Source organism: Triticum aestivum, chromosome 5B (assembly GCF_018294505.1).
Source record: "Triticum aestivum cultivar Chinese Spring chromosome 5B, IWGSC CS RefSeq v2.1, whole genome shotgun sequence".
In the NCBI taxonomy this organism is placed as follows: domain Eukaryota; kingdom Viridiplantae; phylum Streptophyta; class Magnoliopsida; order Poales; family Poaceae; genus Triticum; species Triticum aestivum.
Window position 1 is genome coordinate 49,193,632 of NC_057807.1, and position 72,089 is coordinate 49,265,720.

Below are 72,089 nucleotides of genomic sequence, written 5' to 3' on the forward strand. Positions count from 1 at the left end.
AAGTCATTCTAGCATAGAAAATGTTCTTGTAATATGCTGACATCCACATCTTCCTATCACTCCAGAGCTGCATCATCATCTGGTCGTTCTCCAGGTTGTACTTGTGCACGAGTTTAGCCCAGGCATCTTCAAACTCCGTTGGCATCAGCGGCCAGTTTAATATAGCTGTGAACTCCTCTTTGAATGTTTTATACTTTTTGTACAGCAACGCGAGGTATTACGGTGTTTGGAAATGATTGTGGTATAGCTTTCGCCATCGATGGGCATTGGTCTGCATGAATTAAAAAAAATGAAACTTGATTCTTTTTTTGTACTGATGGTGAACTTATGTTGTACAAGTACTTGAACTTCACATGCAGCAATATGACTATCTAAAAATGGCACATGTATTTTTTCTTACAGCAGTGGTCTTGAACTTCTATGGTACCAGTGCTTGAACTTAACAGGTAGCAGTAGGACTACCTAGTAGTGTCACACTCAAATTTTTCTTACAGCAGTGTTCTTGAACTTCTGTGGTACCAGTGCTTGAACTTCACATAAATAACTATATTTTTCTGAACATGTTACATGTTTTTTTCTTTACATCTTTTTGTCCTTGAACTTCTATGATTCCTGTACTTGAACTTCACATTCATGACTAGTTTTTTTCTAAACATGTGACAGATAATTTTGCTTTCTTCTAGTGTTAGTTGGACTTATGTGCTAACAGTGGTTGAACTGCTTGCTGTATATTATTTTCGGATAAAACCAAATATACCCAATACAGACCCATAGACTGAAAAGATGATGAAACTTGAGGAGTTTTTTATTTGAACTCACCTGTTAGAATGCAAGTTGGGTGCTTGTTGTTCATGCACCATAGAAATGTATCGAACAGCCACTTGAATGACTTTGCATCTTCGTCTCTTATCAGGGCAACAGCAAATATCGTTGACTGCAAGTGATGGTTTGTTCCAACAAACACTCCCAGGGGCATATGAAATCTGTTGGTCTTGTAAGTCATGTCGAATGTTACGCAATCGCCGAAGTCTTGATAGGCTCCTCGGCAGCTTGCATTGGACCAGAAAATGTTTTTAATTGACTTGTCCTTGTCCACTTGGATGTTATAGAAAAACTCATCATTTATCGCCTTCATGTCTTTGAAGAATGAAACAAGTTTCAATACATCATCCAAATCATCTTTCCTTGCATTCATGGCTTTCCTGCAAATCACATGCAAACATGCATTTGTTTATTTTTTGCTATCAAAGGGTTGTGAGCTAGGATGCTATTTTACATTGCAGTATGTGGGTGTTTGAGTACTTACTGGTTTAGCAGGTCTCGTCCAGTCATGCTTAGGAAGTAGCTTCCATCTTCATTTTCAGATAGCATGGACATGATTGTTGTGTGCTTGACATCATGGTACTGCAGGAGCTTTACGTACTCCAAAATAGTGGGGTCATAATTCTTGTGTGAGTGCAAAAACACCAGCATGTCATCAGTTTGCATGAGCTGGTGATTTTGATTGTACTCAATGTCCACTGCCACGTATGTGCCATCCTCCTGCACCTTCACCCTCATTCTTGCATTGCAGCCCATCCTCTGCGATGTTTTGTTTCGCTTCCTGCTGGCCTCTGAAACAGAAGATGTGTGTATCCCTTGGGAGGCGCAAACAAAATACTTGTGGTTGTCATTTCCACCCGTCTTCCTGATTCCAAAACCAGTGTGTCTGGCGTATCTGTTATAAAATTCCCTTGCTTTCTCTACATCTTTGAATCGCATCTTTAGTCTTGGTATTAGATAATCCGTAGATCTGGCATCTGCAGAAAAACAAAAAAATCCAAACAGCACCTTAAAATGCAGTTTATGAATTTGTTATCCTGGAGGGAGCAGAAAATTTGCAGATAATACAAGATGTGTATATAAATATTTTTTGTTTCACTTACGTGCGTGTATGATCGCAACTCCACCGGTGTCGGTTGCTGCCCCTCTGGGATGGGGCATGGCGGAGTAATCATAGCAGGATGCAGCAGTGGATCACGAGGAGGGAGGGCTGAAGATGGCCTCTCTCTTGTTTGCGTCCTTTTTGCTTGAGGTGGTTGTGGAGGTATTGCAATCCTGGTCTTGGTTTGCTCTTTTGTTTTGTGAAGCAATCCATCTACCTTATGCCCCATACAATTCTGACTTGTAGCAGCAGCAGCAGGACCAAACGGTGGTAGTGTGTAGATCACTCTCGTGTGTGTGTGTTGCTGTTTGATTTGTCTTGCGATCCGGTTTAGTTGCTTCGCTTTGGCATTGATGAGGCACACCAGGATAACCTCCAGAGTTACACGCAGGACTTGATCTAACCCCCTCCTCCATCGGCGTGCTTGGGAGTCTGCTGGTGGATACAAAGAATCCGCGGGGGATTTCCAGCGTCACCCAATTAGGTGGAGGCGCAAACTTGTGCGGATAGGGTTGTGACCCAGCTTCTCGGGAGTATCCGTGTGTTTTGGGTGTCGTCCATTTTTGGTCTGGAGTAGGTTGGTAATGGTGTTGGTGCGTTTGAGGTGTGACCCATTGAGAGGGTGGTGCAATGCGTACAGGCTTTGGATTGTGTACTTGCTGCTGGGAACTTCTAAGCTTCTTCATGCGTCTCTCGTCTTGCTGACTGATACGTCTCCAACGTATCTATAATTTTTGATTACTCCATGCTACTTTGTCTACTATTTTGGACTATATTGGGCTTTATTTTCCACTTTTATATTATTTTTGGGACTAGCCTATTAACCGGAGGCCCAGACCAGAATTGTTGTTTTTTGCCTATTTCAGTATTTCGAAGAAACAGAATATCAAACGGAGTCCAAACAGAATAAAACCTTCGGGAACGTGATTTTCTCACCGAACATGATCTAGGAGACTTGGACCCTGCTCCAAGGAACAGCCGTGGAGGTCACGAGGGTGGAGGGTGCGCCCCCCTGCCTCGTGGGCCCCCTGTTGCTCCACCGACGTACTCCTTCCTCCTATATATACCTACGTACCCCCGTCAGATCATTTACGAAACCAAAAACCTAATTCCACCGCCGCAACTTTCTGTATCCACGAGATCCCATCTAGGGGCCTGTTCCGGAGCTCTGCCGGAGAGGGCATCTACCATAGAGGGCTTCTACATCAACACCATAGCCTCTCCGATGAAGTGTGAGTAGTTTACTTCAGACCTTCGGGTCCATAGTTATTAGCTAGATGGCTTATTCTCTCTTTTTGGATCTCAATACAATGTTCTCCCCCTCTCTTGTGGAGATCTATTCGATGTAATCTTCTTTTTGCGGTGTGTTTGTTGAGACCGATGAATTGTGGGTTTATGATCCAGCTTATCTATGAACAATATTTGATTCTTCTCTGAATTCTTTTATGTATGATTGAGTTATCTTTGCAAGTCTCTTCGAATTATCCGTTTGGTTTGGCCAACTAGATTGGTAGTTCTTGCAATGGGAGAAGTGTTTAGATTTGGGTTCAATCTTGCGGTGTCCTTACCCAGTGACAGAAAGGGTTGCAAGGCACGTATTGTATTGTTGCCATCGAGGATAACAAGATGGGGTTTTTATCATATTGCGTGAATTTATCCCTCTACATCATGTCATCTTGCTTAAGGCGTTACTTTGTTTTACTTAATACTCTAGATGCATGTTGGATAGTGATCGATGAGTGGAGTAATAGTAGTAGATGCAGAATCGTTTCGATCTACTTGTCTTGGATGTGATGCCTATATACATGATCACACCTAGATAATCTCATAATTATTCGCTTTTCTATCAATTGCTCAATAGTAATTTGTTCACCCACCGTAGAATACTTAAGCTCTTGAGAGAAGCCACTAGTGAAACCTATGGCCCCCGGGTCTATTCTCATCATATCAATCTCTACTGCTTTATGTACTTGCTTTGTTTTTACTTTGCCTTTTACTTTTTACTTTGCATCTCTATATCAAAAATATCAAAAATATTATCTCTATCAGATCTCACTCTCGTAAGTGACCGTGAATGGATTGACAACCCCTAAGCGTTGGTTGCGAGTTGCTATCATTTTGTGTAGGTACGAGGGACTTGTGCGTGATCTCCTACTTGATTGATACATTGGTTCTCAAAAACTGAGGGAAATACTTACACTACTTTACTACATCATCCTCTCCTCTTCGGGGAAATCCAACGCAGTGCTCAAGAGGTAGCAAGAAGAATTTCTGGCGCCGTTGCCGGGGAGTTTGTGCAAAAGTCAACTATACCAAGTACCCATCACAATCCCTATCTCTCGCATTACATTATTTGCCTCTCGTTTTCCTCTCCCCCACTTCACCCCTGTCGTTTTATTCGCCCTCTCTTTCCCAATCTCCTCCTCTCTTTCTCTTTTGCCTTTTTCTCGTTTTCCTTTGCTTGTGTGTTGGATTACTTGTTGCCATGGCACAAGATAATACCAAATTGTGTGATTTCTCGAATACCAATAATAATGATTTCCTTAGTACTCTGATTGCTCCTCTTAATAATGATGAGTCTTGTGAAATCAATACTGCTTTGCTGAATCTTGTTATGAAAGATCAATTCGCCGGCCTTCCTAGTGAAGATGTCGCTACTCATCTAAACAATGTTGTTGTTTGTGTGATATGCAAAAGAAGAAAGATACGGATAACAATATTGTCAAATTAAAGTTATTTCTGTTTTCACTTAGAGATCGTGCTAAAATTTGGTTTTCATCTTTGCCTAAAAATAGTATTGATTCTTGGAACAAGTGCAAAGATGCTTTTATCTCTAAATATTTTCCTCCCGCTAAGTTCATCACTCTTAGGAACGATATTATGAATTTTAAACAACTTGATCATGAGCATGTTTCCCAATCTTGGGAAAGAATGAAATTGATGCTTCGCAATTGCCCTACTCATGGTTTGAATTTATGGATGATCATACAAAAAATTTATACCGGATTAAATTTTGCTTCTAGAAATCTTTTAGACTCAGCCGCGGGAGGCACGTTTATGGAAATTACGTTAGGAGATGCTACAAAATTGCTTGACAATATTATGGCTAATTATTCTCAATGGCATATCTAAAGAACTTCTAGTAAAAAAGTGCATGCTATAGAGGAAATCAATGTTTTGAGTGAAAAGATGGATGAACTTATGAAGATGTTTGCTACTAAAAATACTTCTCTTGATCCAAATGATATGCCTTTATCTACTTTGATTGAGAATAATAATGAATTTATGGATGTGAATTTTGTTGGAAGGAATTGTTTTGGAAATAACGCATATAGAGGGAATTTTAATTCTAGGCCTTATCCTAGTAGTCCTTCTAATAATTATGGAAATTCCTACAACAACTCTTATGGAAATTTTAATAATATGCCCTCTGAATTTGAGAGTAGTGTTAAAGAGTTTATGAATTCACAAAAGAATTTTAATGCTTTGCTCGAAGAAAAATTGCTTAAGGTTGATGATTCGGCTAGGAACCTTGATAGAATTTCTCTTGAAATTGATTCTTTAAAGCTTAGATCTATTCCTCCTAAGCATGATATCAATGAGTCTCTCAAAGCTATGATAATTTACATTGATGAGTGCAAGGAAAGAACCGCTAGGATGCGTGCTTCCAAAGATGCCTTTATTAAAGCGTGTTCTTCCAATTCCTATGAAAATCAGGATGAAGATCTAAAAGTTATTGATGTGTCCCCTATTAAATCCTTGTTTTGCAATATTAATCTTGATGGAACTGAATATGATCGTCCTTTACCTAGAAGGCGTCCTAAGAATTCTAAGTTTCTAGATCTTGATGATGAAATTGATGAAAGTGGGATTGAAAAAAATAAAAATCTTGATGTTGCTAAACCCACTATTTTGGATCTCAAGGAATTTAATTATGAAAACTGCTCTTTGATTGGTTGTATTTCCTTGTTGCAATCCGTGCTAGATTCTCCTCATGCTTATAGTCAAAATAAGGCCTTTACCGAACACATTGTTGATGCCTTTATGCAATCTTATGAAGAAAAACTTGAGTTGAAAGTTTCTATCCCTAGGAAACTCTATGATGAGTGGGAACCTACTATCAAAATTAAAATTAAAGATTATGAGTTTCATGCCTTGTGTGATTTGGGTGCTAGTGTCTCCACTATTCCCAAACCTTTGTGTGATTTGCTAGATTTCCGTGACTTTGAAGATTGCTCTATAAACTTGCATCTTGCGGATTCCACTATTAAAAAGCCTATGTGAAGAATTAATGATGTTCTTATTGTTTCCAATAGGAATTATGTGCCCGTAGATTTTATCGTTCTTGATATAGATTGCAATACTTCATGTCCTATTATTCTTGGTAGATCTTTCCTTAGAACGATTGGGGTGATTATTGACATGAAGGAAGGGAATAGTAGATTCCAATTTCCCTTGAGAAAGGGTATGGAACACTTCCCTAGAAAGAAAATAAAATTACCATATGAATCTATTATGAGAGCCACTTATGGATTGCCTACCAAAGATGGAAATACCTAGATCTATCTTCGCTTTTATGCCTAGCTAGGGGCGTTAAACGATAGCGCTTGTTGGGAGGCAACCCAATTTTATTTTGTGTTCTTTGTTTTTGTTCCTGTTTAGTGTTAAATTTTGTTTCTACTTTCTGTTTAGATGTGGTTTTATGTTTTAATTAGTGTTTGTGCCAAGTAGAACCTATAGGATAAGCTATAATAATAGTTGATTTGATTCTGCTAAAAACAGAAACTTTGCGCTCACGAGAACAAATTCAATAAATCACAGGAACGTGCTTTTGCATTGATTCTTTTTGCTTCTGATCAATAAACAAATTTTCCAGTATGTCCTATTTTGGTAGAATTTTTAGAGTTCCAGAAGTTTGCGTTAGTTACAGATTGCTACAGACTGTTCTGTTTTTGACAGATTCTGTTTTTCGTGTGTTGTTTGCTTATTTCAATGCATCTATGGCTAATAAATTAGTTTATAAACCATAAGGAAGTTGGAATACAGTAGGATTAACACCATTATAAATAAAGAATGAGTTCATTACAGTACCTTGAAGTAGTCTTTTGTTTTCTTTCACTAACGGAGCTCACGAGATTTCTATTGAGTTTTGTGTTGTGAAGTTTTCAAGTTTTGGGTGAATTCTTTTGATGGATTATGGAACAAAGAGTGGCAAGAGCCTAAGCTTGGGGATGCCCATGGCACCCCCAATATAATCCAAGGACACCAAAAAGTCAAAGCTTGGGGATGCCCCGGAAGGCACCCCCTCTTTCGTCTACTTCCATCGGTAATTTACTTGGAGCTATATTTTTATTCACCACATGATATGTGTTTTGCTTGGAGCATCTTTATTATTTGCGTCTTTGCTTGTTAGTTTGCCACAATCATCCTTGCTGTACACACCTTTTGAGAGAGTTATACATGATTTAGAATTTGCTAGAATACTCTATGTGCTTCACTTAAATCTTTTGAGCTTGATAGTTTTGCTCATAGTTCTTCACTTATATCTTTTGAGCGTAATAATTTTTGCTCTAGTGCTTCACTTAGATATTTTAGAGCACGGTGGTGGATTTGTTTTAAAGAAACTATTGATCTCTCATGCTTCACTTACATTATTTTGAGAGTCGTTAATAGCATGGTAATTTGCTTAATGTTAATATACTTGGTATTCAAGATATGTGAAACTTTCTTTTGAGTGAATTGAATACTAAGATAAGTTTGATGCTTGATAACTGTTTTGAGATATGGAGGTGATAATATCAAAGCAATGCTAGTTGAGGTGATCATGAATTTAAAGAATGCTTGTATTGAAGTTTGTGATTCCCGTAGCATGCACGTATGGTGAACCGCTTTGTGATGAAGTCGGAGCACAATTTTATTTATTGATTATCTTCCTTATGAGTGGCAGTCGGGGACGAGCGATGGTCTTTTCCTACCAATCTATCCCCCTAGGAGTATGCGTCTAATGCTTTGGTTTTTGATGACTTCTAAATTTTTGCAACAAGTGCATGAGTTCTTTTGATTAATGTTGAGTCCATGGATTATACGCACTCTCACACTTCCACCATTGCTAGCCTCTCTAATACCGCGCACTTTTCGCCGGTATCATACACCCACCATATACCTTTCTCAAAACAGCCACCATATCTACCTATCATGGCATTTCCATAGCCATTCCGAGATATATTGCCATGCAATTTTCCACCGTTCCGTTCATATGACACACATTACTTTTGTCATATTGCTTTTTGCATGAACATGTAGTTGACATTGTATTTGTGGCAAGGCCACCTTCATAAATTTTCATACATGTCACTCTTGATTCATTGCATATCCAGGTACACCGCCGGAGGCATTCATATAGAGTCATACTTTGTTCTAGTATCGAGTTGTAATCGTTGAGTTGTAAGAAAAATAAAAAGTGTGATGATCATCATTATTAGAGCATTGTCCCAGTGAGAAAAGGATGATGGAAACTATGATTCCCCCATAAGTGGGATGAGACTCCGGACTTTATGAAAAATAAAAGAGGCCAAAGACGCCCAAATAAAAAAAGAGGCCAAAGAAGCCCACCAATAAAAAAGAAAAAAAATATGAGAGAAAAAAGAGAGAAGGGACAATGCTACTATCCTCTTTCCACACTTGTGCTTTGAAATAGCACCATGATCTTCATAGAGAGTCTCATATGTTATCACTTTCATATACTAGTGGGAATTTTTCATTATAGAACCTGGCTTGTATATTCCAATGATGGGCTTCCTCAAAATGCCCTAGGTCTTCGTGAGCAAGAAGGTTGGATGCACCCCACTAGTTTTATTTTGTTGAGCTTTCATATATTTATAGCTCTAGTGCATCCGTTGCATGGCAATCCCTACTCATTCACATTGATATCTATTGATGGGCATCTCCATAGCCCATTGATACGCCTAGTTGATGTGAGACTATCTTCTCCTTTTTGTCTTCTCCACAGCCACCATTCTATTCCACCTATAGTGCTATGTCCATGGCTCACGCTCATGTATTGCGTGAAAGTTGAAAAAGTTTGAGATTTCTAAAGTATGAAACAATTGCTTGGCTCGTCATCGGGGTTGTGCATGATTAAATAATTTGTGTGATGAAGATAGAGCATAGCCAGACTATATGGTTTTGTAGGGATAACTTTCTTTAACCATGCTATTTTGAGAAGACATGATTGCTTTGATTAGTATGCTTGAAATATTATTACTTTTATGTTAATATGAACTTTTGTCTTGAATCTTTTGGATCTGAATATTCGTGTCACAATTAAGAAGATTTACATTGAAATTATGCCAAAGTATCACTCCGCATCAAAAATTCTTTTTTATCATTTACCTACTCGAGGACGAGTAGGAATTAAGCTTGGGGATGCTTGATACGTCTCCAACGTATCTATAATTTTTTATTACTCCATGCTACTTTGTCTACTGTTTTGGACTATATTGGTCTTTATTTTCCACTTTTATATTAATTTTGGGACTAACCTATTAACCGGAGGCCCAGCCCAGAATTGCTGTTTTTTGCCTATTTCAGTATTTCGAAGAAACAGAATATCAAACGGTGTCCAAACGGAATAAAACCTTCGGGAACGTGATTTTCTCACCGAACGTGATCCAGGAGACTTGGACCCTGCTCCAAGGAACAGTCGTGGAGGTCACGAGGGTGGAGGGCGCCCCCCCTGGGCGCGCCCCCCTGCCTCATGGGCCCCCTGTTGCTCCACCGACATACTCCTTCCTCCTATATATACCTACGTACCCCCGTCAGATCATATACGGAGCCAAAAACCTAATTCCACCGCCGCAACTTTCTTTATCCGCGAGATCCCATCTTGGGGCCTATTCCGGAGCTCCGCCGGAGAGGGCATCTACCACGGAGGGCTTCTACATCAACACCATAGCCTCTCCGATGAAGTGTGAGTAGTTTACTTCAGACCTTCGGGTCCATAGTTATTAGCTAGATGGATTCTTCTCTCTTTTTGGATCTCAATACAATGTTCTCCCCCTCTCTTGTGGAGATCTATTCGATGTAATCTTCTTTTTGCGGTGTGTTTGTTGAGACCGATGAATTGTGGGTTTATGATCCAGCTTATCTATGAACAATATTTGATTCTTCTCTGAATTCTTTTATGTATGATTGAGTTATCTTTGCAAGTCTCTTCGAATTATCCGTTTGGTTTGGCCAACTAGATTGGTAGTTCTTGCAATCGGAGAAGTGTTTAGCTTTGGGTTCAATCTTGCGGTGTCCTTACCCAGTGACAAAGGGTTGCAAGGCACGTATTGTATTGTTGCCATCGAGGATAACAAGATGGGGTTTTTATCATATTGCATGAATTTATCCCTCTACATCATGTCATCTTGCTTAAGGTGTTACTCTGTTTTACTTAATACTCTAGATGCATGCTGGATATCGGTCGATGAGTGGAGTAATAGTAGTAGATGTAGAATCATTTCGATCTACTTGTCTTGGACGTGATGCCTATATACATGATCATACCTAGATAATCTCATAATTATTCGCTTTTCCATCAATTGCTCAACAAGAATTTGTTCACCCACCGTAGAATACTTATGGTCTTGAGAGAAGCCACTAGTGAAACCTATGGCCCCCGGGTCTATTCTCATCATATCAATCTCTACTGCTTTATTTACTTGCTTTGTTTTTACTTTGCCTTTTACTTTTTACTTTGCATCTCTATATCAAAAATATCAAAAATATTATCTCTATCAGATCTCACACTCGTAAGTGACCGTGAAGGGATTGACAACCCCTAAGCGTTGGTTGCGAGTTGCTATCGTTTTGTGTAGGTACGAGGGACTCCTGCATGATCTCCTACTGGATTGATACCTTGGTTCTCAAAAACTAAGGGAAATACTTACGCTACTTTACTGCATCATCCTCTCCTCTTCGGGGAAATCCAACGCAGTGCTCAAGAGGTAGCACTGACATAAAAGGAAAAATGTCTATTAGCACACAAGTTATATCTGCATATACCTTCGAAATTGAACTTAGCATTATTCACAAACTGAACTTCTCATATAAAAGTGGTGAGAGCCATCACACTATGCACTGAGCTGAGCATCTGCCAATGCCTTTGTACCTGAACTGAGCACCCTTCACGGAATGAACTTCACATCATGTTTTTTAATTCTACAATATTAGATTACTTATATGTACCTGAACTGAGCACTCTCCACAACCTGAACTTCCTGTCTTGCAAAGGGGAAATACTGTCTACAGTTAGAAAACCTGAACCTTCATGAGTTTTTTAAAGGTTGGGCTGCTAGTGCATACCAACCTAACCTTCCAGTCATATCACATGCATGTTCTATTTTCCTTTTTATTTTTTTGAATGTGAATGTGAATGCAGCCAGATTTTATAGTGTTTGTAGCCTAGACTGAGGCTCATACACTACCAGAACATCACATGGTTGTAAGCAGGCAGATTTTACAAAAAGCTTTTGTAGCCGGGACTGACGCTCACACACCACCTGAACTTCACATAGATGTAAGCAAATAACAAACCGAAGGAAGGAATAAGTTCAACCATACCCTGGCTAGAAGTTTGGCCAACCTTTTTCCAGCAGCTGATAGGCCACCTTGAGTACAATTCATCGTGGAGGTATGAGAGGAATCCCATGGCAATCCATGTCTTGCAGGGGGCGCGAAGTTCATCTGCATGAAGCAAGAAGGTCAGAGAAGGCAAGATTGAAGAAGAATGCAAGATCAGGGAGGAAGTTCATGTACAGTTCTTAGATTTGAAGGCGCCACCGATGCGGCCTCCGCCGCCGAGTTGCTTCCTTGGGTTTGCTGTTCGCCGTAGGTTGTGCCTTGGTCGTCACGAGCACTGCCAAGCCGTCTGGCGGTGACGATGGACCGAGGATGAGGCTTCCGGAAGTCCATGTCGGCCGTTCATCGCAGAAATCTGGTGGCTTCCCCGGCTCCGCCGGCTCCAGGCGACGCGGGCTCCCTTATACCAGTGTCCGCCGGCGCTTGCTTGCCCGCGCCGACGGTCGGGCAGGAGGTGGAGTCGGAGGGGGCGGAGCTCAATCCAGTCGGCCAGGATCTGGAGAAGGAAAGCAGGCGCTGGATCTGGCGGATTTTAGGCGGCGAATCACGACGGAGATCGAGGGGAGGAGCGGCGAGGAGGGGGGTTGGGGAGGGGCGGCTCGATCGGGATCGAGGTCTAGGTGGGATTCTGTCGGGATCGGGGTCCAAGTGGGATTATGTCGGGCCGGGTCGGCAGTCCAGGGAAGTTCGGGAACCTGTCTTCGGGCCCTATATAGGGCTACTGTGATCCAAATAACTATTCTAATCCTAGGATTAGAATAGTGTTGTCCTATATATATATATATATATATATATATATATATATATATATGTTGCTGTTATAAGAATAATCATGATGCCCTCATGGCAGTATTTTATTTTATCAACACATCTATCTCTAAACATGTGGACATATTTTTCCATATCAGCTTCAGCTTGAGGACAAGCGAGGTCTAAGCTTGGGGGAGTTGATACGTCCATTTTGCATCATGCTTTTATATCGATATTTATTGCATTATGGGTTGTTATTACACATTATGTCACAATACTTATGGCTATTCTCTCTTATATTACAAGGTTTACATGAAGAGGGAGAATGCCGGCAGCTGGGATTCTGGGCTAGAAAAGGAGCAAATATTGGAGATCTATTCTGCACATCTCCAAAAGTCCTGAAACTCCACGAAAGTCATTTTGGGAATTAATAAAAAATATTCAGCGAAAGAAATACCTGAGGGGGCCACCCACCACCCACGAGGGTGGGGGGCGCCCTACCCCCTGGGCGCGCCCCCTTGCCTCGTGGGCCACCTGGCAGCCCTCCGGTGCCCATCTTCTGCTATATGAAGTCTTTTACCCTAGAAAAAATCATAAGCAAGCTTACGGGACGAAACTCCGCCGCCACGAGGCAGAACCTTGGCGGAACCAATCTAGGGCTCCGGTGGAGCTATTCTGCCGGGGAAACTTCCCTCCGGGAGGGGGAAATCATCACCATCGATCCTCTCATCGGGAGGGGGTCAATCTCCATCAACATCTTCACCAACACCATCTCCTCTCAAACCCTAGTTCATCTCTTGTATCCAATCTTTGTACCAAAACCTCAGATTGGTACCTGTGGGTTGCTAGTAGTGTTGATTACTCCTTGTAGTTGATGCTAGTTGGTTTATTTGGTGGAAGATCATATGTTCATATCCCTAATGCATATTAATACTCCTCTGATCATGAACATGAATATGCTTTGTGAGTAGTTACGTTTGTTCCTGAGGACATGGGTGAAGTCTTGCTATTAGTAGTCATGTGAATTATGTATCCATTCAATATTTTGATGAGATGTATGTTGTCTCTCCTCCAGTGGTGTTATGTGAACGTCAACTACATGACACTTTCACCATTATTTGGGCCTAGAGGAAGGCATTGGGAAGTAATAAGTAGATGATGGGTTGCTAGAGTGATAGAAGCTTAAACCATAGTTTATGTGTTGCTTCGCAAGGGGCTGATTTGGATCCATATGTTTCATGCTATGGTTAGGTTTACCTTAATACTTCTTTTGTAGTTGCGGATGCTTGCAATAGGGGTTAATCATAAGTGGGATGCTTGTCCAAGAAAGGGTAGTACCCAAGCACTGGTCCACCCACATATCAAATTATTAAAGTAACGAACGTGAATCATATGAGCATGATGAAAACTAGCTTGATGATAATTCCCATGTGTCCTCGGGAGCGCTTTTCTCATTGTAAGAACTTGTCCAGGCTTGTCCTTTGCTACAAAAAGGATTGGGCCACCTTGCTGCACTTTATTTACTTGCATTTCTTGTTACACGTTACAAATTATCTTATCACAAAACTATCTGTTACCTATAATTTCAGTGCTTGTAGAGAATACCTTATTGAAAACCGCTTGTCATTTCCTTCTGCTCCTCGTTGGGTTCGACACTCTTACTTATCGAAAGGACTACGATAGATCCCCTACACTTGTGGGTCATCAAAAGGTATGTTTATGGATTGGTGGGATCAGACTGGTCACTTCATAATGCGGCGTTGGTATCCTCCGGTTCTCCGCATCATAACCCGGCTGGTAACTGGAGAGATCCGCCTCATCAGCAATCAGTGTGGCCACAGGGCATATTTCCTTCACGCAAGCGGCGAAGTCCTCCTATTCAAATGGCGTGCCATCCTCCTTAAGGCTTGGATACCCAATGCCGATGTCGGCCGGGTCTAATTCAGGAATCCAAGCTTTGGCCTGGCTTAAGGCAGCCACGGCTTCGGCTCTTGCACACGACCGCCTTAATTCATTAACTGGATGGGGCAGTACAGAAAGCTTCCTTAGCACATCCACTAGGAGTGTGGGAACTTCATTTGATAGAGCCACTATGGCTAAGGCACGCTAAGATCTGGTGTAGAGTTGTTCCACCAGTGTGTAAACTGCCTTCGGCTTTATCAGCATGTCTTGGTTAAGATTTGTGCTCCTGGGGCCTGCATAGCAATGTCAATTGAGTTAATGACAATTTATATGATCACTAGAATGATTCAAATATTTGACACTTACAGGGCGACTTACCAAAGATTGCTGAGACCATCTGAGAGACATGGCGTTTTAAGCCGGATAATTCGATGGTTGCCTCTTCAAGAGCCGCCTCTGCTTTATCAGCTCGATTGGTCAAAGCGATCTTTTCTTCAGCCCAGGCCTTTTTCTCCACTTCAAAGTCCTTTTTCAGTTTCTCTTGTTCAGATACACTGAATTCAAATTTGGAGTTGGCTCTTTGGGTCTCAGTCTCCTATGCTTCCACGCGGTTCTTCAAGTTAGACACTTCTGATTGAAGTTGAGTGGTGGTGGCCTATACAAATACCGGGTCAAAATCATGACTGTTAGCATATAATATTAAGTCCCAAGCCTTTTGCAAGCAACAACACTTGACACTTGGGGTCTAATGTCTACCAAAGAATTTTTTCTGGTGGCGGTTCATGAGGGTAAGTCCCAAGTACTTTGCAAGCAAGAGCACTTGGCACTTGGGGGCTAATGCATATTGCTATTAAAGCTACACAACTACATTCTAAACAAGCATGTGAAGGACCGGCTCATTCAGGTTGATTAAATCGGCCCTTGGGGACTACGGATTAAGCCGGATTTTTACAGGTTTGATCAAAGGATGTCACTAATGTTTACATGTTTGTTCTAAGTCTATAGCATATTCATCATAAGCAATAGACTTGGGGGCTAGCATAGCAAGGATAATTCAAGGAAAGGAAGAGATTATACCTCAAACTTCTGGTGCATTTGCTTCCCCATATCAATTTCGACGTCACGGCTGCTATGTACTTGGCTAAGATAGCCAGAAAAAACTTCCCCAATACTCATGTGAGTATAATCAGCAACATCAAACCTGACCTTGCGGTGTTCCAGGTGCTCCTCTTTGGCGGAACACTTGGCCAGCACGGTAGGTCCCCCCGGATCAGTGTAGCCAGTCTTGGTAACTTCAACTTTAGTGTCTTGGGGGTCGTCTGTTTGGGCCAGGCTAGAAACTTCAGGATTCTCAGAGCCATCGGCGGCTTACTCGACAGGCGGGTTAGCGTTCAATGTCGGTGTGTCATGAGTTGGTTTAGGTGGCGGCTCAAGAACAGAGGACTCAGGTGCGGCCATCTGGAGTTCTGGCTCTTGCTAGGCTTTGCTTTTCCGCTGCATAAGATCAAAAGATTGGTATAAATATAAAGTATTGAAATGAATACAGGATAAGTCAATCATCATTACCCTAGAGCGGTTTTGAAAGCTGGCAAGTTGGACCGCATTGAGTCGCCTGAGGAAGGTGAAGTTTCCTGATAATTTGAGTCAAAAGAGTTGAGTGGTTGACGAGTGAGACCCGCCAAAGGATAAAAGGGATTGAAATCGGAGATGACCTCGTTCCGGCGCTTCCTTGGTGTATTTGGTAAGCCGGAGGAGAGTTCCACGTCCTTGCTGGTCCGGGTCTGCCTCCGGCTCTCATGAATCTGTCGCTTCAAAAGAAATTGAGGATCTTGATAAGCTAAGGGATGTGAAAATCTTACTTTCCGGGTTACTCTTCGGATTTTCTGTCTTGGCAAAGGCTCGGAGTCGGAGGAAATGATAGTTACCTCTTCATCCTTTCCATGACTTGTTCTTGTGTCCTCCTGATGATATTCAGTGTCAATAAGATGGTTAAAAAAGGAGCCAAGAGAGTCAAGGGCTACCTCCAACTCAGAAGTATCTTCTAATCGAAGCAAGTCAGAGGCGTTGGCCTTCTTTCCCTTCTTCTTTGCGGCTTCTTTCCTGGCAGCTCTCTTGGCCTTCCCGGCTCTCTTCACAGCCTCATGATCATATTTAGCCTTCCAGAATTTATCATCAGCCTGTGAAAATCAGCAAAGGTATGAGTACAAACAAAACATCAAAGGATGAAGGTAATTTATTCAGATTGGAGGCTTACCGTTGGAGTCGAGTTAGCTTCGCAGAAGGGGCTTAAGCCCACCTTACCGCAGTCTGCTAGGCTTTCATTCAGGAGAGACTTTGTCATGTCATCAATGACGTTATCAGGCAAATCATCAGAGCTGTGCCGTAGAGGGCCATTCTTCTTGCCCGTATTGGTACACATCAGACCGGGGCGGCAGCTCAACGGAATGATCCGCCTGGCAAGCCAAACCCAGACCAAGTGGATACCATTTAGCCCATTCTGCAAAAGAGCCTTGATTTTAGCCATGGTGGGGGCGAGTGTCTGGCGTTCGACGACTGTCACCTTGTCAGGAAGCGGATGATTGGAGTCAAGACGTAGAGCATGAAAACTGGGTAGAGGGTTATCATCAGTCGGAGAAGTGTCTTTGCAATAGAACCATGTCTTGTTCCAGTCTTTGGGGTGACTTGGTGGATTTGCATACGAAAAATGACGTATCTTTGTCGTTGAATTGAGACCCCGCCAAGCTCCAAGCTAGGTCCATTGGCACATTCATTCTGGCGGTCCAAATAAAATAACTCTCTAAAGAGTAGTAGGTAGGGTTCTTCTCCAAGATACACCTCACTAAACACTTGAAAGTTGCAAATATTGGACACGGAGTTGGGTCCGATGTCTTGAGGACGGAGGTCAAAAAAGTGCAGGACATCTCTGAAGAATTGTGAGCCGGGTGGTGAAAAACCCTGGTTCATATGGTCAGTGGAGACGATGACCTCCCCCTCTTTGAGCTGAGGTTTTTCGTTTGTTGGGTCAGGAGCACGATATGACATAACTTCCTTCTTTGGCAGATAGCCAGTCTTCACAAAGTCATCAAGCATGCTATCTATGATGATGGATTTGACCCAATTGCATGAGGTGGGTTGTTTGGGAGGCATCATCATGGAAGCCTAACAAAGAGTAAAATTTCTGATTCAAATTTAAGCCGAAGAGAGACATTGCAGTGCATATTCAAGATGGCGGCTTATAAAGGGGCCTAATGGTATATGGCTAATTATGTCAAGTTATTTAAGCCGCCATGAGTGCCATGAGCAGTCAAGTTATCTAAACCGCCATGAGTGGTTAAGATTATCAGTTGAGTATTGCAATTTTAAGCCGGTGATAAGAGTCGCAATGGTTAGGTGGATCTAACAAAATATAGTTTTTGCCTAAGTGTTGCACAAACAAGTTTTAGAGGCCGCAACTATTATTTTGGATCAATGGCTATTAAGGAAAAGGAAATAATTTAGACCTAAAAACCAGTTCAGAAAAGTTCGTGAGTTCTAATGAGGCTTCTTTACAGAAAAAGGGGATCCGCTAGTATCAAAAGTGGAAGTAAAACAACCACTGCATGAGTTCCATATTATTTTTGGATCAAAAGAGACTGTGGTGGAGGAACTACGAAGAAACCATGATGAACCACGAAGAACACAGAGGAACTTGCAAACCCTAATGCGGATCTAGGGTGTGGGAAGGCAAAGACTTACAGCTGCAGATCTACTGCGGAGGGTCGCCGCCATTCTCTGGATCGACTCAGGTTGATGCAGCGGCCGAGGTTGAGGAAGACGAGGTGCTCTACGGTGGCGGAGGAGCTCGAGCGGCAGTAGGGTTGCGAGAGGAAGAAGACGTAGGAAAGGGGAGAATGAGGAAAGACCTGGTCGTGTCTATTTATAAGGGAATACTGATAAGTGGGTGCGAAAAACAAGGAGGCCGAAAATATGGTTATCCAGCTACTAAGATGCCTCAATTCTCAGGATGGTCATTAAGATAAGGATCTGTTGAGATATGTTGGATAAACCGTGCAATAATGGCAGAAGATGTCATGGCCGGTTATCACAAATCCAGAGGATGACGTCATCGCGGGTTATAAGACTTCTGTTCAAACAAAGAGCAGAAGAATTTTTTCTAGGTGTTGAAGATTGACATGAACCCGTTCAAATCAATCTGGGGCCTAATGTTGGGGATATAACTATTAGGTATGACCTACCCAGGAGGGGCCGGGTTATACCTATGGAGACTCAAAGGTATGAAGCCCAAGACGACAATTGAAGATGGCGGTTCAGTTAAGGGCCCAAAGCCCAAAGGCGACTTAAGGCCCGTAGAGATAAACTGCCATATGTATGTAACTTGTATTGTAAGGCAAGGATAGAAAGAGACCGAGCCGAACACTGTCTATGAGCCGGTCGGGACTCTGAGAGCCACTGGGCGTCGACCTCTGTATATAAAAGGACGACCCGGCGGTGGTTCAGGGAAAGTAAGATTAGATCGAAAGCTAGGTCAAGCGGATTCGCTCCCTGGTAATCGAGACATAAGCAATCCCACTCAAAACTGGATCATAGGCTTTTACCTTCACCGTAAGGGGCCGAACCAGTATAAACCCCATGTCCTTTGTCCCGATTAACTCCTTTAAGCTTCCTAGTTGCGATGGATCCACGACTAAGTCCTTTCACTAGGACATCTGACGTGACAATTCCGCGACACCCGGTTCTATTTTCCATCATATAATCTTCTATTTTCCATCATACAAGTTTCCGATCTAGAATTTTAGTTTCCAATTTACTTCCTTTGCAATCTTTTACTTTCCGTTCCATAAACCAAAAATACCAAAAATATTACTTTTCCATTTATCCATCTCTATCAGATCTCACTTCGTAAATAACCATGAAGGGATTGACAACCCCTTTATCGCGTTGGGTGCAAGTTGGTGTTTGTTTGTGCATGTATTCAGTGGCTTGTTGCGTTGTCTCCAACTAGATTGATACCTTGGTTCTCAAAAGCTGAGGGAAATACTTACTCTACTTTTCTACATCACCCTTTCCTCTTCAAGGGAATAACCAACGCAAGCTCAAGAGGTAGCAGGAAGAATTTCTGGCGCTGTTGCCGGGGAGATTTACGCCAAGTCAAGTCAAGATTTGTCTCCCGTCAACTTGCCAATTCCTAGCGCCATTGCTGGGGAGATCTACGCCAAGCCAAGACATACCAAGTATGCATCATAAACTCTCATCTCTCGCATTACATTATTTGACATTTGCCTCTTGTTTTCCTCTTCCCCACTTCTAAAATGATTTTTGAAAATATTTGCCCTTTTTTTCTCCTTCCTTCCGTTCGATCTTTTGTTTGCTTGTGTTACCAAGTGCCTTCTTTTTGCTTGCATCTTTGCTTGCTAAAAGTTTATGGATCCTCATCCACTTGCTAATCTTTTTAAGAGATCCAATTATGATGAACCAATTTCTAGTGATTTTAGTGCACTATATTATCTTTACGATGTTTTGCTTGAAATTCATGAATCTAAAAATTGTGATGAAGTGTTGAAAGAAGAAATTTATGAAGTGATTCACGATAGTGCCCTGAATGAAAAGCATGATTGCAATGATGTTATTATAAATTCCATTAATGTCAATTGTGTTAATGATATGCAAAACCCTAAGCTTGGGGATGCTAGTTTTTCTATGTCCACTATTTGTTGCAATGATCATGATTGGGGTGATTTTCCTTATGATCTTGAAAATTTATTTAAGCCCCATGATGAATATGAGATTGATAATAATTTTTGCAATAATATTGAAAGTGGGTTTGGAATAGTGTCAACTTTAGATCCCACATATTTGGAGAATGTTCAATCTTATGAAATTTTTGATAAAAGTGGGTTTGGAGAGGTCATGACTTCAGTTAATGTTAATCCCACTATTTTGGAAGAGTGTCAACTTCGCATGCATGTGGATCGTGTTGAGGATATGTTATGTGATAGCTATTTTTTTGAATTTGCTTATGATCCTACATGTAATTATTATGAGAGAGGAAGACATGGTTGTAGGAAGTTTCATGTTACTAAATTACCTCTCTTCATGTTGAGATTGTTATCATCTTTTTCTTCTTCCTTGCATATGCTAGTTTTTGCTTGCCTTGATAATTTGTTTGCTTATAAAATACCTATGCATAGGAAGTATGTTAGACTTAAGTTTGTTTGTCACATGTTTTATGATGCTCTCTTTGTGCTTCAATTCTTCTCTTTTATGTGAGCATCATTGAAATTATCAATGCCTAGCTAAAAGGCTTTAAAGAAAAGCGCTTGCTGGGAGACAACCCAATACTTTTCTTTCCTATTTTTTAATAAATATTCCATCTAGCCTCTGGTTAGATGTGGTTTTATGTTTTAACTAGTGTTTGTGCCAAGTAAGACCTTTGGGATAGCTTACGGTTATAGTTGATTTGATCTTGCTGAAAAATAGAAACTTTTGCACGCACGAAAATAATTTTCAGAAATAACATAAACGTGATTTTAAGTTGATTATTTTTGCAGAATATTAACAAAAAAAATTATTAGGACTTCCTAATTTCTCTGGATTTTTGTAGTTACATAAGTATTCGAAATATCCATATTTCTACAGACTGTTCTATTTTTGACAGTTTCTGTTTTTCACGTGTTGTTTGCTTATTTTGATGAATCTATGGCTAGTATTGGGGGTATGAACCCTGGAAAAGTTGGAATACAGTAGATATTACACCAATATAAATAAAGAATGAGTTCACAATATTACCAAAAGTGGTGATTTATTTTCTTATACTAACGGAGCTTACGAGATTTTCTGTTGAGTTTTGTGTTGTGAAGTTTTCAAGTTTTGGATAAGGATTTGATGGACTATGGAATAAGGAGTGGAAAGAGCCTAAGCTTGGGGATGCCCAAGGCACCCCAATGTAATATTCAAGGATAACAAGAGCCTAAGTTTGTGGATGCCCCGGGAAGGCATCCCCTCTTTCGTCTTCGTCTATCGGTACTTTACTTGAGGCTATATTTTTATTCACCACATCATATGTGTTTTGCTTGGAGCGTCTTGTATGATTTGAGTCTTTGCTTTTTAGTTTGACACAATCATCCTTGATGTTCACACCTTTTGAGAGAGACACGCATGAATCGTGATTTATTAGAATAGTCTATGTGCTTCACTTATATCTTTTGAGCTAGGCAAAATTTGCTTTAGTGCTTCACTTATATCTTTCAGAGCGCGGCGGTGGTTTTATTTTATAGAAATTGATGAACTCTCGCACTTCACTTATATTATTTTGAGAGTCTCTAAACAGCATGGTAATTTGCTTTGGTTATAAAAGTAGTCCTAATATGATAGGCATCCAAGAGGGATATAATAAAAACTTTAATATAAAGTGCATTGAATACTAGGAGAAGTTTGATTCTTTATGATTGTTTTGAGATATGGAGATGGTGATATTAAAGTCATGCTAGTGAGTAGTTGTGAATTTGAGAAATACTTGTGTTAAAGTTTGTGAGTCCCGTAGCATGCACGTATGGTGAACCATTATGTGATGAAGTCGGAGCATGATTTATTTATTGATTGTCTTCCTTATGAGTGGTGGTCGGGGACGAGTGATAGTCTTTTCCTACCAATCTATCCCCCTAGGAGCATGCGCGTAGTACTTTGTTTCAATAACTAATAGATTTTTGCAATAAGTATGTGAGTTTTTATGACTAATGTTGAGTCCATGGATTATACGCACTCTCACCTTTGCGCGAGTGCTAGCCTCGCTTGTGCCGCACAACTTTTGCCGGTACCATAAACCACCCATATACCTTCCTCAAAACAGCCACCATACCTACCTATTATGGCATTTCCATAGCCATTCTGAGATATATTGCCATGTAACTTTCCACCCTTCCATTTATAAGACACTCTCCATTATTGTCATATTGCTTTGCATGATCATGTAGTGACATTGTATTTGTGGCAAAGCCACCATTCATCATTTTTTTACATGTCACTCTTGATTCATTGCACATCCCGGTACACCGCCGGAGGCATTCACATAGAGCCATATCTTGTTCTAAGTATCGAGTTGTAATCTTGAGTTGTAAGTAAATAAAAGTGTAGTGATCTTCATTATTAGAGCATTGTCACATGTGAGGAAAGGATGATGGAGACTATGATTGCCCCACAAGTCGGGATGAGACTCCGGATGAAAAATAAAAAAAGGACAAAAAATGAGAGAAGGCCCAAATAAAAAAATGAGAGAAAAGAGAGAAGGGGCAATGTTACTATCCTTTTACCACACTTGTGCTTCAAAGTAGCACCATGATCTTCATGATAGAGAGTCTCCTATGATATCACTTTCATATACTAGTGGGAATTTTCATTATAGAACTTGGCTTGTATATTCCAATGATGGGCTTCCTCAAATTGCCCTAGGCCTTCGTGAGCAAGCGAGTTGGATGCACACCCACTTAGTTTCTTTTTGAGCTTTCATAAACTTATAGCTCTAGTGCATCCGTTGCATGGCAATCCCTACTCACTCACATTGATATCTATTGATGGGCATCTCCATAGCCTGTTGATACGACTAGTTGATGTGAGACTATCTCCTTCTTTTTATCTTCTCCACAACCACCACCTATTCCACCTATAGTGCTATGTCCAAGGCTCACGCTCATGTATTGCATGAAAGTTGAAAAAGTTTGAGAACGTCAAAAGTATGAAACAATTGCTTGGCTTGTCATCGGGGTTGTGCATCATTTGAATATTTTGTGTGATGAAGATGGAGCATAGCCAGACTATATGATTTTGTAGGGATAAGCTTTCTTTGGCCATGTTATTTTGAGAAGACATAATTATTTTGTTAGTATGCTTGAAGTATCATTTTTTTATGTCAATATTAAACTTTTATTTTGAATCTTATGGATCTGAACATTCATACCACAATAAAGAGAATTACATGGATAAATATGTTAGGTAGCATTCCACATCAAAAATTCTGTTTTTATCATTTACCTACTCGAGGACGAGCAGGAATTAAGCTTGGGGATGCCTGATACTTCTCCAACGTATCTATAATTTTTGATTGTTCCATGCTATTATATTATCTGTTTTGGATGTTTATATGCATTAATATGCTATTTTATATGATTTTGGGACTAACCTATTAACCTAGAGCCTAGTGCCAGTTTCTATTTTTTCCTTGTTTTAGAGTTTCGCAGAAAAGGAATACCAGATGGAGTCCAAACGGAATGAAACTTTTGCGATGATTTTTCTTGGACCAGAAGACATCCAGAGGGCTTGGAGTGCACGTCAGGAAAGCCACGAGGCGGCCACAAGGTCGGAAGGCGCACCTAGGGGGTAAGGCACACCCCCACCCTTGTGGGCCCCTCGTGACTCCGCCTACCTATTTCTTCCGCCTATATATTCTCAAATATCCCAAAACCTTCCAGGGGAGCCATGAAACCACTTTTCGACCGCCGCAACCTTCTGTACCCATGGGATCCCATCTAGGGGCCTTTTCTGGCATCGTGCCAGAGGGGGATTCGATCACGCAGGGCTTCTACATCAACACCATTGCCTCTCCGATGAAGCGTGAGTAGCTTACCACGGACCTACGGGTCCATAGCTAGTAGCTAGATGGCTTCTTCTCTCTCTTTGATTCTCAATACCATGTTCTCCTCGATGTTCTTGGAGATCTATTCGATGTAATACTCTTTTGCGGTGTGTTTGCCGAGATCCAATGAATTGTGGATTTATAATCAACTTATCTATGAATATTATTTGAATCTCCTCTGAATTATTTTATGCATGATTTGATATCTTTACAGGTCTCTTCGAACTATCGATTTGGTTTGGCCAACTAGATTGGTTTTTCTTACAATGGGAGAAGTGCTTAGCTTTGGGTTCAATCTTGCGGTGCTCAATCGTAGTGACAGAAGGGGAACCGACACGTATTGTATTGTTGCCATCGAGGATAACAAGATGGGGTTTTCATCATATTGCTTGAGTTTATCCTGCTACATCATGTCATCTTACTTAATGTGTTACTCTGTTCTTATGAACTTAATACTCTAGATACAGATAGGAGTCGGTTGATGTGTGGAGTAATAGTAGTAGATGCAGGCAGGAGTCTGTCTACTTGATACGGATGTGATGCCTATATTCATGATCATTGCCTTAGATATCGTCATAATTATGCTCTTTTCTATCAATTGCTCGTTAGTGATTTGTTCACCTACCGTAATATTTTCTATCTTGAGAGAAGCCTCTAGTGAAACCTATGGCCCCGGGTCTATTTTCCATTATATAATCTCCATTTTCCATCATACAAGTTTCCGATCTACAATTTTAGTTTCCTATTTACTTCCTTTGCAATTTTTTACTTTCCGTTCCATAAACCAAAAATACCAAAAATATCACTTTGCTGTTTATCCATCTCTATCAGATCTCGCTTTGCAAATAACCATGAAGGGATTGACAACCCCTTTATCGCGTTGGGTGCAAGTTGGTGTTTGTTTGTGCAGGTATTCGGTGGCTTGTTGCGTTGTCTCCTACTGGATTGATACCTTGGGTCTCAAAAGCTGAGGGAAATACTTACTCTACTTTGCTGCATCACCCTTTCCTCTTCAAGGGAAAAACCAACGCAAGCTCAAGAGGTAGCAACCCACTTCCTCGACCACCACATCGAGGGTGCAGTCACTGAGGGATTCGGTCCCGCCTCTCCTGCAGTGTCCATCTTGGATCTTGTCGTTGAAGCTTTCTCCTTAGATGCATCGGCTTCTCTTGAGGCTTCCTTTGGATCCATCTAGTTGCGATGGTCGAGTTAACTTCTCACACGCGGTGAGGATTCCCCGCTAGCAATGTTGACGTTTAAGAATCCACTTTCGAGTAGGAGGTATTCTTAGTAGCGTCGTTAGAAATTAACGAAGACATGTACAAGGGCCTTATATAGAAGGTCACCATACACTCGACAAAGTAGCACAGTGTTGTTTTTTTAAATAGGTCCAGTTGCCTAGCTTGTCGTAGCACGACCTATGACCTATGGGAGGGTCATCGAGAGCGGTGCCCGGGGCACGACACAGTTGGAGTGTGGCCGTTTCTGAAGTCCCATGACTCCCAACTAGTCCAAGCCTTACAAGGTCCCTCTAACACTGAGCTCCCACCCTTCGTTTTGCCCTCCCGAAGGGGCTTGGAAGGAGAGAGTGACCCTCCACTTGAGTTTATTCAAGTTAGAGTGAGTTGGTTACATGCCCATGGGGACTTTATATAGCCTTGGTGTCCTTGACAAATGACTAAGGCTATCCTTGAAGTGAGGAGGTGGGGTAGAACTAGGTAGTTTTTTGTCCTTTGGCCCATGTGCACCTTATTGGGCTATGACGTGGGTTGTGGCCCATCTGGGGAGAATCCCTACACTAGGAGAGGCCTCCTTGCTTGGGCTTGGGCCTTTTTACTCCCTTGTCTCCTATGACTTATCTTTTTTTGTGGTCTTCTTCCGTTCACTTGCTTTGACTGGTCTTGACTGATGATGTGGCTTTCCACATAGGACAATGAGTGGCACCTTAAGTAGGATTAAAATCCTCTACTACAACATATACACTACCCTCATTAGATTTAGGGCTAGCAAAGGTTAAATCCAGAACTAGCAGTTTGACTCACCTATATCCCTTGGTGGGTTCCTCTAAGTGGAGAGGACTCCATTGGAGTCGAAGCCCACCTACATGGTGAAGACTCCAAAGAGTACAAGGCCACCAACATGGTGAAGACTCCATGAGCGCAAGCCCTCCTATGTGGATAAGAATTCATCCAGATTACAAGCCCTCATGGGAAAGAACCATATATTGCTCCCTCTTTCACTGTTGTACATGATTGAGATCAATGATCTATCCATGTGTATCTTTTATTGCATTGTCTGTGTTGATTTGTGGTAGTTTCTTTGTGTTTTCTGTTGTTTTCCTTCGTGTTCTTTTAATCAAACTCTAATTCGTGAAGATCGGGCCACCCCAACGGCCTACCCTCCACCAAAGAGGGTGGTGACGAAGATATGCGGGTGAGCCATGATAGAAAGGTAGGAGTAGGCACATGTTAAGCATGGCCGGTAACAAAGACGTTGAGAAGTCAATGATGTAATCAAGCAGGTGAAAGGATTTCTATCCATTGTAGCTTCTCCTTTTCCAACATTTTTACTTGTTGATGATTTTGATGATGTCTATATAGGATGGTGAATGTTAGTACAATGCCCTTTTATGTATGAATGTGATGATAATGTATGATATATGCAAATAAATATATAGTTGGGGTGTATGGAGGTCAATGACGGAGGAAGGAATAATTTTCATGTGTGACAAAGTTTATGCATGAGAAACCCATACATAATGCAACTATGCAAGAGCTCAAGAGAATACTAGATATGTATTACTTTGTGTTCAGCAGATATAACTGAAATCCAAAAAAGTGAGTTATTGATACTCAAAATATTAGGTATTGCTGACAAATTTTAGGTATGGTGGACACCCAACCTTTCAAGATAGCTGGCTCCACCCTTTATGGAGGTGGTAGATATAACTTGTCTCCGTGCGAATCGGACCTTTGTGTTATCCGAGTCAACTTTTACACATGTGATTAGTTGTACACATCTTATCCCATTTGCACCAAACATCATAGTATACATATAACACCGCGCATTAGTTTCCTTTACATAAACTCGGAAAACACAAAACTGACCGAGTCATTTGTAGGAAAACCAGTGGTATTGATTATGAAATGAATTACCTAGGTACTAGGGGTTTCTCAAGCAATTAAAATGTTAAATTGTACTTCTTTTACTGAAGATTGTTTGGTTTGTAGGATTGGAAAATATATGATTTTTCCCTATGATTGACTGTTTGTGCAACTTTATAGAAAAACTTGTATAGTTTCCTGATAACACACAAGTACAGGGGATCACAACAGTTTTCGAGGATACGGTATTCAACCCAAATTTATTGATTTGACACAAGGGGAGCCAACGTATATTCGCAAGTATTAGCAGTTGAGTTGTCAATCCAACCGCACCTGGAGAACAAAATATCTGCAGCTAGGTGATTAGTAGCAGAGTAATATGATAGTTTGATAGTAGTGGTAACAGTTGCAATAGTAACAGTAACAGTAAGAGTAGCAGTTTTGTAGTGATGGTAACAATAGCAACATCGAAAGTAACTTGGCAAAGATTAATATATGAAATGCGTAGGCATTGGACCAGTGATGGATATTTGTGTTGGATAACATTCATCATGTAACAATCACAACCTAGAGCGATGCATAATAGGCCCAATTCATCAATGTAGTGTAGGCATGTATTTCGTATATAGTCAGACATGCTTATAATAAGAATTTGCATGACATCTTTTGTCCTACCCTCTCGTGGCAGTGGGGTCCATAAGGAAACTAAGGGATATTAAGGTCTCCTTTTAATAGAGAACCAGAACAAATCATTAACATATTGTGAATACATGAACTCCTCAAACTACGGTAATCACCAGAAAGAAACCCAATTATTGTCACCTTGGGGTATGCGGATCATAACACGTAATAGGTGCATATAACTTGCAAGATAGGATCAAGAACTCAAATATATTCATGAAAACATAAAGGGTTCAGATCTGAAATCATGGCACTCGGGCCCTAGTGACAAGCATCGAGCATACTAAAGTCATAGCAACATCAATCTCAGAACATAGTGGATACTAGGGATCAAGCCTAACAAATTGACTAGATTACATGAAAAATCTCATCCAACCCCATCATCGTCTAGCAAGCCTACAAAGGAATTACTCACTCCGAGTGGTGAACATCATGAAATTAGTGATGAAGAAGGGTTGATGATGACAACGGCGCCGAATTCTACCCTTCGGAGCCCCGAGCGGACTCCAGATTAGCCCTTGCGATGACGCACAGGAGGTGGCGGTGGCTCGGTATCGTAAAACACGATGATTCCTTTTCTTTGATTTTTTCTGCACGAATAGGTACTTATAGAGTTGGAGTTAGGGCTGCCGGAGCTGCTAGGGGCTCACAAGCCTGCTAGGCGCGCCCTAGGGGGTGGGCGCCCCTGGGCTTGTGGCGCCCTGGTGGTCCCCCTCTAGTAATTCTCTTCGCCAGTATTTTTATATATTCTGAAAATATTCTCCGTAAATTTTCAGCTCAATCCGAGAACTTTTATTTCTGCACAAAAACAACAACATGACAATTCTGCTGAAAACAACGTCTGTCCGGGTTAGTTTCATTCAAATCATGCAAATTAGAGTCCAAAATAAGAGCAAAAGTGTTTGGAAAACTAGATACATTTGGGACGTATCATTTCCTTCATTCTCCCCTATAAGTTGCGGCCAGGGCAAATTCTTCCTTTTGAGTATTTGACAATGAGCTCGTAGATTCACGTCCCCTTTGCCTGCCGCTCCGACGGCTGGTGGTGAGGAGGGGAAATCCGGTGCCTTAGCTTCATCTAACAATTGAGGTTGGGTTTTCAATATTCGCAGGAAGGGGGGGGGGGGGTTGTCAGAGCTAGGGTGGATCGCTACGCTTATTCTTTGAGTTGGTATTTTGGCATTTGATCCTCGTTAAGTTTGTTCATCTGGACGGAATTGATGGAGTTCCGATATAGATTTCTGTCGTCTCCTTGGAGCGACGAGGTTAGGTTTTCTCCTTGTGTGTGCAATATGGTGACATATGGCATCATGCACTTCAAATTTTCAAGAGTTTAACCATGATGACTGCGGCTCTAGGCGTTGGTTCTTAGAGGCACATGCACAAAAACTTCCGCGCTATCATTGATGAGATCACGTCGGATCCACCGGGGAGCAACAACAGCGACTCGTTCTGATGGTGGTAATGCTCGTTCGATGGTCCAAAGACCTCAATGAAATTTGTCTTATGTGTGCGGTGCTTTGAACCTACGTTGAAATTTATACCAATAGATTCGAGCCACTTTTGCAAAAAAGAAAAGATAGATCAAAACTCACTAGTTGGGTAATTTGAACAAAATTTTAATATAATTGGGTCATTTTTGCAAAAAAAATGCAAAGTAATCTTTTTCAAATGTGTTTACTTCAAGGAAAAAAATGTTAAAATGTGTTTATTTTACAGAAAACTGTTTGGGTTAATCATCAAGCAATTTAGGCTGGCCATAGTGGGGGTAACATAACTAGTATCATGTACTTGGGACTCGCAAACATGCTTATGTGACAAACAATTAAAGAAGAAAGAGAGGGTAGTAGTAACATAGGTAGATACCGTAACATAATAAATGTTATGCTACTATGTGTCATGCCAGAGCTAATATGGTCGCCACGGTCTCAACATCAACACATCTACTTTATGATACTATGCACTATAAATGTAATATCATACACTACTATCATATGCATGATACTAGTATATGTTACTCTCCACTATGACCAGCCTTACTTCAGTCCAGTTTTGACGCGCACACACAAACCAAAGTGTCACTCGACCTGCGTAAATTGACCAATTTCTCCCCCGTCGTCCAAACCCTCGTCCTGGACCTTGTCCCCCAAATCAGGCCGCCGCCGCCCCCGTGTTCCGTCGCGCGGCGCGCCGCTGCTCCCCAGCTCACCCTCGGCCTCGGAGGCAAAACCACCTCTCCCATCGCCGCCGGCCTTAATCGAGAGTCCAACCCGCGCCGACCCCCGTCCTCCTCCCAACTCTCACCATGGCAGCACCGCAGAGTTCAATAGCGATGGTGCCGTCGAGGTGCACTGCAGAGATGCACACGGCGACGGTCGCGGTCGAGATCTCTGGCTACAGCCGTCTCAAGGGCCTCGGGAGAGGCAAATATCTCCGTTCTCCGGCATTCCTCATCGGGGGCTACGAATGGTGCATATACTACTTCCCCGACGGAAGCCCAGACGAGGCGAGCGAAGGTCACGTATCTGTCTTCCTCAAGCTCTTGACCAAGAACGCCGAGGTGAAGGCGCTCCACGAGTGGATGCGTTTGAATCGGGTTAGTGGGCAGTCGATTGTGGCGCTCTCCCGCAAAGGGCCAGACGTGTTCGAGCGTAAAAAATCTTGGGGCGTACCAAAGTTCATGCAGACCACTGCTGAAGTAGAGTCGGCGTACCTGCAGAACGATTGTCTCCTGATCGAGTGCAAAGTCAGTGTTATCACGGAAATACTCAGTATCTATGTGCCGCCCTCTGACATTTTGGATAATATCGCAACCTTGCTAGAGGGGAAGATAGGAGGAGACGTGACTTTCAAGGTTCAAGGGGAGGTCTTTTCCGCGCATAAGATTTTGCTTGCGATGCGATCGGCGGTCTTCAACGCGGAGTTCTATGGTCCGTTGGGGGACAAAGGTGTACAGGACATAATTATTAACGACATGCAGCCTGCTGTTTTCAAGGCATTTCTTCACTTCATCTACACCGATTCATTGCCTTCCATGGATGATCTTGATGATGATGACAAAAGAGAAATGGTTAAGCACTTACTTGTGGCTGCAGATAAGTATGCGATGGAAAGGATGAAGAGGGTATGTGAAGGGATGCTATGCAAGTGTCTTGATGTTGAGACCGTGGCGACCATATTAGCTCTGGCTGACCAGCATCATTGCAGCAACCTCAAAGATGCTTGCACTGAATTTATGTTCTCTTCAAATAGATTGAATGATGTGATCGCAAGCCAAGGGTATGTTCAACTCAAAAGATCTTCTCCTGATATCATTGTAGATGTGTTGGAGAGAGCAGCCAAGTCCCGCAAAATTTAGTACACCAACCTGGTATGAGCTACTGCTTATCCTTCAGTTCTGATTGAACTCTGGAGGCGAATGCCTTATGTTTGGTCGCAGAAGGAATCTAGTCTTACTAAATTTAGCATATTCAGCCTGGGTTAGCTTCTATCTAGTTACTTTTGACTCATAGCGACCTGAGATGAGGGTGCTATGTCTTTCAGTTTTCAGAGATCTTTTGGTGGAAGCAGTTGGTTCTATAAAATGTATGTCTCCAATGTATTGGTTGTCCTGTCTGATATAAGTATATATGAATCTATGGTAACTCAGTAGTTAACTTTTTATGTTCTTACTTTAATTGCTGGATTATGTGAAGAATGATAAAACTTTAAATTCTTGGCTATCGCTTTTGAGATAATCTGGCTTATGTGAAGAATGTTAAAACTTTGAGTTCTTGGCTATCACTTTTGTTATTATTTGGCATATGTGAAGAATGATAAAACTTTGAGTTCTTGGCTATCACTTTTGAGATAATCTGCTTTACCTGTATGAAATACTTATATTTGAACGCCAGCTGCTATGTTTTAATTAGAGACAATTACAAATGGTTTCTTGACATGTTTGGCTGACCCAACAAAGATGGAATTAACATCAAATTTCTTTTCCACTCTGAAAGGCACTGTACGTGAAATCTGTACAGGTAAATTCTTATATGCAATTGCTTCCTGTTCGTAAATTTTGACCATAGAGGGTTTTATGCGAAGAGAAATGCTGAGTGAATCTTTTTATGACTTTAATATATTGAGTAAATCATATCGAAACAGCAACTTGCATTTCCCTTGAAACTCAGAAACTGGCAGTGCAAGATGCTAATTGTCAGTGATGAAGCCTTCCGGGGCAAATCACGGTTGCATGTCTCAGTTGTTTTTCTGAGGTAAGATGTTGGCCTAAAAGTATATACTATTCTAAGGTAACCTTGTGTGCCATTACATTTCGGTAATTTGATGCAAATTGGAAAAGTTTTCCGTCGACACAGTTTCTCTGCGTGCGCTAAAATTATTCGGAGAACTTTAGGAGGAAACGAGTTGGTTCTATAAAATGCATGTCTCCATTGTATTGTTGGCCAGTCTGATATAAGTATATCTAATATGAATCTACGGGCTCACTAGTTTCCTTTTTATCTGCTTACTTTAATTTTTTGGTTTTGTGAAGAATGATACAACTTTGAGTTCTTGGCTATCACTTTTGAGATACATTTGAATGTCAACTGCCATATTTTAATTAGAGAACAGTTACAAATGGTTTCTTGACGTGAACCTTGGTAGCAGTTTTCTGATTCAGAAAATTTAAGTTAGAAAATGAACTGAATCAAACTACTTTGATGTTAGAGTGCAGTCAATTGTGGATTTAATTTTTAATTAGTAGTACTTCTGTTGTACTAGCATATGTTCAGTGAAGCCTCTGCGCATGTTAGCTACACAAGCTCATTCATGTAAGACATAAGCAACCACTAGCCACTGTACTTGTATTTGTACAGAATTGAGGAAGGGGTTAACTGAACAAAAACCGAGCGAGGGACTGAGGGGAATCAAGAGGTTTAATCGAATCGCGGAGGAAGTGGGAATCACCCAGCCACTGGGTGGATTGAACAAACACTAACGTGGGTCTGTGCATGGTGCGCCCCTTGCCGTTTAGCTTGGCTCCCACGCCGCCCGAAGCTGGAGTTGCCCTGGCAAGGCGGCGATGGCACCGGCGTGAATCTAGCAGCTAACGAGAAAGGAAGTGAGGTAATGTGTCTGCGATAGCTTCAATGAGTGAACTCGGTTAGTTTTTACACAATTTTGTTTTGTATATTCCTCGTTTCTATGCCAAAAAATGCCCACTGCTTGACCATTTTTCTAGGGATTTTTTGCCCAAATGTGGTTGATCTCTGTATCTTTTTTTGCTAGTTTCTTCTATGCAATTCGCTTCGCAAAATGTGATACAGTAATGCCGTTTTCAAACAAAACCCTTCAGGTTTTTATGTGATCCATGCAGTAATAGTTTGGTTTGTTCAGTTCAGTAAAGCTCTCTGGATTATGGAAGGGGTATACTAGTTTCCCTCATATCGCCTCTTCATTTTTCTGAATTGTTTGGTTCTACATAGGTCCTCTCAATTTTTTCGTAGCCACCGGATACTTCTGCGTATCCAACTAAAATCATCATTGACCAACTCTACAGTTTGTTTCTCTCAGTTGTTTTCTTTTACATGTTGGAAGTTCCTTGGCTCAAAGTTCATTAAGATTGTAGTGCTGGCTAGGAGGTTATCTGAATCTATCAGTGGTAACTATGTGTTCTAGTAAGATATAAAGATTATTTGTTTTGTAGGATTGGGACATACAGGAATTTTTCCTATGGTTGACTTTGCATGAATTTCAGAGGAAATTTCCATATCTTTGTTTCTGTGACAACTATGCCATGCACCTAATCTAATAGGAAGTTTCAGAGGAAATATGATTGTGTGTTTTCTTGTGCTGCAACAAAACACCTTCTATTACAGATTCACTCATGTGTTTTTATATCCTCTAAAATTCAGTATAACATTACATCCCGATACATATTTTCATATTTCTGAGTTTTTAGGCTTTATGCGAACCAAAGAGCCCTTCAACGGGGAATGATTATTTTCATGAACAAATATCTCGGACGGTTATACGCTACTAACTTACTGAGATAAATATATCGATGTCAGATAGCCCTCGGAATAGAAGCCGGATTTGACCTATGTATTAGCTCAGTCCGTTTCGTTTCTATGCATGTAGCAATTAGATTCCACATACTAACTTACTGACCTATGTATTACTGGATCCGCCATACTTCCCTGTTATAACCCCTGCTATTTGGTACCTTGGTTCCTTCCTTAGAAGGTAAAATCTTGACAGCTTTCTGGGATATTGGGACAAAAGGAACACCCATTGACACTGTTATTCAACTAGCCGGTGTTCCGTACTGAACTGAACCATCATCCACTGCAATGAAAGTTATCTATCTGAATCATTATCTATCTGCAGTGAATTTATTTCATTTTATTTTTTATCTTGAATCTGATCTGAGGCCTATCCCTTAGCTTTGTACTGAAATAGCCGGTGCTTTGTACTGAACTAGACCCTTTCCTCGTTCATGTACTGTCTGTTTTAGACGGATTTTTTTTTACAGTCTCTGTCCCTGGTCTCAGCAACATCCCAAATCCAATTTGTTTGATGTCAGTCACATAGGCCAGTAACTATAATCAAAATGAAGATTAAAGTTCATGCCTAAGCAGTTGATTTTTCCTTTTTCTGGTTGCATCTTTACATCCAAGTCATATTTACCCCACTTGAGAACAAACCATGCTTATACAGAGGAAAAATTGAGCAAGTTTTGCATAGTCATTCGTAGAAATTGAGACTGTTAATCATGATTAATTTTCTTAGCTTTAAGTCTCTCCTGTTGTAATAAAATTTTAATTTCCCACATTGTTCTTTCTTAAAAAGTAATTGATTTTTTAGTTTGGAGTTGTGCTAATATAAGTCAAAAAAATACTCACAATAAGCATAAGTAAAAATATATTTGTATAGTTTGGAGTTGTGCTAATATAAGTAAAAAAAATACTCACAAGAAGCATAAGTAAAAATATATTTGTACTCACATGTGGGGCCTAAACATGAATACAAATATATAATACAACTTTAATGTGAGACCTACACTGCTGTAAAACACATAAATAAACACTCCTGTAAAAAGCACAAATACGTTTCAACTAAAAAACATGCTTTTGGTTTTAGTTTTGGTTCCCAATCAATTCTGATTCTATGTTATAGCATAAGTGAGTGAACAAATTATATATACAACACGACAATAGACCTTTTCCTCCTTTCCAATCCATGACTCTATGTTCTCAACTCACTAATATCCATTCTCGTATGTTCCAAAATTCATGATGCTTTCTGACATTAAATCTTGCGGAGTAGGTCGCTTAACATTCTCCAACGCCTACCACATGTCCACGTGATTTATTGGTGTGTTTCCGGTCTGGTTTTAATATTGAACCACGCAACAGCTTTTTTTTTTAGAAAAACCTCGCCACTTTATTATTCAAGGATGTTCATAGGCACATGTGCTGGGTCATGGGGTTTACCCAGCCATACATGTCTACCTACATTCAGATTACAAGCAAATTTGGCGAGGTTATGAGCCTCGAAATTGTAGTTTCTAGTCTCATGAACAAAAGAACATAAATCAAAACTATTACAATGGCTTGTTATCAGCATGGGCTCCTCCCATTCCATTGTTAATACCATTCACCACTCCCAAAGCAATCCAATGCCACTTTTACTCGCCGTTCCTGAAGATCATCCACCAGAGCCATTTAGTTCATAATGTGACCGTTAGGCATTTCGGTGGGACCGACATGTCAACTCGGTGGGACCGATTTCTTTAGGGTTAGGGCATAATGTAATCTCGGTGAGACCGATTACACAAACTTGGTGGGACCGACTTTGGTAATAAGCTAATCAGAGAGTTGGTCAGGCAAACTCGGTGGGACCGATTCGCTCATCTCGGTGGGGCCAAAGCGTTACGAAGGAGAAACAGAGAGTTTGCATTGCGAACTCGGTGGGACCGATCGCTCATCTCGGTTAGACCAAAACGTTACGAAGGGAAACAGAGAGTTTGCAATCCCATCTCGGTGAGACCGAGATCCCTATCAGTGAGACCGAAGTGACTAGGGTTTCTGGCAGTGGCTATGTCAAATGAACTCGGTGGCGCCAGATAGATCAAATCGGTGGGGTCGAGTTTGACTTTTGGTTTGAGACATATGTGGATATGAGAAAGTGGTTGAGGATTTTTGAAGCATATCACTAAGCATCTTGAGCAAGCAAGCCATTAAGCAACACATCATCCCCTTTTAATAGTATTGGCTTTCCTATGGACTCAATGTGATCTTAGATCACTAAAAGTAAAATGTAGAGTCTTGAGCTTTAGAGCTTGAGCCAATCCTTTGTCCTTAGCATTTTGAGGGGTCCACATTCCTAATCCATGTCATGCCAATCATTGAACTTTCCTAAAATATTCATCTTGAAATAGCATTAGTTCAATGAGTTATATGTTGTTAAGAATTACCAAAACCACCCAGGAATAGTTGCACTTTCAATCTCCCCCTTTTTGGTAATTGATGACAACATATAGATCAAAGCTTTGACAAATGATAATAAGATTGAAATACGTCGTCGCTTTGAGAAGTATGTGATAAGCAAGAGCTCCCCCTAAATTTGTGCATTATTTAAGATTTGCTTTTGAATGCAAATACACAATCGATTAGTATCATGGGTTACTCTTCCATGTCACATACATCTTGGTGGAGCTCTCAAAATGATAACAATTAAAAGCATGCACTCATCACCAAGCAAAGTGAATGATCATATATGGATATAAGAGATAATATCATCCAAGCAAACATTAAAGTAGCATATGACCAAACACATGATCATACAAGTATCTCACACAACAAGCACACAATAAATTTCAACCAAACAAATAGCAAGAGAGACAAAAAACAACACTCTCTCTCGAAGCCTATGATCTATACATATTTCTCCCCCTTTGGCAACAAGTTACCAGAAAGTTCAAATATGCATAGTGATACGCGTCTCTTAGGCTTGGTCTTCGGGAGGTGGTGTAGAGATAACTCCAAGGACGAAGGCATCAGTCGATGTAGTTGGAGCTGGTGGAGTGGCTGCTGGAGGTGGCACTGAAGCTGTAGCTGCTGGTGCTAATGTGGTAGCTCTAGTATCTAGTACTGGCACTGCAGCTGACCTCTGACCTCTTAGCACTCGCGAGAAAGCTTCTGTAGTTACCTTCCTTTGCTTCTCCTCTGCTTCCTCCTGGAGCTGCTCAACTGCTGTCTGTATCTCAGTGACTTTCAGATCAAGATCATAAAACTTGGTCTCTATGATCCTCTCCAAGCTCTCCTGATTCTGAGTCAGGGTGGCCAAGCCTTTCTCAATCCTCAATGTAGCTTGAATCAGATAGGCTAGTTGATCATGTTTGCTCTTCAAGAACACTTGAGATGCCTCTTCAGCACTTGGCATCTTTGCAACTTTTTCTGCCTTTGCCTTAGCTCTCTTCTCTTGTGCTTGCACTGATGAAGGTTCATTCTCATCCATTACAACTGTGTTGTCTTCAAATTCTGGGTAGAGAGGTAAATGCTCCTTGTCCAACAAGTAAGTGTTTGTGCCCATCTTTGAGTTGATGAGCACATGAATGTGTGGAGCATACCCACAAGATCTTTTCTGGTCAGCAACTGTCCTCTTGATTGTCTCTACAATCAAACTCATGACCTTGAATTTTTGAGGCACATCAAAAATGTGCAACAAGTTGATTGAATGTCCTCTTATCATCTTATGATCTCCAGATTTGGGCAATAGAGTATGCATTAAGATGGTGTTGATAGTAGGAAGACCAGACAACAAATATTTCACTAAGCCCAACTTATGAGTTTCAAGGGCTTCATTAGGAATTTCCTATACATACTTGCCATGGAGTTGTGGTCTTTCTTCTTCTTGGAATACACATCCAAATCATCCTCATGGTCTTCTGGGGCATTGATCAACTTTGCCCATTCTTCAATAGTGGACTGGTACCTTGTACCTTCAGACATCCACACTATCCATCCATCTAGATAGAAATGAGCAGTGGAGTAGAATTGCATGATTAGCTCATCATTCCATTTGGTGAGCTTCTATCCAACAAACTTGTCAACTCCACAAGCTTTGAAACTGTCAAGTACACCTGGAAAGTGATCTTCATTCTCTTTAATTTATTTCCAATCAACCCATCTCATATCACAGACAATTGGCTTCTTGTCAAGCGGAATGGTCTCATGGAAATCTTGTTGTTCTTTGGTGTGGAACCTATAGTACACAGCAGTTCTCCTTCTCACAGCATATGGATCAGACTGTCTCCAGAGTCTCAATCCTGCATCCTTTCTGATGTTCATGTCCTCTGCCACTGGATGAGTGTCATTGTGATCTCGAATCTTTGGTTTAAGCTTTCTGATCACTTGGGCTTCATCATCTTCTTCTTCATCTATTTCAGGCACTGGGGCCTTGTTCTTCTCCTCAGCAGGAATATTTCTGGTGCTTCTCTTGGGTGCAGACTTGGTGGCTTGAGCAGCAGCTTTGGGAGCAGATTTGGGCTTAGAAGTAGCAGCCCTTGATTCGGTTGCATCTCCCATAAGCTTTTGTGACTTGGGTGCTGGATTTATCATCATAGAGGGCTTGCCAATGACTCTGGCAATGGTATTCCTGACCCTCTCCTTTCTCTTCTTGCCTTCTGTTGTCTCTTTGGGTTCAATGGACTCCATAGTTTCTTGAGTGGAGGCTCTGACCTTAGACATAGGAACTCTTTTTGCTGGTGCCTTCCTGTTCATTCTTGGCTTGGTTGTAGCAGCAGTGCCATATTCTTTCTTCAGCACTTTCTTCTTGGAGGTGGCCTCATCCTCAACAGCCACATAGTCCTCATCCTCAAAATCTGAGGTTCTCTTCTTCCTTGATCTGGTGGCTGCTTTAGGCAAGTTACTTGGTGTGCTCCTGCTGCCCTCATCATAGATGCTTGAGGGACTAGTGCCCTCACTCATTTGCACTTGCTCTTCAGGTCTATTCTGGCTATCACTCTGGTCAGACATCTTGCAAGCAAGCTGACAGCAGACCCTGTGAATAGATATAGATGAGGTAGAGTGGATGAGCATCACAAAATGCAGAGATTTTTGCAAAACAAATGAGTCAAAAACTTAGTTTTAGTTCTCTATTGAGATGATTTCGGAGCTACCGAATTGATAAACTCGGTGATACCGAAGCAAATTTAGAACCTAAACTAGTGAACTCGGTCAGACCGAGTTACAGTTTGGTGGCACCGAGATTGCTAGGGTTTCACAAAGAATTGAATTCGGTTACACCGATTTGTAGTTTTCGGTCATACCGAAAAGCGCATGTGCAATGGCCTAAGACAAATCGGTGAGACCGATTGAGGGAGTCCTGGATAAGGGGGTATCCAGACAGCCGGACTGTATTCATCCTCCGGACTATAGAAGCGTCAAGATACAAGACTCAAGACTTCGGCTCGTGTCTGGATGGGACTCTCCATTGCGTGGAAGACAAGCTTGGCGATCCGGATATTATGTTTCCTTCCTTGTAACCGACTCCATGTAAAACCTAGCTCTCCGGTGTCTATATAAACCGGAGAGCATGGTCCTTAGAAGGCCGATCACAATTACAATAATACCATCATAGGCTAGCTCTTAGGATTTAGCCTCTACGATCTTGTGGTAGATCTACTCTTGTATTCCACATATCTTCAATATTAATCAAGCAGGAAGTAGGGTTTTACCTCCATCGGGAGGGCCCGAACCTGGGTAAACATTGTGTCCCTTGCTTCCTGTTACCATCATCCTAAGACGCATAGATCGGGACCCCCTACCCGAGATCCGCCGGTTTTGACACCGACATTGGTGCTTTCATTGAGAGCTCCTCTGTGTCGTTGCTTCGAAGCTTGATGGCGTCTTCAATCGTCAACAACACGGTCCAGCGTGAGACTTTTCTCCCCAGACAGATCTTTGTGTTCGGCGGCTTCGCACTGCGGGCCAATTCGCTTGGCCAGTTGGAGCAGATCAACAACTTCGCCCCTGGCCACCAGATCAGGTTTGGAAACTTGAACTACACAGCAGATATCCGCGGAGACTTGATCTTCGACGGATTTGAGCCTGCGCCAGGAGCGCCGGACAGCCACGACGAGCACGACCTAGACCTGTTGTCGGATAATGCCCGGGACATCATCCCCGAAGCATCCCCGGATCAAAATCCAGGGCAGGGTGCGTTGCCTATGGACGGAGGGCTAGACCCCGCCCCGCAGGCCGCACACTTATCGGCGGTGGAGCCGAACACAGGCCTCACCTCTGTGGAGGCCTGTAACCCTGGGCCCCCGGACTCATATACGGCTGTGGGTCCTGGTCCGCTCACTCTCAAGCCAGCAGAGCCAGGCTGGGCTCCGGTAATGGAGTTTACCGCTGCGGACATCTTTCAGCACTCGCCCTTTGGCGACATGCTGAACTCATTGAAGTCTCTGTCTTTGTCAGGAGGCTCTGGGCCGAACTATGTCCGACTTGAGTGGGAAGCAAGCGACGAAGGAATTCGCTGCCCACCCACCACCCACTTTGTCGCCACGATCGATGATTTAACCGACGTGCTCGACTTTGACTTCAAAGACATCGACGGTATGGACGACGATGCCGGAGACGTACAGGAGCCACCGCTCACAGGGCAGTGGACAGCCACCTCTCCAAACGATATCTACATGGTGGACACTCCGAAAGAAACCAATGGCGACGAGGCAGCGGAGGACAACCTCTCGGGAGAAAAAACAAAACATGGGCGTCTTCGGCGCCACTCCAAACCCCGCCAAATCAATACCGGTCCCGGAGATGATCCGGATAGCATCGAAGAGGAATACAGTCCTGATCAGCCGACCATCAAGCAGGCCGTACAGGCCACGGTGGGATACTTGGAGAGGGACAACTATACACCCCCCTCCGAAGACGAGGTAAGCCTCGACAATGACGAATTCGGCGTGCCTGAAGACCCAGTGGAACAAGTTCGCTTTAGGCGACGACTCATAGCCACTTCAAAGAGTCTGCAAAGGAAGCAAGAGCAGCTTAAGGCCGAACAGGATTTGCTAATAGAGCGGTGGACCAAGATCCTGGCCACCGAGAAGTACGGACTTGACCGCCCTAACAAAGGGCACACGCGGCACAACTGGCTACCTCAACCTAAGCAGGAAAACCAAAGGCACACAACCCGACGTCCGCACACCACTACGGTCCAAACCAGCAAGAAGGATACGCGAAGAAGCAGCCTCAAGCCCCGGCGCAACGGTCCTAAATGGCAAATCAAGGAAGCTGGTATCAAGTTCAGCAAATCCCAGTCCGGTCAACGGACAAAGAACAGCCCAAGCCTATTCGGCCCAAGCCACGAACTCGATCAGCCGTGCGAAATTCACGGTACTCCCAAAAGAACGGCAAAACATACTAATAGAGAATGCCGGATCTCCAAAGTAAAGCAATCGGGCGTGTGCTGGAAACATTGAAGGGAGGCGCTTATTCAAAAGCACCCCCCCAGAGCACAACAGTACGGCCGATTGCCCCCTACCATACAAGCCACAGCAATTCAATTGCACACCCCCAGACCTAACAGTCCAGGGGCTACTTAAACAATAAAGCCCAAGCGGGCATGCAAATAGCACCTTCTACAAGGTGTCAGACACAAAGGCCAGGTTCATTGGCCCGCCGCCCTAACGGTTGTTTTCGGATAACCAAATAAGGCTGCGCCATCGGCGCATTCCCCCTATACGGTATCACACTATATGCTAACAGGATGAACCACGTTGGCTAGATTCCACGTGGTAAATCATCAGGCCAGCACCGGTAATACACTCACGCCTGCATACAGAGCCAAACCCCGCCCTTAGAAGCGGAAATCATACAGCTGCCAGAGTAGCAAGTCACACATGCCTGTCAATATTTTGATATGACAGCCAACTATCCGGACACCAACCGAGGAGTCCAGGCTGCTTCTCGAATAGCGGCTGGGGTCAACAGGGTCCGATCAGGAACCTTTGAACCAACCACAGGAGGACGTTCGGCGGCCTCCGCGCACTTACCTTCACAAACTAACTTTTATGCAGAACAGGTTTGGCGGCATGAAGTCGGCCCGGACACATAAGGACAGGACCATGCAGGTAGACGGCGGTTCGGATTCACCTTCAATCCATTCACAACCCCCTCTAGTCCGGCCACCACAGGTTCCGCCAGAAAACCATCTCTTTTTCATAATCATAAATCGCATTCATATGCATAGTCACATCATCGTACTGCAATGCGTAGACTTAAATAAACTTGCACCGGCCGTCGTTTATCATTGACGCTTCTTTGCCATAAAAACGACAGCCATGCTGCATGTTGCGCCTGGTTATGCCAAGGGCTTCACAGTACGGCAATAAAAGTCCGACCACCTTCTCGGTCGCTCGGCACCCCGAACTTATAGCACTATATCATCAGCTCTGAATCATGTCTTGGGTCATTGGTTGGGTTTGCCCGGCTCCCATGTTTTGGTACCTTATGTTCCGTTCCGTTGTCTAAGGTAGCGCTGGGAGAACTACTGCGATTGTGTCCCGGTTTTGTCGGACGAGCACCTCAGTAGAGAAAGCCGAAAACCGACTGTCATGATGCGGCGTGAGCTGGTCAGCTATTCGAGAGGTTACACAATCCTTAAAGATTTATTCCGCATAACGCCACTATAAAATGCAGATTGCGACGGATCGATCTTCCGATCAGGTGCCAATAGACCCCCTAGTCCGGTCTTCCGAACACTAGGGGTTGCCGACCATACTCGAATTCCTATGGCTAAGTGAGAGTAGTAAAGCCCTATAGTCTGATTGCCTGGTTCGCGGTGAGAAACACCTCCTTATAAGGACCCAACCATGGGATAAAGAGTGTTCAGAAATACCCCAAACACCCACGTACTTCTCACATGGGGGCTGAAGCCGACAACTGGCCAACTCTCAGAATTTACATACAATAAACAACCGCAAGGAAGAACATATGTTCAAACAAAATAGGCAACATATAATAAAAGTGCCATTATCCCATATTACAAACATTGGTAAGAATGCCCTCAAGGAAATATAATGTCTTTGGTGCACCTATCCGCCGCCAGGCGGGCACCCTTCATTACACCTTCATAGTACAGTTCGGGCTTGCGATGCTCCTTACCCTCCGAAGGCCCCTCAGTTATCAACTTTTCCGCGTCAAGTTTCCCCCAATGCACTTTTGCATGGGCAAGCGCCATCCGCGCACCTTCTATATAGACTGATAGCTTGATAATATCAAGCCGAGGACAGGCGCCCACAATCCGCTTGCCGAGTCCGAAGAAACTGTTGGGAATTGGCTCTGCAGGTCACAGCCGGATGACCAAGTCCTTCATGGCTAGTTCGGCCGCCTGGTGCAGTTTGACCAGCTGCTTCAGCTGATCGATAAAAGGCACCGGATAGTTCGGCGCCAGATACTGTGACCAGAAGTTCCTCCCCGCAGACTCTCTCTCCTCGGTCCGGTAAAATTGGGCAGCATCTGATATGCTGCAGGCAGATCCGCAAACGCCCCTGTAAAATCAAGAATTCAGCTTGCTGCTTAGAGTTCTCCACATTACAACATAGTAACAGCCATAGATACAACAGGACTTACCAGCCGCAACTTTCCGGGCCTCCTGAATGTCCTGTACAGCGCCTCGGGCTTCTTCTCGAGCATATTCCGCGGCTTGGAGAGTTTGGGCGAGTTCAGATTCTTTCCCTACTAGACTCTGCTCCAAGCTCTCGCTTTTTGTCACAGCATCCTGAAGCTCTCGCTCAGCTATGATGACACTGGCCTCGTGTTTTTACGCAGCGCCTATTCGGCGGCAGCCTTCTCTTGGGCATCAACCGCTGCCTTCTTCAGCGCCTCATATTCGACACTCGCTCCTAGGGCGTATAACATAAATACTTTTTAATAGGCACACTTATTGATTTGTGCCCAACGCAAGACAATGTCCAAACATACCTTGCCTCTCCTCCAATTGCTTCTTCACACGGCCAAGTTCTTCTTCGGCCCATTTCAGGCTCTCTTTCAGTTCGGACACTTCCGCATCATGAGCGGCCGTCCTCTCCGCAGACGCCTGTTTTCAAATACATGGGTATACATCATTAAATAAAGGCTCCCATTACAATTGAGGATTTGATCCCCTGCCCGGCTCTCTTTTTCCGGATAGTTTATCAGGGACTACTCCTCATATCATACTAATTCTTTAAAGGTTCCTTAGAAACCATACCTCAAAGGCCTTTATAAGGCCAAGACAGGACTCATTCAGCCTGCTTTCGGCAGCCTGAATCTTTCCAACCACCGTACCCATAAGGGTCCGATGTTCATCGACGACGGACGCGTTCTCTAATGCTATCAACAGGCCACCCGGCAGCTCTGCGTAGATAGAGGTTGCGGGTGGAGTGGTCAAACTTCCCTTCATGGAAGGTGGCCGCTCGCCCGATCCGGGAGCCTTAGAGGCCCCCAGAACCTTATCCGGCTCTGAACCTCTTTGAGACGACACCTCAGTGTCGCGCCCAGACTTCGGAAGAGGAGTCCCCGGAGGCGTTTCGCTCGCCACAACATTCGAGCTCAATGAATCATCCGATGAGGAATGTCCGGCAGGAGACCCCGCCGGGCTGTATGAAATGTGGCGTCAGTTAAAAATACTATGCCCAGACGACCCTGGATACATAGGCGTATTCGGATTTCGGTTACTTATGATTTTCCCAGGGGCTGGGCCTCGGGATCCCACTCCGGGCTGTTATCGGCAGCCGGGGTGGATGCCTCTGAAGGGGAACCTCACCCTCTCTTGGGCGATTCGTCCTCCAGGGACGGGGAAGCTGCACACTTCTTCCCGCCTGCAGAGCGAGGCTCATCCTCCTCTGCCCCCTCCTCTTCGTGATCTGAAGGATCGTCGCTGGAGCCTTCAGATCTGGCGTCCGAAGCCTCACGACAGCGGAGGTCACTCCGGGTCTTCTTGACCTTCTCGGAGGCCTCCTTCTTGGGCGCCTTGTATGGCGCAGGGACCAGCATCTTCGTTAGAAGAGGTCCGACCGGTTCTTCCGGCAGTGGAGCCGGACATTGAATCTGCTCCACCTTCTTTATCCATCCCTAAGGTCACGACGAGACATGATTAGAATTGTCCCCCAGGACATGCCAACCAAAGCATGGATGGACAGGGCGTGGCTGTAACTTACTGGGCTTGGAGAATGGGATAATTATACCCCCGATCCTCGGCGGAATCCGACCATTTTCCGGACCTAAAAAGCACCTTCCAGATATCCTCATGGGAGGAATCATAGAGCTCTCGGAGGGTTTGGTGCTCCGTTGGGTCGAATTCCCATAAAGTACAGACTCGACGCTGGCAAGGGAGAACCAGGCGAACTAGAATCACCTCAACCACGTCAACGAGCTTGATGTTCTTATCGACCATACTCCGAACACGCATCTAGAGCAGTGACAGCTCGTCAGACGAGCACCAGTTCGGGCCCTTCTTGGGCCAGGACATGAGCCGCAGTGGAGCTCCGGATCTGAACTCAGGAGCTACTGCCCACTTTTCGCCGTGTGGTTCGGTAATATAAAACCACTGCTGCTGCCACTCCTTGACGGAGTCGCTAAAAGTGCCCTTCGGCCAAACTACCTTGGGAATCTTGCTCACCATGGCGCCGCCGCACTCGGCGTGTTCGTCACTCACCACCTTGGGCTTCACATTGAAAATCTTCAGCCACAGGCCGAAGTGAGGCGGAATCCGGAGGAAGGCCTCGCATGCGACGATGAACGTCGAGATATTGAGAAAGGAGTTGGGGGAAGATCATGAACATCAACCCCATAGCAATACATGACTCCATGTACAAATGGGTGGAGGGGAAACCCGAGCCTGCGGGCAAAATGGGGAAGGAACACAACTCTCTTGTGGGGCTCCGGAGTAGGGACAACCTGTCCCGCCGGTGGGAGACGATGGCCGATCTTCTTGGCCAGATACCCGGCTTCCCGGAGCCTCTTGATATCCTTCTCCCGGACAGTAGAGGCCATCCATTTGCCTCCTGCTCCGGACATCTTCAGAAAACCTCTCTTCGATGGAGAAGTAGAGCGCTTGGGCGTTAGGGCTCGAGCAGAGGGGAATGAGCTAGCGGAAGGAGAAGGCATGGGTAAAAGAGGAAGATGCCCTATCTCTTTATGAGAGAAGGTAAGAGTTTTTTTTGCGCCTCCCCACTTGCCTGGTAGAACCCGCCTGTCTCCCACTCGCCGCGATTAGCGGTACGGTTGGATTACCCACACCCATGTTGATGAGAATCCCGTGATAAGGGGACACGATCTTCGCTTCGACAAGACGTGCTAAGGAAACCGCCTCGCAGTATATGCTGTGGCTGGTTGTGAAAAAACTGTTCAAATAATGACCTAGCTCTAATGGCATGTCACGTCGTCTAAAAGTTGTCAGCTGAAGTATCATTCTCTCTACGGTGGTATGTGAAGATCATTTTGTGGATCCGGACACGACCTACGTGTTCGATAATAACCTTGGAGTATTCGGAAGGAGGAACCCACCTTCCAATGCCGAAGACAAGACTGCGCGCCGGACTCATTGTCATTGAAGCCTGGTTCAGGGGGTACTGAGGGAGTCCTGGATAAGGGGGTATTCGGACAGCCGGACTGTATTCATCGTCCGGACTATAGAAGCGTCAAGATACAAGACTCAAGACTTCGGATCGTGTCAGGATGGGACTCTCCTTTGCGTGGAAGACAAGCTTGGAGATCCGGATATTATGTTTCCTTCTTGTAACCGACTCCATGCAAACCCTAGCTCTCCGGTGTCTATATAAACCGGAGAGCATGGTCCTTAGAAGGCCGATCACAATTACAATCATACCATCATAGGCTAGCTCTTAGGGTTTAGCCTCTACGATCTCGTGGTAGATCTACTCTTGTATTCCACATATCTTCAATATTAATCAAGCAGGAAGAAGGGTTTTACCTCCATTGAGAGGGCCCGAACCTGGGTAAACATTGTGTCCCTTGCTTCCTGTTGCCATCATCCTAAGACGCACAGATCGGGACCCCCTACCCGAGATCCACCGGTTTTGACACCGACACCGATTTTTTACAATTCGGTCGGTCCGAGATGAGTTCAGCGGAGACCTAACCCTAAATTTTCGAATCAACTTAACCTAAAGGAAGTTTTCTCTAGATAGATTAATTTCATACATGGCAAAGATCATGGCATTGACCTCGTGCTTAGAATCGGAGGTAAAAAGAAAGCACAAGGGGTCGAACACATACCCTAGTTTGGCGGGAGTTCACTACGGCGGCAACGACGGAGTAGATTCCCATTCACAGTGACAGAAACCAACGGCGGGAGGTCGCTGGCGGCGAGGAGACGATCCAGAGAGCCGATGAGGCAGAGCAGGATATGCGTGGGCTGAGGGATTTTGAAGAAATTTCCAAAATCTCACATGTGGATATATATATCTCGACCTTATCGGTGTGACCGAGTGGAACAACTCGATGGCACCGAGATGCAGAATCGCAAGCGGTTACTGCAACTCGGTGTGACCGAAATGTTCAAATCGGCTGCACCGAGATGAAAACCTAGATCAACTTAGTGAACTCGGTGTGACCGAAATGGATGACTCGTTCAAACCGAAATGCACAAAGAGGTTTTGAAAGTTTAAGTCTATGACGAATCGGGGACTCTGAGTGCTCCTCACACGGAGTGGTTCAAATCTGACTTGATCAAACTTTGTGATGTAGCATGAATAGAGTTTGAGACGAGAAAAGCATAGATAGCTAGAGAAGGTTCTTAGGCATTCTTGTCCATCCACTTGGCAAAAGAGAAAGATCCAAACAAACAAAGCAACACATGGATGTCCTTGAACGAGTAAAATATGCAATCAACATGCTCACACAATAAAATGGCAGATGAAATATGTGACAAAGCATGCACAAACACTCTAGCATCTATCAAGCAATTGGCGATGACTAGGTCATCTATATATGAGTATATTGACTTAGGAGTCAAATGAGAACATTTGATCATAGGTCATACTCATCATTTAAGCACAAGTGGGGTTACCACTTTTACATAAAGCATTGTTGTGTTGACACAGTTAGAGTTGCTTTAGCTCAATTCTTAGAGTAAAGCTCCCCCTAGATGTGATATGGCCCTAAGAGGGATGAACTAACCTTAGGTTTTGTCGATGATGACTTCATGTAGGTGTTGAAGATGTGGACGCTCAATGTTGATGTAGATCATTCGGAGCAATCCATTGGAGTGACTTGCGCTTTCAGCACCTACATGGGTTAGTCCCACAAGGAACAAACAAGGATATCTGTAGACATAGAATGATGTACACACAAGATGATGTCCATGAAAGTATTAGGTTACCTTGTCCCTTGTCTTACCAACAAGAGGTTTGTGACTCCTTGAACTAATGCATGATATGGAAGTTGTTTGCACTTGTTCTTGCCAAAATGATATGAGGGAAGTGTGTTGGCAGAGTCACCCTCAAGAACTCTCTAGTTCTTCTTCTTCGGAATCCACATCATCTTGATGGGAATCCTTGGGGTTGTAGTCGTACTTGATGTATTCTTGGGAACCCACTTGACCAAGGCCTTGGGAGCTTCTTCAAATGCATCAATCTCCTCTTGAAGCTTATCCTTGCCTTTTTGCTTGTGGTCTTGTGGTGGAAGATCATCTTGAGCTTGTGTCCCTTGGAAAGAAGTAGGATCATACTTCTCTTGTTGAGGAACAAACTTTGTCTTGGGGTATTGATCTTCTTCCCACTCAACTCCATTGGCATTGAACTTTCGTTCAAAACAATTACCTTGATTCTTCCGGTGCCTTCCTTGCTTGCGTACAATTTCCTTAGATTGCTTACTTCTGGCAAGACTATTGTAGACACCTTTCTCTATAATTCCCTTCAATAAGCTATTTTCTTGCTCAAGTGTGACTTGGCTAAGAGAATCATTAGTGGAATCAAGAGAACTACTAGAAGCAACAACATTGGATTTAGCATGGTTATTGTTACTACTAGAGGAAGAATCTTTCTTACTTTTGTTGCTAGATTTAACTTGTGGCGTGTAAGTAGACAAGAGTAAACTCTTGGCAATGTAAGAAGAACTTTTCTTGCGAATATCATCATTGATTGCCTTTAAAAACTCATGCTCTTGCTGTAGGTTGAGCTTTTCAAAGCGTAACTTCTCATGAGTCTTTAAAAGTTCTCGATCATCTTCCAAGGTAGTTTCATGAGCTAACTTAAGAGTGTTTAGTTCTTTAGTTAGACGATCAATCTCCTTCTTATCATCATCATTCGTTTTATCTTGATTAGCATGATTAATAGCAAATTCATCATAGTTTTCATAACCAGAGTTGTCAACAAGTAAATCATCATCACCTAGCAAATCATCTTCATCACTATTTAAATTAACATACTCAGGGTGTGATACCTTTGGGCCTTTAGCCATGAAGGATCTTCCAATTCCTTCATTTGGTGAGTCAAATATGTCATAGGAGATGGTTGACACAAGTGCTAGACCGGCAACACCTTCATCTTGAGTATATTCGGAGTCGGATTGATAACTTCTTTCAGAGTGATGGTCGGAATCGGAGCCGGATACCCATTCACCAACATGAGCTTGATGTCTTCGGTTTTGTGTAGCTCTTTGATGATTTGTCCTTCCTTTCCAAAACCTTGCTTCTCTGGGAGGTTCTTCGTTCATAACGATCATCTCTACTCCTTCTCTCTCTTGGTGGTGATTCCTCTCTTCTACTTCTTCTTTTAGGTGAATCTTCTCTTCTTTTGTAGGGAGCCTTACACTCATTGGAGTAGTGTCCGGGTCTTCCACAATTGTAGCAATTACGTTCACGACTCGAAGATCTTTTGTCATTGTAGGACCGTGACTTGGAACTTCTTTCCTTGCTTCTACTCTTGTAGAACTTGTTGAAGTTTTTCACCATTAGACTCAATTATTCATTGAAGGTTTGTTTCTCACTTGATGATGTAGGAGTATCACATGAGGCTTTGTAAGCACCACTTGACTTGTTGTGAAGCTCTTCTTTATCCTTGAGTGATATCTCATGAGCAAAAATTCTTCCAATGACTTCCGTTGGCTTGAGATCTTTGTAGTTTGGCATCATTTGGATCAATGTGCACACGGTATCATATTTTCCATCCAAGGCTCTTAGGATCTTCTTGATGATGAATCTATCGGTCATCTCTTCACTTCCTAAGCCGGCAATCTCATTTGTGATGAGAGCAAGCCTAGAGTACATTTCAGCGACACCTTCACCATCCTTCATTTTGAACTTGTCAAGATGACTTTGAAGCACATCCAATTTGGATTCCTTGACGGAGTCAGTACCTTTGTGCATATCAATCAAAGTATCCCAAATTTCCTTTACATTCTCAAGACGACTGATTTTGTTGAATTCTTCGGTTCACAATCCATTGAAGAGGATATCACAAGCTTGAGGCGTTGTATTGCAGCATTCTCAACTCTTTCACGGTAGCTTCACGGTTCGGTTCTCTCCCATCGAAGAATTCACCTTGCAAGCCAATACACACAATAGCCCAAACGGCGGGGTTATGTCCAAGAATGTGCATTTTCATCTTATGCTTCCAAATATCAAAATTTGTACCATCAAAGTAAGGACCTCTACGGTGGTAATTTCCCTCGCTAGACGCCATACTCTCCTAGGTTTGTTAAACCAAGGCTATGATCACCAAAAGCGATGGAAATCAAGGCAAATGGAGACTGTAGCTCTAATACCACTTGGAGGATCGAAAGTATGTCTAGAGGGGGGGTGATTAGACTACTTGACCAAATAAAAATCTAGCCTTTTCCCAATTTTAAGTCTTGGCAGATTTTAGCAACTTTACACAAGTCAAGCAATCAACCTACACATGCAATTCTAAGAGTATAGCAGCGAAATGTAAAACATTGCACATGAACGTAAAGGGAGGAGTTTGGAGGGAGAAAACGCAATGTAAACACGGAGATTTTTGGCGTGGTTCCGATAGGTGGTGCTATCGTACATCCACGTTGATGGAGACTTCAACCAACGAAGGGTAACGGCTGCACGAGTCCACGGAGGGCTCCACCCATGAAGGGTCCACGAAGAAGCAACCTTGTCTATCCCACCATGGCCATCACCGACGAAGGACTTGCCTCACTAGAGTAGATCTTCACGAAGTAGGCGATCTCCTTGCCCGTACAACTCCTTGGTTCAACTCCACAATCTTTACGGAGGCTCCCAAGTTACACCTAACCAATCTAGGAGACACCACTCTCCAAAAGGTAATAGATGGTGTGTTGATGATGAACTCCTTGCTCTTGTGCTTCAAATGATAGTCTCCCCAACACTCAAATCTCTCTCTCATAGGATTGGATTTGGTGGAAAGATGATTTGAGTGGAAAGCAACTTGGGGAAGGCTAGAGATCAAGATTCATATGGTTGAAATGGAATATCTTGGTCTCAACACATGAGTAGGTAGTACTCTCTCAAAAAATGAATGCTGGAAGTGTAGGCACGATCTGATAGCTTTCTCTATGAATGAAGAGAGTGTGGAGGGGTATATATAGCCTCCACACAAAATTTAACTGTTACACACAATTTACCAAACTTGGTGTGACCGAATCAGAAAACTCGGTCAAACCGATTTAGTTCATAATGTGACCGTTAGGCATTTTAGTGGGATCGACATGTCAATTCAGTGGGGCCGATTTCTTTAGGGTTAGGGCATAACATAATCTCGGTGAGACCTATTACACAAACTCGGTGGGACCGACTTTGGTAATAAGCTAACCAGAGAGTTGGTCAGGCAAACTCGGTGGGACCGATTCGCTCATCTCGGTGGGACCGAAACATTACGAAGGGTAAACGAAGAGTTTGCATTGCGAACTCGGTGGGACCGATCGCTCATCTCGGTAAGACCGAAATATTACGAAGAGAAACAGAGAGTTTGCAATCCCATCTCGGTGAGACCGAGATCCCTATCGGTGTGTAACATCCCAAATTTTCAATTTGGCATGTTATAAATTAGGTCATCATTGCATATTATATTTTATTGCATTTTGGCTTGATCCTAGAAATTCTACGCGACTCAAGGACCCACGGAGAGAGTTGGGGATTTCGTTATTTTCATATTTGAGTTTTCTCAAATTTTGAAAAGAGGATCATTTGATTTTAATTAGTTTCTCTTTATATATTTCTTTTATAAAAATAAAATAGAGGGAATAAAATGACTTTCCCAAAATAAAGAAATATTGGAGATTTGATATTAAAATCAAATACGATTTTATTTCATAGTTTTATCGCTATTTTATTTGAATTAGGAAAAATGCACGTTTTTTGAAATTGCATTTTAGGTCCAAACAAATGTTCATCTTGTCCGGATTATTTTTAGAGGACGGGGAAAATTTATTTTGGGATTTTTGGAGTCCGTTTAGTATTTCTTTTCTTTCTTTTTCTGCACGTTGGAATTATTTGTTTTAAAAAGTCAAACCGACTTCGGGTCGTACTCGGCTAGGACTCCACCCGGCCGGCCCTTTATATAGCGCGCCCCCCGAGCCGCCCCAGCCCAGCCCACCCCGCCGCCCAAACCCTAGCCGCCACCAGCCGCCACCGCCGCCAGCCGTAGCCGCCGCCACTACCAGCCGTCGCTGCGCTGCGCTGCCGCCCGACGCGCTGTCCGCCGCTGCCCCGCCGAAGCCGACCGCCGCCTCCCGTTGACCCTCCGCCGCTGCTGTTGACCGCCGGAGGTAGCCGCTGCCGTCATCGCGGTTTTCGAGAGAAACCCGTTGGTTTTTTTAGAATCCCGATTAATTTTTTTATAGATCGGCTCATTAGTTTTTATCAGTTTAGTTATTTAGTGAACGCCTGTTCGTTCATTTTAACGAACGATTTTCAACGTTTAGTCACAGACAGCGAATGTTCGTTCGCTAGCCTGTTCGTTAGTTTTTCTTTTTCCAGGGTTTTCCGCGATTATTTTCGATCGTGATTGTTGTCCTGATTTTCTTTTTAGTTTATCTTTTCGCTCGTTTATCGGAATCAGGCGACTCAAGCGCCTAGAGTTTTATCTCGAAACCCTCTTTCTGTTTAATCAACTTAAACAAGTTTTTTCTACTGTAAAATTTGACTTAGGTCCAAATTAGTAAACGAAGCTTGTTTCTTTCGCCATTTGAGTTTCATTGATTCATTTGATTTGATTCTTTTTGCAAACGGGAGTTCTTAAGTTGAACTTTCTGGTTAGATCTCTTATTTGAGTTTTACCCGTGCCTCTAGATTGATTGCTTATTGTATGCTTGTTTGTTTGTGATAGAGTACCCGAAGTGCGAAGCGTGCTACTACCAGTCTCTAGGTTTTGCAGATCATCAGCAAGGCAAGTAACACTTTGATCATACATTTTTACTACCCAATTTTATTGCATTAGAGCAACCCATCACACATTGCATGATTAGGATCTGATTAATATGTGGGTTTTGGGAAGTAGATGAGGTAGTACCTATTGTCTTGTTTATTATCAATCCTTTGGGAGTTACTTCTATGTACTGCTTATATTGCCATGCTATGCTAGTAGACTTGGATTGGGTCAGTGTATCTATGACAAATGTGAGTTTGTTAATTAATGGTTAACTTAAGGTGGCAACTTTAATACACATCTGGGTGGATTGAGGCACCTGGAGTACCCAGTGTTGCCTGTATTTTTGGAAATCCCGGGGTACCGTGTGATTTTCCTATGGACCGCCACCCAGGCTCAAAGGGATCATAAGATTATTCATGCTAGAAACTTCCGTGTGCAGTGATACGTCTCCAACGTATCTACTTTTCCAAACACTTTTGCCCTTCTTTTGGACCCTAATTTGCATGATTTGAATGAAACTAACCCGGACTGACGTTGTTTTTAGCAGAACTGCCATGGTGTTATTTTTGTGCAGAAACAAAAGTTCTCGGAATGACCTGAAAATCCACGGAGATAACTTTTGGAAAATATAAAAATACTGGCAAAAGATGAAGGCCAGGGGGCCCACACCCTATCCACGAGGGTGAGGGGCGCGCCCCTCCCCTGGGCGTGCCCCCCTGTCTCGTAGGCCCCCTGCTGCTCCGCCGACCTCAACTCCAACTCCATATATTCCGTTTCGCAGAGAAAAAAAATCAGAGAGGAAGTTTCATCGCGTTTTACAATACGGAGCCGCCGCCAAGCCCTAAAACCCCTCGGGAGGGCTGATCTGGAGTCCGTTCGGGGCTCTAGAGAGGGGGATTTGTCGTCGTCGTCATCATCAACCATCCTCCATCATCAATTTCATGATGCTCACGACCGTGCATGAGTAATTCCATCATAGGCTTGCTAGACGGTGATGGGTTGGATGAGATTTACCATGTAATCAAGTTAGTTTTGTTAGGGTTTGATCCGTAGTATCCACTATGTTCCGAGATTGATGTTGCTATGACTTTGCTATGCTTAATGCTTGTCACTAGGGCCCGAGTGCCATGATTTCAGATCTGAACCTATTATGTTTTCATGAATATATGTGAGTTCTTGATCCTATCTTGCAAGTCTATAGTCACCTATTATGTGTTATGATCCGACAACCCCGAAGTGACAATAATCGGGATACTTCTCGGTGATGACCGTAGTTTGAGGAGTTCATGTATTCACTAAGTGATAATGCTTTGGTCCGGTACTATTAAAAGGAGGCCTTAATATCCCTTAGTTTCCATTAGGACCTCGCTGCCACGGGAGGGTAGGACAAAAGATGTCATGCAAGTTCTTTTCCATAAGCACGTATGACTATATTCGGAATACATGCCTACATTACATTGATGAACTGGAGCTAGTTCTATGTCACCCTATGTTATAAATATTACATGAGGAATCGCATCCGACATAATTATCCATCACTGATCCAATGCCTACGAGCTTTTCACATATTGTACTTCGCTTATTTACTTTACCGTCGCTACTGTTACAATTACTACAAAACTGCTATTGTTACTTTTGCCACTGTTACCATTAGTATCATACTACGTTGCTACTAAATACCTTGCTGCAGATACTAAGTTATCTAGGTGTGGTTGAATTGACAACTCAACTGCTAATACTTAAGAACATTCTTTGGCTCCCCTTGTGTTGAATCAATAAATTTGGTTTGAATACTCTACCCTCGAAAGCTGTTGCGATCCCCTACACTTGTGGGTTATCAAGACTAATTTCTGGCGCCGTTTCCGGGGAGCATAGCTCTATTCTCTGAGTCACTTGGGATTTATATCTTCTGATCACTATGAAGAACTTGAAAGATCAAAGAACTAAAATCTATCCCTCAGCCACGAGGGGAGGTAAGGAACTGCCATCTAGCTCTTCACTTGATTCTCCTTCAGTCATGAGTAAGCTTGCGACACCTAAACCTGCTACTGCTAAGAATTCTGATATGTCGCATGTTATTGATGATGCCACTTCTGCTATGCATGATACTTATGATGAAACTACTTCTATGCTTGATACTACTATGCCATTAGGTGAATATCTTGATGAACAACTTGCTAGGGTTAGAGAGAATGGAATAACTGAAAATGAAATCATTGATGAAAGCGATGATGAAGGTTATCCCCGTAATTATGAATTGCATGTTGTTCCTGAGGGTTATGTTATGGATGAAGAAACTGCTAGAGATTTTCTTGCTTGCAATGATAGATAAGATCTTAAGAAATTATTAGCTAAGCTAAAACAAAAGACTTTAAATGCTAGAATGAAACATGACCCTGCTTTTGCTACTTCACCTTTCTGTGTTACTGATAAGGATTATGAATTCTCTGTTGATCCTGAGATAATTACTTTAGTTGAATCTGATCCTTTTTATGGCAATGAATATGAAACTGTTGTGGCACATCTTACCAAGTTGAATGATATAGCCACCTTGTTTACTAATGATGAGAAGTCTTGCTATTATTATATCCTTAAGATATTTCCGTTCTCATTAAAGGGTGATGCTAAAACTTGGTTTAATTCTCTTGATCCTGGTTGTGTGCGTAGTCCCCAGGATATGATCCATTACTTCTCTGCTAAATATTTCCCTGCTCATAAGAAACAAGCTGCCTTGCAGGAAATATATAATTTTGTGCAAATCGAAGAAGCGTGTCTCCCACAAGCTTGGGGGAGGCTTCTTTGATTACTTAATGCTTTGCCTGATCACCCTCTTAAGAAAAATGAAATAGTTGATATCTTTTATAACGGACTAACCGATGCTTCCAAGGACTACTTGGATAGTTCTGCTGGTTGTGTTTTCAGGGAAAGAATAGTCGACCAAGATGAATTGTTATTAAACAATATGTTGACAAATGAAAATAATTGGACTCTTCCTGAGCCAATTCCTGAGCCTATTCCTAAATCTACTCCGAAGAAGAGAGGTGTTCTATTTCTCAGTCCTGAAGATATGCAAGAGGCGAAGAAATCAATGAAAGAAAAAGGTATTAAAGCTGGAGAGGTTAAGAATTTACCTCCTATTGAAGAAATACATGGTCTTAATATACCGCATGTTGAAGAAACACATTGTCTTGATAACCCGACACAGGTAGTGAAGGTAAATTCTCTCTATAGATATGATAAAGTTGAAATCCCGTCTACTAAATTTCGTAGCCAGTGCTTAGATGAATTTGATGATTTTATGGATAAACAAGCAAATTTCAATGATTATGTTAGTAGACAATTGAAAAATAATGCTTATATGATTGGATGCTTGAGTGATTATATGTCTAGAGTTAAGGGTGAACTTAAACTCACTAGTAAACATGTTTCTATGGTCACCACTCAAGCTGAACAAGTACTTAAGGCTCAGAATGAATTGCTAGATGAATTAAATAATAAACATGATTTTGCTGTTAGAGTGGCTACTAGAACTGGTAAAATGACTCAGGAACCTTTGTATCCCGGAGGCCACCCTAAGAGAATTGAACAAGATTCTCAGAATAATAATCTAGATGCTCTTAGTTCTTCTATGAATAAGAAAAAGAAAAATGATAGCACATTGCATGCTTCTAGTGAACCTACTATAGAAACACCTGAGAATCCTAATGATACTTCTATTACTGATGCTGAAACACAATCTGGAGACAAACATGAACCTAATGATAATACCAATAATGATGTTCATGATGATGCTCAACCTAGTAATAACAATGATATATAAATTGAACCTGCTGTTTATCTTGATAACACACAATCAAGAAATCAACGTTATGATAAGAGAGATTTTGTTGCTAGGAAACATGGTAGGGAAAGAGAACCATGGGTTCAGAAACCCATGCCTTTTCCTCCTAAACCATCCAAGACAAAGGATGATGAGGACTTTGAGCGCTTTGCTGAAATGATTAGACCTATTTTCTTACGTATGCGCTTAACTGATATGCTTAAAACAAACCCTTATGCTAAATACATGAAAGATATCATTACAAATAAAAGGAAAGTACCCGAAGCTGCAATTTCCACCATGCTTGCCAACTATACCTTTAAGGGTGGAATACCTAAGAAACTTGGTGATCCCAGAGTGCCCACTATACCATGCTCCATAAAAAGAAATTATATTAAAACTGCCTTATGTGATTTAGGAGTCGGTGTTAGTGTTATGCCTCTTTCCTTGTACCGTAGACTTGAATTAAGTAAGTTGACACCTACTGAGATATCTTTGCAAATGGCTAAAAAATCAACTGCCATACCTGTCGGCATTTGTGAGGAGGTGCATGTTGTTGTTGCGAACGTTACTATCTTAACAGACTTTGTCATTCTTGATATTCCTGAGGACGACAGTATGTCGATTATCCTTGGTAGACCCTTTTTAAATACTGAGGTGCCGTTATTGATTGCAACAAAGGCAATGTCACCTTTCATGTTAATGGAAATGAGCACACGATACATTTTCCGAGGAAACAACCTCAAGTTCACAGCATAAATTCTGTTGGGAAAATTCCATCAATTATATTTGGAGGTTTTGAATTCCCTCTTCCTACTGCAAAGAAAAAGTATGATATTCTTATTATTGGGGATGTTCATATCCCCGTTGAGGTAACCTAGTGCCACTTTGAAATCTCTCCGGTTCCATGTTATTTGGAATGAGTTTGTTAACAAGACTTGATCAACCTTGTTAGTGGATTCCTTTTGACGATCATGAAATGGATGAAACTAGAAGGCACAACCTTTTGTACCCTCTTTTTACTTTCTGTTACGTAGAATAAATAAAGTAGAAATAAAATATTTTGTTTGTTTTCTGAATTATCCATGCAATCAGAAATATCCCGAAAATAAAAGTGCTCCAAATGCCCTGCAAATTTAGTATGATTTTTTATGGAATATTTGAGGATTTTAGGCACCGAGAGCACTGCAGGGGGCAATCACCTGGCCACGAGGGTGGAGGGCGCGCCCACACCCCCTGGGCGCGCCCCCTGTCTCGTGGGCCCATGGTGGACCCCCTCCACTTATTCCTGCAACCACACACTTCTTCTTCCTCCTAAAAAAATCCCCATCCATGTCAAGCACGAGTTCCAGCTCGTTTTGCTGCGATTTTCGATCTCCTTGCTCAAAGCTCAATTCACAAAACTGCTTTGGGAGATTGTTGCTTGGTATGTGACTCCTCCAATGATCCAATTAGTTTTTGTTCTAGTGCTTTATTCATTGCAAATGCGTGCTGCCTTGCTTGCATGTCAAATTTATGAGGTCCCAAGTAATTCTAATGCATGATATAGGCTCTAGGCACTTATGGGAGTAGTTTCTATCAACCTTGTTTAATTTGTTTCACTTTTATTGTGAAGTTACTAAAAATTTCAGAATTTTCAGAAAAAGATGAAGAGGTTTCTCTTGAGGGGCTCTTCTAGCCAAGGCTCCAAGGATAAGCAAGCTAAGGAGAAAGAAAAGGCCAAGTATAATCTTCCTCGCGTAGCGGAAGTAAGGCCTTGTGAGTGGCCATGTGATGATTTCTTGAGAGCAGTCGGGATTTATGAAGACTTTTATTCTTTGGCTGAAAATGCGGGCCTCACCAACTTCCTCCACGACCGGATCGAACAGTATCTCTTACTTACCAATACTTTCGTGCAAAACTTTTATTATCATCCTAAGAATTCACCTCCTTCAGTATCTTTTCATTTATATGATGTGGCTAAGGAAATGTCATTACGTAATTTTTGCGTGGTTTGTAGAATACCCTTTGAGGGTAGATTATATGAACCACATCATAAAGATGTGGAGGGTTTCATAGATACTATTACTGTAGGGGAACCGAAGAAGGGTTCTGATGCAAGAATCACTAGCATACACTTTCCTGTTTTACGCTACTTTGCCATATTTGCTAGTCGATGCTTAATTGGTCGTGCAATAGTGGAAACTTCAATGTTCCTGATATTATTATTCTTCTCCATGACTTATTCGGTGATAAACTTTTAATATGGGTGCCGTTATTGCTAAATGGTTAAGCTTAAACCGTACAAAAGGCCCTATCTTTGGAGGTATCTATGCTGCACGCCTTGCTAAATATTTCGAGATACCTATTAGACATGATGAGGAAGAGGAGACATCTTTGCCTCTTACCTTTTTAGACTACAGGAGCATGGTAGCGCATGAGTTTATTGTTTACAATGATGATAAGATGCTCGTGTATAACTTGAGATTTAATAAGAAACACAATGAGATTATTACCCTGCATGCACCTTCTTTGTTTGATTTAACTGCAGGTCATTACCTTGTCTTGCCGGAGGCCATTTACGCGCACCGAGGTCAGACATCAGCTCCAGAGCCTGAGCCGGAACCACCACTAGACCCCTATCGTCCATCATCTTATCAGTGGGATCCGGGGGAGATTGCCAGCCAGTGGCAGTACGAGGACACTCCTCGGTACACCGGGGAGAGTAGCCACGATCCATGGGCATAGACCAACTTAGGCCAAAAGCCTAAGCTTGGGGGAGTACGTATTTCCCATCGACTTTACATTCATGTTGATACACTCATTCTAGCATCGGTGCTCATACTCTTTCATTGTACTATCCATGCTAGTTTAAATTCTTTTTCTGGTTTTCTTCTTGTGTGTTTGATAAACTCTAAAGAAAACCAAAAAAAATAGTTAGTGATTAAAATGACAAACTAAAAAATATGTCTTATTCTTCTTTTACTTGTTGGGAGCTCTCCCGTGTAAATAGTTTTATTTCTTTTCTTTTATTTGGGGGTCAAGAGTAGAAGACCATATTGAAAATGTTTAGTGGTTCTCATATGCATGATTGATGATTTAATCTAGAGTCCATATTACTTTCTCTTCTCTCTTGAAATGAATGCTTGCAGATTCCAGCTTAGTCCAATGCACGTGCACTCTTATTATTATACACATCGTTCGGTCGTGCAAGTGAAAGGCAATGATGACGATATATGATGGACTGATTGAGATGAGAAAAGCTGGTATGAACTCGACCTCTCTTGTTTTTGTAAATATGATGAGTTCATCGTTCCTGATTCGGCATATTATGAAGTAGACATATTTGCAATGACATTTAGAGATTATAGTTGCTTATGCCATGCTTAATTAGCTATGAGTTATAATGGTTTACCTTGCATGCCAACATGCTATTAAAATGATTGTGATGTGGTATGATGAGATGGTATCCTCCTTTGAATGAATTGAGTGACTTGACTTGGCACATGTTCACGCATGTAGTTGAAACAAAATCAACATAGCCTTCACAATATTTATGTTCGTGGTGGATTGTATCCTACTCATGCTTGCACCTAGTGTAGATTAATTTAATGCATGTTCATGACTGTTGTCGCTCTCTCAGTTGGTCGCTTTCCAGTCTTTTGCTAGCCTTCACTTGTACTAAGCGGGAATACTACGTGTGCATCCAAATTCCTTAAACCCCAAAGTTATTCCATATGAGTCCACCATACCTTCCTATATGAGGTATCTACCTGCCATTCCAAGTAAATTTGTATGTGCCAAACTCCAACCTTCAAATGAAATTTTGTTTTGTATGCTCAAGCAGCTCATGTATCAACTAGGGCTGTCTGTATCTTCCATGCTAGGTGGATTATTCTCAAGAGGAGTGGACTCTGCTCTTCATTCACGAGAAAGTGGCTGGTAACCGAGATACCTAGTCCCATGATCAAAAGGATCAAAGCAAATCAAAATAATTAAAACAAAACTCCCCCAGGACTGTTGTTGGTATGGACGGTACCCCGTTGTTTCTCATGGCTGTGGAGTGTGCTTGTTGGTGGTGGGGGAGTATAAACTTTACCATTCTGTTTGGGAACCACCTATAATGTATGTAGCATGGAAGATATCGCCATCTCATAGTTGTTGCGTTGACAGTGAAAGCATGCCGCTCAAAATGTTATTTATCTCTCTATTTCAAAATCGAGCTATGGCACCTCTAAAAATCCCTACTTCCCTCTGCGAAGGGCCTATCTATTTACTTTTATGTTGAGTCATCACCTTCTTATTTAAAAGCACCTGCTGGAGATCACACTGTCATTTGTATGCATTACTGTTAGTTTATATTGGGTATGACTTGACTGGATCTCTTTTACCATGAATTACAATGTTTAGTGAGTCCTTGATCTTTAAAGGTGCTTGTCGGTGTCAAAACCGGCGGATCTCGGGTAGGGGGTCCCGAACTATGCGTCTAGGCGGATGGTAACTGGAGACAAGGGACATGATGTTTTTACCCAGGTTCGGGCCCTCTTGATGGAGGTAAAACCCTACTCCTTCTTGATTAATATTGATGATATGGGTAGTACAAGAGTAGATCTACCACGAGATCAGAGAGGCTAAACCCTAGAAGCTAGCCTATGGTATGATTGTTGTTCGTCCTATGGACTAAAACCCTCCGGTTTATATAGACACTGGAGAGGGCTAGGGTTACACAGAGTCATTTACAATGGGAGGAGATCTACATATCCATATCGCCAAGCTTGCCTTCCACGCCAAGGAAAGTCCCATCCGGACACGGGACGAAGTCTTCAATCTTGTATCTTCATAGTCCAGGAGTCCGGCCAAAGGTTATAGTCCGGTCATCCGGACACCCCCTAATCTAGGACTCCCTCAGTAGCCCCTGAACCAGGCTTCAATGACGATGAGTCCGGCGCACAGATTGTCTTCGGCATTGCAAGGCGGGTTCTTCCTTTGAATACTTCATAGAAGATTTTGAACACAAGGATAGTGTCCGTCTCTGCAAAATAAGTTCCACATACCACCGTAGAGAGAATAATATTTGTACAAATCTAATCTTCTGACGTATTCCATAGCGTGACATCATGCCACAGACAAGCCTTCATTTGAATCGTTTTACTGTCCCACCTCAGCGCGTTTAGTGAGGCGATTTCCTTGGCACGTCATGTCAAAGCAGAGATCGTGTCCCCTTATTCCAGGATTCTCATCAATACGGGCGTGGGTAACCCAACCATGCCATTAATCACGACGCTTGGGAGATAAGCAAGTTTTACCAGGCTGGTGGGGGCACATAGTTTCGTCTGCCCATATAAGGGGATAAGGATCCAACTTTTCCATCTACGCCTTCTTCCTCCTTTGCTTATCCATCTCCGCGCACTCGAGCTCCAGCGCCCAAGTCCGCACTTCCCACCTCAACCTCCTCCAGCGATGTCCGGAGCGAGAGGCAGGTGGATGGCCTCCTTCGTCATGGAGGGGCACATCAAAAAGTTGAGGAAAGCCGGATACTTGTCCAACGACATTGCGCACCGGCTTCCCGACAAGGGGCACCTCATCCCTACTCCCAGGCCCCATGAGAGGGTGGTGTTCCTCCCCCATTTCCTCCGCGGATTGGGCTTCCCCCTCCACCCATTTATCCAGGGGCTCATGTTCTACTATGGCCTGGATTTCCATGATCTGGCCCCGAACTTCATCCTCAACATCTCGGCTTTTATCGTCGTGTGCGAGGTCTTCCTCCGCATCAAGCCCCACTTCGGCTTATGGCTAAAGACCTTCAATGTCAAGCCGAAGGTAGTGGGCTACCGGCAAGCGGAGTGCGGAGGCGCCATGGTGGGAAAGATGCCCAACGTCACATGGCTCAAGGGCTCCTTTGTGGAAACCATCAAAGGGTGGCAATCGGGGTGGTTCTACATCACCGAGCCGCGTGACCCTGAATGGGCAGCGGCCCCTAAAATCCGATCTGGCATCCCCACACGGCTCACCTCTTGGAAAGAGACGGGCCTGTGATGGGGTAATTCAGAAGAGGTGACCGGACTCCAAACCTGCGTCCAAAACCTGATGGACAAGAAGGTTAAACTTGTCAACGTAGTCCAGGTCATGCTCTTCCGCCGGATCCTCCCTAGTCAACGACGGGCTTTTAACTTGTGGGAGTTCGACCCGGCCCAGCACCAAACTTTGTCCAGGCTCTTTGACACAATGCACGAGGACGCCTGGAAGGTGCTATTCAAGCGCTCCGAGGTTTCCCCGCCCATTACTGAGGATCACGGATTCTGCGCGAAGCGCCAAGCCAGCATGGTAAGCTTGTTTTACCCTTTATAGGATACTTGTTTTTCATAGTTTGACTCTATGCGGGATCTAAGCTCCCGCTCCTTTGACAGGACTGGAAGAAGACGTCCGGACAGATCGACTATCCGGCTCCTTTGCCCGAAGGCCCAGCAGATGCACGCTTTGGCGAAGCTGCTGGCCCCGGCACCTCACGTGGTGCCGGAGAAGAAGGCTAAGAAGAAGGCCACGGGAACTCGAAAGAGTTCCCGGCGCCTGGTGGTGTCGGATTCATCGCCCAACGACCCCGAAGCGCACTCCTCCCCCGAAGACGAGGAGGAGGAAGAAGAAGCCTCTCCCCCTCCAACGGGGGGAGGAAAGAAAAGGAAGGCCGCCCCAACTGGGGAGGCCGAAGGGTCCAAGAAGGGAAAGACCCTTCTTCTGGACTACTCCACCAGCGCCGACGACGGCGGAGAGGAATGGTCGTCCAGGGCCAAGCCCCTGGCAAAATCATAAGTTTCCGGATACCAGAATGACTCATGGCATTCCTTTATTGCACATTATCTTCTGACGCCGAACATAATCATGCAGTCCGCCCAAGGCCTAGCTCGACGCTTCATCGAGCGGATCCCTGGATTCGTCGGATGTGAATAGCCTTTCACTCCCGACTGCTACCTCCCCTCGCCCCACGGACGATGCCGAGGTGGAGTCCCAAAAGGGGCCAAGCCAGGAGGAGGTAGCCTCGGAGGCGCCACAAGGCGACCTTCCGGACTCCAAGCGCAAAGGGGATAAAACCCCAAAGGGCTCCAAGTCCAGCCCTGGGTCGGACACCGCACCAGAACCCTTAGTGGTTCCGGAGTTCGGCAGGCGGCCCCCTCGTAAGAAGGGCAAGCCTACGACGCCGGTGACCTTCGTCCAACCGGAGGCACCAGATAATTTACTGGAGGTGCTTAACGACGCCTCCATCAACGAGGAGCACCACACTATTATGAGTGCGGTGATCCGGAAGGTTCAGTCCGCCAAGAGCGGGTTGACAGAAGCCTGTGCCAGCCTTCTAATAGGCTTCGAGGTATGTATTTAAGATATGTAAAAATATTACCGCATAGACATTAGCCCCTGATGCTCAGTTTGGTGTTCGAAAAGAAAAGCCGGACTGAGGATCTAAAAAGATATACGCAGGAGTCTAACATAAGTATGTCAATATGGGAATGCAGGCTGCACTGCTGACCTCTGCCGCACTGACTGCGGAGGTCGATGCATTGAAGCAGAGCCTCGAGCGGTCCGAGAATGAGCTCGGCCTTGCCAAGGAGCAGCTCGAGGATAAGGAAGGTAAGTAGTACCTTATGTAAGTATACAAAAAAATACCTGGTTGCAAATAGTGATAGGACCAACGTGAGTATTACAGGGGCCACAGCCGAGGTGGCGACCCTGAAGGAAGCATTTTCCAAGGCCGAAGACAATGCGGCCGTGGAGTGCACCGAGCGAGAAAAGCAGGAGGCGCGGGTGGCGGAGGTGCGGCAAGAGCTCCATGCTCTTGTGAAGAAACACGAGATATTGGAGCTTGACTCAAAGACTCGAGAGTCCGAGCTTGCCTCGGCCCTTGAGAGCGCCAAATCCGCCAAGGCCGAAGCCCAAAAAGCCCTCCAGGAAATTGAGGTGATGAAGAAGATAGCGGCGGCTAAGGCATTCTTTATGCAAAGCAAGCACGTGAAAGTGAATTACTTGTTACTTACCTGAGTCCGGAGCTCTCTAGGAGCATTCGCAGATTTGCCCCGCAGTGTGTCCGATGCTGCCGCATTCTACCGAGCCTAGGAAGGGAGCTCGATAGAGAAGGTGTTCTGGTCCCAGTATGTTGAGGCTAGACACCCGGTGCCCTTGAGCGACCAGCTGAAGCAGCTGGTCGAGCTCCATAAGGTAGCCGAACATGACATGAAGGGCCTAATCGTCCGGCTATGGCTGGGGGAGTTCATGCCCGGGAGCTACTTTGGGCTGGTGAGGCGGCTGGTGGATGCATGTCCACGGCTTGAAGTCATCAAGCGCTCCGTATGCATCGAAGGCGCTCGTAGGGCCCTTGCCCGTGCGAAAGTACACTGGGGCAAGCTGGATGCTGAGAAGCTGGTGACAGATGGGCCACCGGAGGGGAAGGAGCATCGCAGGCCCGAAATGTATTATGAGGGCGTCCTGAAGGGTGCCCGCCTTGTGGCGAATGAATGTGCCAGGGATTTAATTTTTGAGTAAACTCGCTCGTGTTTATCCTGTGTGCTGAAAACTTGTTCATACGTGCTAAGCAACGCTTGTTGAATTTAAAATATTACCTTATGTGCGGCCGTTTATTGAATCTGAGAGATGCGAGTCGTCGGCTTCTGCCCCGATGCCACGAGTGCTGGGGTGTTCGGGATAAACCTGAGCGCTCTTGTTCCCATTCTTGAGTCCTTCGAGGGAGGCACTCAACACAACGAACAAGGCAATCGGACTATAATGCTTTATCACTCTCACTTAGCCATAGAATTCTATAATTTTAAATTTGGGCGAAGCCCCTAGTATTCGGAAGCCCGAGGTCGGGGCACTATCCATGCCTAGGTCGGACAAAGCCAGCTCCTCGCTCTAAGCGGCATAAGTCTTTCGGGACTCGAAAACCTCTCGAACAGCGACCGGCTCTCGCCCTATCATGACGGTCAGTTTTAGCTTTCTCTACTGAGGTGCTTAACCCAGCTCAACTGGGGCACAATCGCAGTAGTTCTCCCAGCGCTACCTTAGCCGATATAACGGAATGTAAGGTACCAAAACATGGGAGCCGGGCAAACCCAACTATTGACCCAAGACATGATTCAGAGCTGATGCATATAATGCTATAAGTTTGGGGTGCCGCACTCGTGAGAGTGTTCGGACTTCTCACACCATACTCTAGGGTACTTAAGCCCCTGGTGTGTTGGCCGTACCAAAGTGTACGGTTGCATAATGTCATGACTGAACATATTTACATAAAAATGAATGCAATAATAGACAAGAGCTATGTATTGTTTATTAAAAGGCTGCTGTGAAAGAAGAACGATACAAATAGTGCGATAAGCAAGAGATTGGATTATTTGACATGTCCCCCTCCAGGGGCAAGCTGCAAGACTTTATGTAAGACAAGTATTTAACTCGTTATAGAGACCACCTGGACATTCGACGTAGCTTGCTGCCTCCCTAGCTGTTGCATCATGTGTTCGGCGATTGTACTGCCGGACAGGCCTTCCGGAGAATGGAGTACTGAAAGTAAGAAAAAGAAACGACAAAATCGGGAGCCCCTAGTGCGGTTGAGCCGCATTTTGGGCGTGCCGTGGTTGTGCCCCTCCCCTATGCCCATGGTATTTCCAGGGCGTAATTATGTACGCGTGGTACTGGTTTCGCAAGTTCGCGAGGGCTGGGGTTGGGGCCGCACTGCTACGCTTGCTCGGTGCGTGCCAGGCGGTCTTGTTGTAGGTTACTCTGTGCGCGCTTGATGGTGTCCGGATGTTTAATAGCCGGACTGGAGAATTGCCTTGAGAGACTACTTTGTACTTCTGCCGCGAGGGCTGCCGTATGCTCCTCCATTCGAAGAGAGCGTTCGGTGTTTCCGTTGACCGTAATGACTCCTCGAGGGCCTGGCGTCTTCATCTTGAGGTATGCATAGTGCGGCACCGCATTGAACTTTGCAAATGCAGTTCGTCTGAGCAGGGCGTGATAGCCACTGCGGAACGACACTATGTCGAAGATTAACTCCTCGCTTCGGAAATTATCCGGTGATCCGAAGACCACTTCGAGTTTAGCTGAGCCTGTACAGTTGGCCTCTACACCTGGTATGACGCCTTTAAAGGTCGTCTTGGTGGGTTTAATCCTTGAGGGATCTATGCCCATTTTTCGCACTGTATCCTGATAAAGCAGGTTCAGGCTGCTGCCACCGTCCATAAGGACTCTAGTGAGGTGAAATCCGTCAATGATTGGGTCTAGAACCAATGCGACGAATCCGCCATGGCTGATGCTAGTGGGGTGGTCCCTTCGATCAAAGGTGATCGGGCAGGAGGACCATGGGTTGAACTTTGGGGCAACTGGCTCCAACGCATATACGTTCCTGAGTGCACGCTTCCGCTCCCTTTTGGGGATGTGGGTTGCGTATATCATGTTCATCGTCCGCACTTATGGGGGAAAGCCCTTCTGTCCCCTGTTGTTCGGCGGCCGGGGCTCCTCCTCATCATCGCTATGCAGCCCCTTGTCTATGTTTTCGGCACATAATTTGCCTGCCTGCTTGAACACCCAACAATCCCTGTTGGTGTGATTGGCTGGTGTTTTGGGGGTGCCATGTATCTGGCATGAGCGATCGAGTATTCGGTCCAATATAGACGGGCCCGAAGTGTTTCTTTTGAATGGCTTTTTCCGCTGACCGGGTTTAGAGCCTCTGAATCCGGCATTAACTGTTGTATCCTCAGCATTGTCGCCGTTAATGCGGCGCTTGTGCTTGTTGCGACGCGACCTGCCATTGTTGTCCTTGGTATCCGAATTACCAGGGCTCTTGGTCATGTTATTACTACGAGCTAGCCCGTTGTCTTCTCCCGCGCAAAAGCGGGTCATGAGTGTTGTGAGGGCTTCCATGGATTTCGGCTTTTCCTGTCCTAGGTGCCGGGCAAGCCATTCGTCTCGGATGTTATGCTTGAAGGCTGCAAGGGCCTCTACGTCCGGACAGTCGACTATTTGATTTTTCTTGGTTAGGAACCGTGTCCAGAATTGTCTGGCCGATTCCTCTGGCTGCTGAATTATGTGGCTTAGGTCATCGGCGTCTGGTGGCCGCACATAAGTGCCCTGGAAATTGTCAAGGAATGCAGCTTCTAGGTCCTCCCAGCAACCAATTGACTCTGCTGGCAAGCTGTTAAGCCAATGCTGTCGTGGAATTAACACGTTAGATGTCCTTAGTGTCAGGACTTAGTCGCGAGGCCAACACATCTATGTGGTAGCTTGGGAGGGGTTGATCGGGACGAGAGACGCAACACGGAAGACAAGGATTATGGCTAGGTCTCATTATGCTCATGAGAAGAGTCGCCGTCAGCCAGCTCCCCCTTTGTGTCTAGCCCTAGATATTGTTTCTTGTTTCTCTTCCCTCTTTGGGGAGCCCTACGCCTCCTTATATAAGTTAGAAGGGCGGGTTACATGTGGAGTCCTAGTAGGACTAGCCTATCTTGTACTACAAGCTGGATACAAGTCTGGGTCTTGATTCCTTGTAAGGGAGATACTCCTCACGCCTTTCTTCTTAAGCCGGCCTATCATAATGTAAGCCGGCCTTCTGGGCCTTGAGCCTCCTGGGCCCCCGGGTCTTGTCGCTCCTCTGATCCGCTTGCCAGGTCACCCATAAGTCGCCAGGATCGGGCGGGTCACTTAGTGTGTCGTCTAGTCAGGGCGGGTCATTAGTGAGTCGCCAAGTCCGGCCGGGTTATACTTCCGGCCGGGTTGCACCGCGGGGTATATCCCCGACACGCTGTCTCGGTCCCCCAGTTGTTTCAAAAGGCGTATTAATTTATGTATAAAACATGTGGATTTTCCCCATTTCTAAATAACGAGGTTCAAATTTAAATAATAGAGAAGTTCGTATTTATTACGAAACAAGGCAGTACAATTTTTTTTAAATGATCAGGTCAAAAAAATTATATAACATGGATTTTCTCGGTTTGTAAAAACCTAGAAGTTCAAATTAAAAACATGGAGAAGTTTGATATTTAATTAAAAACTTAAATTTTTTTGGTTACTAAAGAATAAAACAAATAAGTTGAGTTCAAAAATAACGAAGAAGTTTGATGTTTCTAACAAAACTACAATTTTCATATTTCTAAAAATACAGAAAATAAATTCAAATAAAAAAAGTTTGAGCGGTTCGATATAGAAGTTCGATGATTATAGAAAAACAGATTTTTCTCGTTATTAAAGAATGGAAACAAGAAATTCAAAAATAAAAAAATAAGAAATTCAACTTTTAAAAATAGAATGCTTCAAAATTTCATAAAAATGATTAAGAAATAAAGCCAGGAAGTCCATATTAAAAAGACGGAGAAGTTCGATGATTATAGAAAACTCAGATTTTCCTTGTTATTAAAGAATGGAAACAAGAAGTTCAAAAATAAAATAACAAGAAGTTCAACTTTGAAAAAATAGAGCGCTTCAGAATTCATAAAAAATGATTAAGAAATAAAACCAGGAAGGCCATATTAAAAAGATGGAGAAGTTCGATGATTATAGAAAACTTGGATTTTCCTCGTTATTAAAGAATGGAAACAAGAAGTTCAAAAATAAAATAACAAGAAGTTCAAATATTAAAAATAGAGCACTTCAAAATTCATAAAAAAGATTAAGAAAAATCAGATGAAAATTCATTAAAAAATTCAAATATTTTCACGTAACCGAGAGAGGTTCAAGTTGATAACTGCCAGAAGTTCATGTACTACACGGTGTGCACTTTGTATTGAAAAAAGAATAAAAAAGCAAAGACTAAAAGTTTTGTTGTTACAAGTTCAAGTACTTCATCGGAGAAAGTTAAAAAAATATTGTGAGACAGGTTTGTACAAAAGAAATATCATTTGTGTAACACTGACGATGGATGAGAAAATGACAAACGAAAATACGTCACAGAAGTTCAACTGAAAATAGCAGGAAGTTCAACTACTAGAGTGGATGAATTTTAGATGAAATACTTTTAAAGTCGTCGCGAGTATGAAAAAAGATCAACACGGGAAAGTTGCATGTTTACAGCAGCTTTCGAACGGTATGTCATTTGCTCAATTCCTGTGAGTGGATGGAGAACTATGAGCAGTGGATGGAGAGCTACGAGCAAGAAAAATCTCGTGAAAAATAGAGTGAAGTTCAGGTACACGCATCGAGAAGTTTAGGTTCTTCACGCGGTGCATTTTCGAAGAATCTATTTCGTGGTAGAGGTAGAACAAATGATCCCGCCGTTTTCGGAATTACTTGAAAACAACTAGGAATCAGAGAAAACCATCAACATGAAAAAGTTTTGCATTTTCCATAGCTTTTCAACGGTATATTATTTTCTCAATTCTGATAAAGTTGGTAGAAATTACGGTGAAAATACGTTTTTCGCCATTTTCGAAAGCGACTTAAAACCGTAGAGAATTGGGAGAAACAATACATACCAAACAGTTTCGCATTTGTTCACGCCATATCATTTGGTGCATTCGGACGCACGGTTAAAAAATTAGCTCGAAAATACGAACTCGGTAGGACTTGGACCATTTTCTAAATTACTCTTAAACCATTCAAAATTAGAAAAAAAACATTCAAGATGAAAAAGTAGTGCATTTTCATAAGTTTTCCAACGCCATATCATATGCCTCCATTGGATTAGCCGTTTAGAAATGACATCGAAAAAACGAACTCAGCTGTTCGGTTTATGAAATTTTATGTTTTTTCAAATTACTCTTTAACCATAGGGAATTAGAAAAAACTTTCAACATGTGGAAGGAGAGGTTTTGCAACAGCTTTCCAACGCCATATTATATGCCTCATTCCGATAAACGGTTTAGAAATGCGATCGAAATTACGATTCATGTTTTTTGTGTGAAGAAAAAACGGTTTTCAAAACTGCTCTTAAACCGCTTACATTTTGCCAAAAATTTAAGTTCGATCATGATACTTGTGTCCATAGCTTTGCAACGGTATATAACAAGCCCCGTTTGGGCAATGTTGCGGGAAGTTCAACCTAGCACAGCGGGAAGTTCAGGTCGAACAACCCAGGCAGTAAAATCGCAAAAAACGCGAGTTCTTCATGACCCGAGTGCAAAATCTGCCTATGAGCGAGATTCCTATCTAAAACGAGTATTTAGTTGCTAAACGGTTTAGAAATGCGATCGAAAATAAGATCCATGTTTTTTGTATTAAGAAAAAACGGTTTTCAAAATTCCGATAAAGGTCGGGTTCATACAGAGGGAAGTTCAGGCGCGTGTACAAACAAAAATATGTCACAGAAGTTCAATGTGAAAATAGCATGAAGTTCAACTACTACGTTGAATGAATTTCAGATGAAAAACTTTCAAAATCGTCGCGAGTATGAAAAAATGATCAACACGGGAAAGTTGCGTGTTTACAGCAGCTTTCCATCGGTATATCACCCGCTCAATTCCCGTGAGTGGGATGGAGAGCTACGAGCAGTGGATGAAGATCTACAAGCAAAAAAATCACGTGAAAAACAGAGTGAAGTTTAGGTACACGCACCGAGAAGTTCAGGTTCTTCACGCGGTGCATTTTCGAAGAATCTGTTTCGCGGTAGAGGCAGAACGAATGATCCCACCATTTTCAGAATTACTTGAAAACGGCTAGGAATCAGAGAAAACCATCAACATGAAAAAGTTTCGCATTTTCTGTAGCTTTTCAACGGTATATTATTTGCCCAATTCCGATAAAGTTCGTAGAAATTACGGTGAAAATACGTTTTTGCCATTTTCGAAACTGACTTAAAACTGTAAAGAATTGGGAGAAACAATACATACCAAAAAGTTTCACATTTGTTCAAGCTTTCCAACGCCATATCCTTTGCTGCATTCGGACGCACGGTTAAAAAATTAGCTCGAAAATACGAACTCGGTAGGACTTGGACCATTTTCTAAATTACTCTTAAACCATTCAAAATTAGAAAAAAACTTTCAAGATGAAAAAGTAGCGCATTTTCATAAGCTTTCCAACTCCATAGCATATGCCTCCATTGGATTAGCTGTTTAGAAATGATATCGAAAAAACGAACTCAGCTGTTCGGTTTACAAAATTTTACGTTTTTTCAAATTATTCTTTAACCATAGGGAATTAGAAGAAACTTTCAAAATATGGAAGGAGCGGTTTTGCAGCAGCTTTCCAACGCCATATTATATGCCTCATTCCGATAAACGGTTTAGAAATGCGATCGAAAATACGATTCACGTTTTTTGTGCGAAGAAAAAACGGTTTTTAAAACTGCTCTTAAACCGCTTATATTTTGCCAAAAATTTAAGTTGGGTCACGATATTGGTGTCCATAGCTTT

The 72,089-nt window shown here is 43.1% G+C and overlaps 1 protein-coding gene across 1 annotated transcript; it reads left to right on the plus strand.

The window, feature by feature from the left end:
- Nucleotides 1-29,697: 29,697 nt before the first annotated feature.
- LOC123115617 (BTB/POZ and MATH domain-containing protein 1) lies at nt 29,698-31,342 on the plus strand. The gene has a single exon (XM_044536733.1). It carries the CDS (start codon nt 29,916-29,918, stop codon nt 30,966-30,968), a length of 1,053 nt encoding a protein of 350 aa, XP_044392668.1. The 5' UTR covers nt 29,698-29,915; the 3' UTR covers nt 30,969-31,342.
- The last annotated feature ends 40,747 nt before the right edge of the window (nt 31,343-72,089 follow it).

Coding starts and splice junctions, on each gene's coding strand:
- LOC123115617 (XM_044536733.1), top strand. CDS start 29,916: ATGGCAGCACCGCAGAGTTCAATAGCGATGGTGCCGTCGAGGTGCACT.